We start from the raw sequence: 67,360 nt of genomic DNA on the forward strand, positions 1-67,360 counted from the left end.
ATAAATGGATATGTATATTGTTGCTTTCCACATTCAATCTTTAATATGGAGGCAAAAAATAATATCTTTTTGCGATGTTAACCGATTTTTATTGCACAGCATATATAGATAAAGATATTCTTCTTTTCCATCTTGTACATAAAAAATTGCTCCATATCCTCTCCATTTTATGAGTTTCACTTTTCTTGTCCTTGATGCTAAGCAAATTTAGAGATTAGACGAGCATACTAATATGACGAAAAAGCATTCATCTCATTTAAGTTCGACTGATTGCCCTCTCCTCATTTAATTGTCTGCTTGCTTGGAGAGTCCTCCTTTGAGGAGAGTTTCTTTGGAGAGTAGGGATTAGCCTGCTGTTCCGTTGTCAAAGTGCTCGAACGTGTCGGGGTACTTTGGGCAGTTGAAGATGCACTTGGGGGTGACTGGCATTCATTGGCTAAGTAGTCAAGTGCCACCACAATGTCGCTCATACAGGGTCGTAGGTTTGGTTCGTCGTTTAAACACATGGAGGTAACAGCAATCAGGTGACGGGCAGAGCGGGTAGGGAACTTCCCCCTCAGCCGAGGATCTACTATGTCAATGTACTTTCGTCGATATTTCAAATAGGGACGAGACTGCAACCATTTGAAGATTAAAGAAGATAATTTAATGATCAAAAGAGACTTATTCTTGCTCCGTGAAAATTAAAATTTCAGCTTTTGAATCTTACCCAAACAACTAGACTCTGATGGCCATGCCTCTTTGTAATGTCGAATGCCTTCCTTCCTGTAACAATTTCCAACAAGACTACGCCAAAACTGAAGATGTCAGATTTTAAGGTAAGTTTTCCAGTCATAGCATATTCTGGAGCACAATATCCAAATGTTCCCATCACCCTTGTTGACACATGAGTATTGTCATCCATAGGACCGAGCTTTGCAAGTCCAAAATCCGAGAGCTTTGGGTTGAACTCGTTATCCAACAAGATGTTGGCTGACTTGAGATCGCGATAGATTACAGGTGGCTTTGCAACACAGTGTAGATACTCTAGTCCGCGTGCAGCACCAGCAGCAATCTTTACCCGCGCATTCCAATCCAGGGCATCTTTGTCACTCTCAAGATCTAGGAAAAAATAACAATTAGAAAGCTAAATGACATTACATAATGATCCATGAAACAGCAGTAAGAAACTGAAATTGCTGTCTTGTTTGTGACAGGAAAACAGGCAAATAGTTACCGAAAAGATGGTCAGCCAAGCTGCCCTTGGGCATGTACTCGTAAACCAAGATTCTTTGATCGCCTTCAGCACAATAGCCAGTCAGAGTGACCAGGTTTTCATGATGCAGCAAGCTTAACATCAAAACTTCAATGATGAACTCCTGATTGCCTTGAAGGCTGTCCAAATTAAGCCTTTTAGCAGCAATTAACTGTATAAAAAGCAGAACAAAAAAAGTAAAGGGGCGATGAGTTAGTAAGAAAGCTGTTACTATATATATCAACACATCACATAATCACATTCCATAAAACTGGAGACGCCTTAAGCTAGATCTTTTTTATCATAGAAACTTTTCCTGCAGAAAGTCGCAAACAGAGAGACGCCTTAAGCTAGATTTTTAGCTTAGCTTGAGGCTTATATATCAGCAGTGAGCTAACACTTTCTTTCCTCTGCTTGAGGTTATGACTTCAAAGATATGTTCATCTAAAACTTTGATTTTCAGAATTTGTTCAGCTTATTATTTCCCTTTTCGGATCATAGGAAGGGGTATGTACAAAATAATGTACAATTATTGAAACAGTTTATTTTTATAAAACTTGTTCTTTTTATCATTGCACAATGAATTATATTTGAACTTATAATCTTCCATAAGAAAATCAACAATAAAAATAACACTAAACGTACGAAAAAGTTGGTTCTGCTAGGTATCAGTTCAGATTCTTCAGAATTTTGCACATATAGCTAAGACTTCATAGCTTTTCCTTATTCTTTTCCTGTCATTAACAACTTCAAAGGATCCAAATTGAAAAGAAATCATTTATAATGAAAAGATCGAAATAAGATAACTTCTTTCTCAGTTTCTAACAATTTCTTTGTAATTCAATATCAGCAGACAGCAGCTACATAAAGACTGGTGTAACATCAAATGATCACATCATAAAATTAAGCACATATAAGCCTATGAACAAAGGTTGAATTCGAAATGCTTGAACCTGGTGTAAGAAATTTTAATATGGAAAGGTAATTTACCTGTCCATTATCCAAACGACCCTTATAAACCTTCCCAAAGCCACCTTCTCCGATCAAATTAGACTCCCTAAAGTTCTTTGTCGCGACTGCAAGGTCTTGGAAACTGAAGCTCTGAGCTGCAGTGGCATCTATTGTATCAACCACATTCTGCTTATCACCTAAGGACCCTGTTTTTCTATCATGATCTGCATCAATTTTAAAGTAAGATAACACCAAAATTTAATTTGAATTTTCGAGTCATGACTAAGTTTTTATATAGGTCTCACCTGCATTTTCAAACTGTGAATTTTCCTTCCCATCTGCATCAAAATGCACTTGTTTAAAAACAACTCTAAAAATGTTTTCAAAATTATTTTCAATCTTACTACACATCCTAACATCTAATTTCACAAGGATTTAGGATATTCTACATTTTTACACTCACAAATTTCTGATGGAAAAAACCCTGAAATTTCATAAAATCTTACAAACAAATAAATACTTTTTTTTTTTTTCCTAAATTAGATAAAAAAAAAAAAAAAAAAAAAGAAATTTGCCCTACATAAACTTATCAGTCCCCGTTAAAAAAAAAAAAAAAAAAAAAAAAAAAAAACTTATCAGTTATCACTCATGTTATAACAATTTCTTTCCTAATTTAATGTTATATTAATTCTATGAACCTTTCACATGTGGGTTCAAGGATCACTGCCCACTCGCTTAGAGCCCAAGGAAAGTCGCCTCCCACCTCATCCATGTACATGACCCAGTCGCTTAGAGTCCAAGGAAAGTCACCCCCACCCCTTCCCAACTGAATTCAACCTAGTGACCCGAATTGACACCTCAACCTAGGAACCCCCACATTGGGACGACTAGGTACCGTGACCCACACACCCGGATTCGTGTATCATAACCAATTCCCCTAGAACCCCATACGTCTCCCAAGATAAAAGTGCATGTATTTTCTTGATAAAAACAAATTCTATTGTTTTCTTCTTCTTATTATTAAACAATTAAATTATAAATTAATAATTCGCAACTACAAGAAACATAAAATATATAAAAAAAAAAGAGAAGAAGAGAAACCTGGAGTGTAAGAATAAGAGGGAGAATCAGGATTAAAGAGCCTCTCATCTTCAAAAGGAAACCTCTTTTTGGGTATATTTATGCATGAAAAACAACTCATAATCATCAATTACAAGCCCAGAATTATTTGTTTAATTAATATCTAAATTAATTAATTATGAAGACGAAAATATTAATTTGTAAAGACGGAAATTTCCCCTTCAAGGGGAAGGGGAAGAAAAGAAAATTCAAATCCCCAGAATTCAAGAAGAAAAAAATTGATGTATTTTCTTTTGCTCCCAAAAAAAATCAAGAAGAATGAACACTATTTCTGGTATATTATTTTGAGAGGTAGACCATAAAATTTGGAATCAAAATAAGAAAATGAAAAATAAGGGTTTAAGAATATAAGAACAATTATATAAGATGTTTTTTTTTTTTAAAAAAAATTTAATTTAATTGAAACAAAGATTGTAGAGTTGGTAGATTTATTTAAATTAGGAAAACAATCATGATTATGATTATGAATATTGATTTGGAATCTACCAAATAATTTAAGGAAAGATTAATTATTTAATCAAAGATTACTACGTGGATAAAGAGTGTAATTTTTTTTTAAAATTTTTTTTTCCTAATTTTGAAGTCATATTTCTTTAATTCCTCTTTTTACTCGCCACATATATCTTTAGCAGTTTAGCTAGCTCATGAGTGAGGAAATTTGAGTTGTCTTAGCTCAATATTCAAATGTTTTCCCTATAGTCTCTCTTTTGAGTTGGACCAAAAACAAACGAATTTAGGTTCAAATTATTTCGAACCATTTATTAGAGGTAATAATGTGTTAGACTACGGACATACTAGCTTAATTATCCTTGTATATGCTTTCTTCGTTCTTTTATCGTTACACCATAGACTTTTGACATACTTTTTTCTAGTAGTGGGAAAAAAAAGAGGGGTAAAATATAAACTAAAGATTAAGTGTTAAATATATACTCCTAAAGTAAACATTATGGAGTATTAAAGTTATTTATTTGTTTCCTAAAATAAATATGGTGTTTTTTTTTAAAAAAAAAAACCTATATTTGGAAAATAACATATATTTTTTTTATAGAAAACTAAATTTTCATAAATATTACTACACCATTTATATTTTTGGAAACACCATATTTATTTTACGAAACAAATAACTCTCTTCACGCTGTAAATACCTAGTACTCCAATACGTAGGGTGTTTATAGCGTGAACAAAATTATTTGCTTCCTAAAATAAATATAGTGTTTCCCAAAAAAAAATATGGTGTAATATTTATGACAATTTAATTTTACAAAAAAAAATATGGTGCAATATTTATAAAATCTTTTTTTAAAAAAACTTGATGTAATAATTAAAAAACTAAAAAGTACGAGTTATATCATAATTAGGTTGCATAATCTTTCAAAAAAAAAAAATTAAGTTGCATAATTGTATAGTTGTATGTGTCTTATTTAAATTTAACGTCAGTATCTACAGCTAGGAGTTATGCCAAAATACTGATGAAGATTCCAATACGTGGGATCCAACAACAACCACTACTTACAAGTCAACGGTAAAAAATACAGTAATTACGAAGAATTAGTATCATAGATAAATTTACATAGCTTAAGTTTCCATAATTAAGGTAATATAAAATTACATTGTTTAAGTTTCCATAATTTTTTTTTTTCAAAAAAGGTAATATAATTTCATCCTTCCGGCTATTTGAAAAAACATAAATAAATATCCTAATTTACACATCCTCTATTTGATGCCTTGATATTTACCTCTTAACCGATACTCCATTGTTTTATTATAAATATTGTCAAAGAAATATCAATAGAGGGTAATAGCCTAATAGGATATATATAATATACATGTGAGAACCAAAGTGAATAATAGGAATTAGGAACTAGGAACTAATCTCAGCCATTGATCGCACTCCATCTAATGGCTCACATTGCACCCGCTCTCATTAATGACATTCTCGTAATTTCGCTGTTTTCAAACTTTTTTCCAGTTTTTTTTTTTTTTTTTTTTTTTTTTTTTTTTTTTTTTTAAGGCAATTTCATTTACTTTAAGACTGATTTCATTTACTTTTGAGAAATGAAACTGGAAACTACTTTATAAAGTTAAAATATTACAAAAATGCCATTAATGATACGGGAAGCATGTGAACCATCTGATTAACATGATCTAAGGGACTAGATTAGTTCCTAGTTCTTATTTTAGCCTTGGTTTTCATTATATATATATATATATATATATATATATATATATATATATATATATATATATATATATATATATTACTCGCAGCAAAGGGGTATTATTTGTGAGACATAAAATATTTCTTTGTTGCGAGTAATATGTAACGGAGGGAGTATAATAAATTATTAGGTTAAGTCCCGTGCCATGCACGGTCATAATTAAATTTTAGAACAAATAAATAATAAATAGTGGTGGTAATTCAACAATAATTTATCCAAAAAATTATTTGTAACAAAATAACTTGAATTTTAGTTTAAATCAATTAGGGGTGGCAATTCGGGTCAGCAGGTCGAGTTCGAGTCAGATTTCGGTTTGATGTCAGGTTATGCTTAGAAACTATAAAAAATAGTGTTAAACTTAATATAATTATGAAATATGAATTTTGGTCAAATTATGCTTAGAAACCATCAGTTTAAGGTTTTGGTTGAGGCCAAAAAAATATGTTTGATACTCTATCAAATAATTAGATTTAATTTTCCAATACATGTTATGTACTTTTGTAGGAAGCATACTGTAACAAAATGATTTTGTTACGTATAATTTTAAAATTTATACAAAGAATATATGCTACCAAAATGAATTTTCTTTTTTTAATTAAAATAAATTTTTTTATCACATGTTGGAGAATTTTTTTTACAAAGAATATATGATAAAAGTTGGAGAATTTTTTTTACAAAGAATATATGATAAAAGTTGGAGAGTTTTTTTTATATAAATATGTAAAATTAATTTTTTTTTTGCTCGTATCCATTGTCAATCATGCATAAATTTGATATTTAATGGTGAATTGAAACTATATATAGATAGTATTGTGGAGTATAAGAATAATATTGGAAATTTTAAAAGATTTTATACTACTTTTCACATTATTTCTGTTTTGTGAACGATATGGTTGATACGGTGTATATATTTACTATGTATACATAAATATTACTCCTATGATAAAAATATAATAAAATATAATAATTAAATAACGAAACAATTATATAATAAAATTAAAATATATAATATAATAATTAAGGAAATAATGAAATTGGCGGGAAAAAAATGAATGACATTATGCCAAGTGTCATTATAGGTTCGCTTTTAATATAGGTTAATAGATAAATAGATAGATAGATAGATATTTTTACTTTTTCAAAAAGGTAAATTTTATCATTGTAAATTTTATCAATGTCCCTAATTTTTTTTTTCCAAAACAAGTATTACGCTAACCTTACCTATTCTTATTTCTCTATACATCCTCTCCTCTCCAAAGCCAAAAGTAAACTGCTATTATACTTTAGCTTATCAATCAAATTTTTTCTAAGTAAAAATTCTCAAATTTTTTACCGATCTTTCCCAGCCTAATGACGACACTTAGGTGTCCAAGAATTCGTTGCTCCCACCAACAATTTCGTGATGCTGTCAAGATTGAATGCAAATTGAAACTCCTAGAGTTTGAAAGACTGGTTACTTATCAAGTCGACGACGTCGGACAACTCTCCGCGGTACCAATCACATCATACCGTCCCACCGGCAATGGCACCGTATTGGATCCCTTTAACCCCTTTTGTGCTCGTTGCCATTCTGATAATGTCAACTTAATTAAATCTTTGGGTCACACTGATGATGGGAGTAATAATTATTTGCAAGATATTAAAGATTATGTTGGTAATAAATTAAGTCTCTCAAAAGAATTTGATTATAATAAGGATTATCGGTATGTATGGGATATACCTGCCTATACTGATCGTGTTTGCGAAGATGATGAGGAATTAAGGGCGTGGGTGGAGTTAGAGTCGTTCGAGGATGAGGAGGTGAAGCCTACCCCGGCAAGCAAGGTGTCTATCGAGGCTTTAACAAGGTCGAGCATCAAGAATTGCGAGAGTACTAATTGTACTATATGTCTTGAACAACTTTATGATAACAAGAAAGAGGGAGTGTTAAAGGTCACAATGCCGTGTGAACATGAATTTCACGAGGGTTGTATTGTTGAGTGGCTTCACACTAGTCATTTTTGCCCTCTCTGCCGGTTTAAATTACCTACGCACGCAAGTTAGTTGTTGATGATGCAAAATTTTACAAAATTAAACATAACTTGTGTAAAAAAAATTACAAGATTGATCTCAAATATTATTATTATTACTTGTGTAAACAAGGGTTGTAGTTGTTGACGATGCCAAAAACAAAACACCTCTTGTGTTAATGTATTATTAGTCTTTCAAAAAAGTCTATAAATATTCTTTTTTAATAATTTTGTTGTTTTTAAGGGAAAAAATTAAATGTTTATCATGACTTTTCTCAAAGATTGAATGATAATTAAAATATGTCATTTATGTATATGAAATGACGAGATTGATCTCGCTCAAAAGCTTGTCATATGCTAGCGTTGTACTAAGATTTTTTTTTTAATTTGTTATTTTTAATTGTTTATTTGGTGGTAAAATAAAAGTTTTAGAAGTTTTTGTGGTAAAAAATAATTTTTTGTTTTTTTTTTTTTTTTTGTGGTAAAACTCAAAATTTCCTTTATTTAATTAACTATTTTCTTATTCACTTACATGTCTTGTATTATAAATACTTCGATGTTTGACAATTTATTCTTCAGGGTATATATTTTGTATTAATTTCCACGCAACTCTTGATTTTGGTCTATCCTTTACAAAATTTGATCTTAACTCGAGGATTTCCGGATTGTAACTATATAAATAGGCAAACATTTGTCAATTTTTTTTGCACAATTATTTAATAAAGGCCGGGGCACGATTAATTACTGTATGGCGGGCTTTGTTTGGAAATAAAAGTATCCAAAAATTCACTCCACATGTGCCGGCCAAACTTTCCTCTTTTTTTTTTTTTTTATTTTTTTTATTACTCCACCGTTTCTCTTTCCTCTTTATTTCTCACCCAACTTTCTCTCTCTTCTGCTCTCAATTTCTCTCTCTTATTGGCTCAAATTTTCACCATTACAAATTCGATTTTTCAATTTTCTAGGCTTTATTATACATTTTTTTTCTGCATTTTTCTTTTGATTATTGAAGTTTGTTGAAATTCGTATCAATGAAGAATATTAGTACAAAACTACAAATCCACCACATGCAAATATGTTTTCTGAATTGTTTTACGGTATATCAGTATAATTTATGTGATTTTGCTATTGTTGAACTTTAATTTCATTTTTTAATTGTGTTTCTTTCATCGTTTTTCAATACATTTTTACTTGTAATTTAAATTGTGGAAGGAAGAACACTAGTAATCTAGTTTCAAATAAATGATGGAGATCAATTGTGTATAAAGTTTTTAAAATTTTGTGTATTATAATTTAGCTTCAAACAAATGGAGATCTAAGTTTAATTTTGAGAAATGTTGATGTATAGTAAAATATGGGTCACTTTTGTGAAAATATGAGTTACCTTTAAAAAAACAAAAAACTAATGAGATTAAGAAAATTTTATGTGAAAATATGGGTCAATTTTGTGAAAAAAAGGGTCACTTTTGAAAAAAAAAAGGTTACTTTTGTGAAAATATGGGCCACTTTTATAAAAAAAATGGTCATTTTTGTGAAAATAAGGGTCACTTTTGTGAAAAAAGGGTTACTTTTGTAAAATAAAAGGGTCACTTTTGTGAAAATATTATTGTTCAAACGCGCAAAATGTTCGATGTACAATAAAATTATTGTAAACCGGGAGCATGCAAATTTTTTTTTTTTCGTATATAAATCATGTGTTTGTTTTTATTTTTATTAATGCTTATATACTACCTCCGTTAATTATTATGTCAAACTTTGGATATTATTTATGATATATAGAATAATTACAAGTTGTACATACTTAACAAAGGTAGTAAATATTCCCTCAAAAAAAATAAAGGTAGTAAATACTTAGTACTCTGTATAATTAATTTGCACAAACTAGCCAACTAGCTAATCTATGATATTATTAAACTTAAAGGGACAACCTGAAATCGCCATGTCACATTTCCCTCAAAATGACTAGGCGTCATATGTGTATTATGTGTCATCCTACTTGTCCCATCTTTTCCTCAATATGAAATGGTCTCATAGCTTTATTCCATTTAAAATTAGTGCCTAAGTTAATTTGGAAAATTTGCCAATTACAACCATTTAAAGTTTGTGTTTTGCAAATTGCAACCCAAAAGTTCTTATAAATTGCAACCCAATTCAACTTTTCATCAGTTTGCGGGGCAAACAATATTCGGTTAAGGTTTTAGGAGCTATAATTAGATCGTAAGGAACCGAATTGAGCCCAGAATTAGCAAAAAAGTAACGTAAGTGACTCGTTTTGCATACACTACAAGAAAAAGGTGAATTAGCAACGGAATTTTGCGACTACCATAATAATTAGTTGCAAAAATAATTTTAGCGACTGAAAAAGACGAGTAGTCGCAAATTTTGCAACCGAATTTGCAGTAGTTGCTATGCGGTCGTTAATTAGCGACTGATTTTTGCGACTACTATAATAATCAGTTGCAAAAAATATTTTTGCGACAGAAAAAGACGAGTAGTCACAAAATTTGCAACCGAATTTAAAATAGTTGCTATGCGGTCGCTAATCCGCGACGCTCTTGTAATAATTTGCAACTAACACGGTAGTCGCTACTATTATTTTTAATATTTATTAAAAAGAAATAAAAAAAACCCTTAGTATAATAAAAAAATAAAAAAAAAACCCTTATTCCTAAAAAAACGAAAAAAAGGTTATTGCCGCCAAAAAAACAAGAATTATCAATCAGTCTTATACTCTTATTCACCGTCAAAAACAAGAACTATCATACTCTTCCTAAAAAAAATAAATAAAAAAAATCCTTAATCATTTAACTCGTGAAACAAAACAAAAAAAAGAAAAAAAAAAAGAATTAATCACTCGATACTCGCAGAAGGGTTAATTTTAGAGAATCAACCCTCAGCCCCTCACCGTCGTTCTTCATCTTCCTTAGCTCCGCTGCGCCACCACGTCTCTTCCCAAGTAAGTTTAAATGCCTTCCACCCTTTCGCTTATTGTAATTTGCCGACTATGAATTTTAGGTTTATCATTGATTTTTTTTTGGTCCAATTATTGATTTTAATTTGGTTTCCATGGTCTAATTGAAGTAAATTAATTAAAAATCAATCAAAATTGATTGAGTATGCAAAAATCCCTAATGGTTTTCAATGTAAAAATCCCATTTCTATTTATTTCGACCCCTTTTTTAAACTATTATTTGTAAAATATATACAAGTATCACTAGTAGAAAAAATGTTATTTGTAACGCCCTATTAGTAACTGGCGTATGTTATGCTAGTTACGAAAGCATCAATAGTAACTTACTAAGATAATGTCAGTTACAAATTTCATGACATTAGTAACTAGCGTAGTAAATGTCAGTTACTAATATGTGGTTTATCATTGTTTGAAGTTTTATGAGTAACTAACTAAATAAATGTTAGTTACAAATATTTAGTCAAATAAACTTTGACTAAAAAGTTTGTAACTAGCTTACAAACGCCAGTTACAAATATTAAGTCAAAGAAACTTTGACCAAAGCGTTTGCAACTAGCTTACAAACGTTAGTTACAAAAAACTCTTTGTTCAGAGACGCGTGAACATACCCAAAAAATCTCTATTGTTTAGAGACGAGTGAACATCACAACAGCAAGATGACGTTCCCTACCTTGTGGAAAGTTGTCACAACCGCAAATGCAACACAAATCGGTTACCTCTAGAGTTTTTTTTTTAGATATTAGTATTACTTTAACCTGAAATTAATCTATTCATAAAGAGAAATATATCCCACGCTTCTTTCAATATATATATATTTATTTATTTATTTTTTTTCCTTTTTACATCATTTATTCTGAAAGAACCGTCAATCTTTGCACCGCCGAAACCACCACCGCGCCCACTGACGTACGCCCGTATTCATCGGCACACCAGCACACCACCGCACCAACCGGAGCACCACTGCACTACTGTACCGTTGCGCCACCACTGACTAACTAGGTGAGTTTCGAATTATTCCTTTTTTCTAGGAATTTGATATCGAGTTTGTTAATATAATTGCAGTATATATTTATTATTCGAATTAAACAAAAAATTTTAGTTATAATTCAATCATATATTCATCGAATTTCAGTATTTTGATTCGAAATTTAGGTAGATTAAAAGAAACTTCAAAGTTATAATTTTAGGGCAAATTATTCAATCGATTTTTTTAGGCTATTAATTCTATCGAATTTCAGCAATTCAATCAAATTACACTTGATTTATTTGAATTACATTTATTTCATTGTCAATCAAAATGAATTTCACCAAATTAATCTTATTGTGTTATTGGATGTTTTTGGTATAAGCCTGGAGGCTGCTAATGTATTGAGTATCATTGGTGTCTCTAAGTATTGAAATATGACTGTATTTTAATTACATGTCTTCTTTCTCGTTTCGCAAAAATTTGCCATATTCCTCATTATCTGATGGTTGTTGTTGTGTCATATAAAGTTATATTTTTTTCTCGTAGTAGTGTTAAATTGATAATATGATGTAGAATTTAAGGCATGAATTGAATAAGTAGTCACTTGATTCTAAATTGACTCCCTGACTTAATTACTTGCCTTATTGAGTATTCTTTTATGTTCAGGGTATTCTTTTAATTGTTTTTAGTAAGTACTAATGAAATAAATAGGCAAATAATTTATAAGCCCTTTTGAAAAATTATCCATCTTGTAACATGAAATAAAATCTGCTTTGATACATATTATAGATAGAATCGTTGAATAATATAAAGTTTATAAACCTTTGCCACGTGAAGTCAAAGCTCTATGAGGGTTTAAAACAGCGCATAGGGATTTAAATATTAAAGAGAAGGATTCATGAGATGATACAGTATAAACCTTCAAAAGTTTTAACCTTGTAAATTACCATGAAATTCAAATCTTATTCGGAAATGCTTTAAGAGTCGTAAAATCTGAGTTGACAGTAGTTGAAATCTCCCATAAAACTATAGAAGCACAAATACAAAATGTTAATGATTAAAGGTTTTGATGATGAGGAACTTAAGTTACAGCAAACTCTTCTCATAAAGGCTTTTCAAGTGTTTGTTTAGTTTAGGTGAAATTGATCTTGGAGATGGAAGAAGTAGTTGAAACTAAGAAGACTTGAAGGAGTTCTTTATCAAGAAAGTTATTCAAAATAGAAGTAGAGTTCCCTCACAGGAACTGAGTTCCCTAACAGGAACGTTCCTTCACAGGAACTTGAAGATGGCTGGCTAAGATCTTTGGAGGAACTTAGTAAGCGTGGAGCCCAAGTAAACCTACCAGAACAAGAGCGCAGCACATCAATGTTTTAGTTAAGATTTTATCTTCTAGATTCATTGTTAAATATGTTAAGTAGGATATGCATGAAATTTATTAGAAGCGTGACAAGTTAGCTTGGCAAATAAATTAAAATCGGAAAAGATAAAAGATAAAAGATAGAAATCAAAAAAGATTTTCTTTAAATGTTTATTTCTTAAAATCAGTTTGTTAAAAAGATATTATGCTTTTTAACTTAATATTTCTATCTAATTTTTCTGAAAAGATTTTCTTCAAAGGATTTACTTAAAAATCGTGTTTTAAGATAAGTTAAGTTTTACTTATTTATCTTTATGAAAACCTACTTTCTATACAAGTAATACTTGTATAAATAGTAGAGAATAATAGGAGTTTAGTTTTTTTTGTGAGTTTATGCGTGAAGAATTACAGAGCTTTAATTGTATAAGTTTGCCAAGCTTATAATCTTGTCATATTAGTTTCGGGTTTCATGCATAGCTTGCCTATCATATACTAGGTGTTAATACTTGTATTTGGTTTGGGATTATTTGGGTGAGATTATTTTTATTATCATTGCACACAGAGTGAGCTTCTGGTGAGAAAGGGAAAGATCTGTACTTAGGGAGTACGAGAGAGTCTGAGTGTGGGACTTAGACTGGGTAGAATAGTGTCATGTTCTGTAGCAAGTTCAGTTAAGAACTTGTGAGTAGAGACTTAATTATAATAGGTTGTAACTTGGTGTTTGCCCTATTATAGTGGAAGTGTTTGTGTTTGAAATCCCTAAGGTAGGGTCGAGGTTTTACTTCTAGTTGGGCACTAGAAGGTTTCCTCGTAAAACACTGTGTGCTTTACAAGTTCCTATTTTATTCTGTTTTATATTTGCAAAAGTAGTCATTAGGAACTCATCTATAATTCACCCCCCCTCTTGTAGAGTTCATCTCAACTAACAATTGGTATCAGAGCACTGTTCTCACGTGCAAGAAGACAACTTTGCTGAGTAAGTTCCTGGAGAGATGAATTTCAAGGAGAAACATGAAGAAGGGTACTTTACCCAACGTCCACCTATGTTCAATGGTAAGTTTTATGCCTACTGGAAGAACAGGATGGAGATATTCATCAAGGCTGAAAATTACCAGGTTTGGCGTGTAATTGAAACTGGTGATTTTGAAATAACTCAAACCAATGACAAACATGAGGTAGTTTCTAAACCCATTTCTGATTATGATAAAGAAGATTATCAGAAACTTGAAATGAATTATTTAGCTATAAAGTATATGCACTATGGACTTGGACCCCATGAACATAATCGTATCATGGGATGCAAGTCTTCCAAACAGATTTGGGATTTGCTACAGGTAACTCATGAAGGTACTAACGAGGTAAAACGTTCTAAGATAGATTTATTGATGTCTAGGTATGAAAGGTTTGAAATGCAATCTAAAGAAACCATAGAAGAGATGTTTACTAGATTCAATGATACTATTAATGAACTGAACTCCCTTGGCAGACATATTCCTATAACAGGCAAGGAAGATCTTAAGAAGCCTACCACAGGATGAACGCTGGAGATCCAAGGTTACTGCTATGCAGGAAGCTAAGGACTTCACCAAGTTTAATATGGAACAACTAGCTGGATCATTGATGACTCATGAACTTCACCTGAGTTCCAATACTGAAAGTTTCAGAAGTAAAAGTCTTGCACTCAAGGCTCAAAACTCAGAAGAATCAGAAGTTGATGAGGAAGAGATGGCTATGCTAGTTAGGAGGTTTAAGAAGATGATGAACAATAGGAAGTTTGACAGGAACAAGAAGTACACAAGTTCCAGAAACACAACGTGTTTCAAGTGTGGATCAAAGGATCATTTTATCAAAGATCGTCCTGTTCAGGATGGAGAGAAAGGAAAGACTAAAGGCAAGGAGCAATCCAAAGATTCAAGAGTCTATAAGCCTTACTTCACCAAGGACAACGTTAAGAAAGCCATGCTGGCTGCTTGGGGAGATACAGATTCAGAAGAAGAAGAGGAGGACCAACCATCAGAAGAAACCGCTCATTTATGTCTAATGGCAAAAACTGATGAAGCTGCCAAACTAAAGGAGCTTGAGTCTGAGCTATGGTTCTCTTACAATCAATTAAAACATCTGTCTAAAGAGAATCTAATAAATACTGTTTTAGAAATTCAAGAAGATTTAAAGGAATTACATAGATCCAAACAGATAAGTGATAAAGCTTTAGTAACTTACAAAGAAAACAGTGAATGGGTCGATAACATGAAGTTTGATATTCAATACAGGTTCTTCAGTCTGTTTGATGATAATAAAATTTTAAAAGAAACTTTAGAGAACTTAAAACAAAATAACATACTCTTGAATGTGGAATTATAATTGCTAGTGGAAAGATAGGAAGGTCACGTTCCCATGCCATTGATAATGTATTTTTACTCGAGGGCCTCAAACACAATTTGTTGAGTATTTCACAGTTCTGTGACAAAGGTAATTATGTCAGCTTTACTTCAAATAAGTGTAGAATCATCCACAATGACACTGGGAACATTATTTTAGAGGGAACTCGGAAAGGGAACACATATGTTGTGGATCTTAATGAGGTTCCTAAGAGTAGTTTAACATGTCTTAGTGTTATTGAGGATGATCCTCTTTTATGGCACAGAAGATTTGGCCATGCAAGCTTTTCTTTACTTGATAAACTAAGATCTAAGAACTTAGTGGAAGGACTCCCTTGCATTAAGTTCTTGTATGACAAAGTGTGTGAAGCTTGTGCTAAAGGTAAACAGACCCGAATTTCTTTCAAGTCCAAAAAGATGGTAAGTACCAAAAGGCCTTTGGAACTCATTCATATGGATTTCTGTGGTCCAATGAGAATCCAAAGTAGAAGTGGTAAGAAATATGTAATGGTTATTGTCGATGATTTTTTAAGGTTCACTTGGGTTTTATTTCTTGTAAGCAAGGATGAAACGTTTGATGAGTTTGTTGCTTTTGTAAAGAAAGAACAGAGAAGAACAGGGAATCATTTGATAGATCTTAGATCAGACCATGGAACAGAATTTGAGAATTCTAAATTTGATGAATTATGTACTGAGTATGGCATGGATCACAATTTCTCTGCCCCAAGAACTCCACAACAAAATGGAGTGGTGGAACGCAAGAATAGGAGTCTTGAAGACATGGCAAGGACAATGTTGATATCAAGCAGGCTGCCTAGGAACTTCTGGGCTGAGGCAGTGAACACAGCATGTTATATACTCAACAGAGTATCTGTTAGGGCCATCACTAACAAAACTCCATATGAACTTATGAAAGGGAAAAAACCTAATATTTCTTACTTTAGATCTTTTGGTTGCAAATGTTTTGTTCACAATAATGGTAAAAGAAACTTGGGAAAGTTTGATGAACGTAGTGATGAGGCAGTATTCCTAAGATATGCCTCAAATAGCAAAGCTTACAGAGTGTATAATAAAAGAACAATGTGTGTTGAGGAGTCTGTACATATTATATTTGATGAGACTGAAAATTTGGTTGATGTACAGGATTGTGATGATGATTTCGAGATTGGACTTGTGCGTACGCAGAATCCAGATGAGGAACCAGCATCACTGCAGAAGCAGCAAGTTGAAATTGCAGAAGTAACAAATCCTGAAGCAAATGCTGAACCAGAGTTGGAGAATGCACCAGGAACTCCACTTCGAGAACAGATTGAAAATCATAATGAAGGCCAAAATATGGAAACTCCTTAAGAAGTTTAACCTGAGAACCAGAATCAAGTTCCTACAGAAGAACCAGTCAACAATAATGTAGAGAGGTTGTATCCAATCAAAGATTTCACTCCAAGGCCCTGGAAACATCAAAAATCTCATCCAGTTGATGCAATCATGAATGATATCACAAAAGGAACTCAAACAAGATCTCAGCTTAGGAACTTCTGTGCATTCAATGCTTTCCTTTCTTCCATGGAACCTAAAAATTATGTTGAGGCTTTAACTGACGCTGACTGGATTAATGCTATGCAAGCTGAACTAAATGAATTTGAAAGAAATAAAGTTTGGCATCTGGAACATAGACCAAAAGACAAGAAGTCCATTGGACTAAAATGGGTATTCAGAAACAAACTAGATGAACATGGTATTATTGTCAGGAACAAAGCAAGACTAGTTGTACAAGGTTTCAACCAGCAAGAAGGAATAGACTATGAAGAAACATTTGCACCTGTAGCCAGGTTAGAGGCTATTCGTTTACTTATTGCTTTTGCTGCTTATATGGGATTTAGGCTGTACTAGATGGATGTCAAATGTGCATTCTTAAATGGATACTTAAATGAGGAAGTCTATGTGGAACAGACTCCTGGATTTGAAAATCCAGAGTTCCCAAACCATGTCTATAAGCTTGACAAGGCTCTTGATGGGTTAAAGCAAGCTCCTAGAGCATGGTATGAAAGATTATCTAAGTTCCTTTTGGCTAATGGTTTTAAACGTGGTAAAATTGATAAAACATTGTTTTTAAAGTCAAATGGAACTGATATCTTAGTTGTACAAATTTATGTTGATGATATTTTATTTGGTGCAACTAACAAATCTTTATGCAAGTATTTTGCTGACCTTATGAGTGGAGAATTTGAAATGAGCATGACTGGAGAATTAAATTTCTTTCTTGGTTTGCAAATTAAGCAAACTGAAGAGGGAATTATGATTCATCAGCAAAAATATATTAAGGAACTGATCAAGAAATACAAGTTGGAAAATGCCAAAACCAACAATACTCCTATGGGAATTGCTACTAGATTGGATGAAGATCCATCTGGAACTTGCATTGATCAATCTATGTATCGAGGTATGATAGGCTCACTACTTTACTTAACAGCTAGTAGACCTGACATATCTTTTAGTGTAGGTCTGTGTGCCAGGTTCCAAGCAAATCCAAAGGAGTCTCACCTGACAGCAGTAAAAAGAATCCTTAGATACTTGAAAGGAACTGATGATTTGAGTCTCTTCTATCCTAGAAGTGATTCTTTTAATTTAAATAGTTTTACTGATGCTGACTATGCAGGTGATTTAGTAAATAGAAAAAGTACTTCAGGTATGGTACAATTTTTAGGACCTTGTTTAGTTTCTTGGGGTTCCAAGAAGCAAAACACAGTTGCTTTGTCTACAGCAGAAGATGAATATGTAGCTGCAGCAGCATGTTGTTCACAAGCTCTATGGATAAAACAACAAGTCAGAGATTTTGGTATTATTTTTAAATGTGTACCTATTTACTGTGATAATACAAGTGCTATATGTATTTCTAAAGATCTAGTTCAACACTCAAAGGTGAAACATATCCACATTAGGCATCACTTTCTAAAAGATAATGTGGAGCAAGGGAATATTAAGTTAGAATTTTGTCAAACTGAAAATCAAATTGCAGATATTCTAACCAAGCCCTTGAACAGAGAAAGATTTGAGAAATTGAGACTGGAACTTGGGATGATCAAGCTGAAGTACTAGCCTCTGAAGTTCCAAGATATGGCAAAGTCAAAAATATTGTAAATAGAGCAAAAAGAACTTCTACCACAGACTTGGTGTGATAAACATAACTAAAGTGTCACCGTTGTTAACTACCAAAGGTAAGTTCATTAAATTGCTCAACGGTATAAGTTATTAAATTTGTATATTGCACATATTTAGAAAGCGTGTTCCAATTGTGTTTTATAGAAACTTCATTCAAGATTAATTGAATTTGGAAATTTAAAGTTTTTGAAAGATTCATCCAGTATTTTAAAATTTGAAAAAAAAAATTAATTGAATTTGTTCAATTAATGACTGAACAGTGAAAACTTCCTAAATTCCCTCACACCGCTTCATTTATTATAAAAGCAAATTGTCACCCACTTCTTTCACCTCACTGTCACATCAATTTAATCCCTTTCCAGTAAAATTTTTAAGACCTTTTAAAACCCTTCCTAAAGCATCAATGGTGATCATTGCTGAATTTATCTCCTCAGAAGAATCTCAACACTCTGAAAACACAATCCAAGAAGAAACATATCCCTTAGCCATGGTAAACTAAAAATCTTCCTCCACCTCAAATTAAATTTCCGAAAACCCTAGACAATCTCCTCCAAAACCAAAAGAAGCAGAGAGTAAAATCGATCAAGGGGATTCCTCTGTCTCAAACGTTCTCCAAAGACTAAAAGAATGGAAGGAAAGAAAACAAATTGTAAAGTCTCTTGAAGAGCAAATTGAGGAAGTTGACGAATTTGATCAAGGGAAAAACCCAGAAGAGACAACAGAGGAGAACAAAGAAGAAGAAGAGATGAGCGAGGAAGTAGAAGAAGATAAAGATGAGGAAAATGATTCAGAAAAGGAAGAGTCTGAAAAGGAAGAGGAAGAAGAGGAAGTGACTGATCAAGCGGAACTTGAGTCACAGGCTGGAAGGTATGTAGTTGGTCATCGCATTGATGTTGTCTGGTGTAGGAAAGCAAGATTTCTAGAATTTCTTGATTTAATTAAGTTTCAAGGTTGGGAATTTTTGTTGTCAAGAGTCTCAGCAAACTATATGTCCCCTGTAGCTATGACTAAATTTTGCCAAAATTTTCAAGCAAAATTAGGTACAATTTCAAGTATGGTCAATGGGGTTAAAATTGAATTGAACATTGAAACCCTAGGTAAAATTTTGAAAACTCCTACTGAAGGGTATGACACCTATGTTAAGGGAAAGGGAAATGTCAATGTAGGTAGCTATTTGACTGGTGATATTGTTGAAGCCCTAGGTGGCCAGAGAGGGAAGAAGGTCATGAGTCATAATGATCTTAGTCCCTTAAACAAGCTACTGTTCAATTTGGTAAAGAAGACAATTCTGCTCAGAACTGCTAAAAAGGGGGAAGCATGCCTGTTGGATATGGCAGTGATTTTCTGTATTTATAAGAAAATTAAGGTCAATTTTCCTTCTTTAATGTACCAGCACTTAGCACACTGTAGGGTATGGTGCCATTTTGTCCATTATATTTGAAAATGTTGGAGTAGTTCTGAAGGGTAAATATGGAGCCTTGAATGAAAAGCCAGAAAATGTGATTAATGAAGAAACCTTGGCTGGGTTAAGTTTGGAAGTGATACAAGGAAAAATTCAAAGATTGGAGAAGGGAGAGAAAAAGAAAGAGAAAGTGACAGGGAAGAGGAAGGAAAAGGCTTTGTCTGAACAGCCTGTGAGGAAGAGCAGGAGGATTTCTGCCAGTGGTGTTCCTCAAACTAGTATGGAACAGCCACTGGAGTTGGATGTTGAGGAATATATCCTCAGTGGGCAAGTTGCTGAACTACGTGACAAAATAGAAAGGGTTGAGGGTCGAATGAAGGACTCGGCTGGAAAGCTGTAGGTGCTGACTTTGGAAAAGTTGGTACAGGAGCAAGGGAAGGAGTTGAAGGAACTCAAGAGGTTGATGCTAAAACAGACCAAGGACCTTCAAGAACAGAAGGAGTTTCATGAGCAAGAACTTAACAAGGCTCTACAGGAATAGAAGGAGGAGTTCCTGGTGAAACTCAAGGGTATTGAAGAAAGGTTGGAGGCCTCTGCACATCAGACAAAGGAGGACTTCAAGAAGATTATGGAGTTCCTTGAAACCTAGCCTGCCCTATTTCATATTCAACCTAGCCTATTTTCACTGTCTTAGTTATGAACAATTTTAACTTATGTTTTTAATTTTTGAACAATTAATTTTGGTTGTAAATTTTTAAATTGTTCACCTGGATGATAAATATTTTGGTTTTTGAATGAAAAGTTGGAACTCTGCCTATACTTGTGTGTTAATGTGTATTTTGAACACTTATGCTGAAAAGTAGATCTTACTTGAGGTTGTTTAGCAGCGCTACCTTTAGTTTCCCACACTCGATGAATTGCTTGTGGGGCTGTAAGTAGATGTTTAATAAACTTGAAAAAGCAGGACTTTTTGATAATGCCAAAAGGGGGAAATGAAGAAGCAAACATGGAGGCTGAAGTTGTTTTGGGTTCCAGTTGAGAAAGTATCATAACTTTCTTCTGATATGATGCTAATAGTTTAGTTTACTTTCTGTCTCAGTTATTTTTGTTTTTTTTTTTGCTATTGGTTTTTGTTTTATTCAGTTGTGTGTTTATTTTATGTTAATAATTTAAAAATACAAAAATACGACCTTTTATTTTGTTTTAACTTTCTCAAGAGTTTGCTTAAGTTTGTCATCATCAAAAAGGGGGAAACTGTTAATGATTAAAGGTTTTGATGATGAGGAACTTAAGTTACAGCAAACACTTCTCATAAAGGCTTTTCAAGTGTTTGTTTAGTTTAGGTGAAATTGATCTTGGAGATGGAAGAAGTAGCTGAAGCTAAGAAGACTTGAAGGAGTTCTTTATCAAGAAAGTTATTCAAAATAGAAGTAGAGTTCCCTCACAGGAACTGAGTTCCCTAACAGGAACGTTCCTTCACAGGAACTTGAAGATGGCTGGCTAAGATTTTTGGAGGAACTTAGTAAGCGTGGAGCCCAAGTAAACCTACCAGAACAAGAGCGCAGCACATCAATGTTTTAGTTAAGATTTTATCTTCTAGATTCATTGTTAAATATGTTAAGTAGGATATGCATGAAATTTATTAGAAGCGTGACAAGTTAGCTTGGAAAATAAATTAAAATCGGAAAAGATAAAAGATAGAAATCGAAAAAGATTTTCTTTAAATGTTTATTTCTTAAAATCAGTTTGTTAAAAAGATATTATACTTTTTAACTTAATATTTCTATCTTATTTTTCTGAAAAGATTTTCTTCAAAGGATTTACTTAAAAACCGTGTTTTAAGATAAGTTAAGTTTTACTTATTTATCTTTATGAAAACCTACTTTCTATACAAGTAATACTTGTATAAATAGTAGAGAATAATAGGAGTTTAGTTTTTTTGTGAGTTTATGCGTGAAGAATTACAGAGCTTTAATTGTGTAAGTTTGCCAAGCTTATAATCTTGTCATATTAGTTTCGGGTTTCATGCATAGCTTGCCTATCATATACTAGGTGTTAATACTTGTATTTGGTTTGGGATTATTTGGGTGAGATTATTTTTATTATCATTGCACACAGAGAGAGCTTCTGGTGAGAAAGGGAAAGATCTGTACTTAGGGAGTACGAGAGAGTCTGAGTGTGGGACTTAGACTGGGTAGAACAGTGTCATGTTCTGTAGCAAGTTCAGTTAGGAACTTGTGAGTAGAGACTTAATTATAATAGGTTGTAACTTGGTGTTTGCCCTATTATAGTGGAAGTGTTTGTGTTTGAAATCCCTAAGGTAGGGTCGAGGTTTTACTTCTAGTTGGGCACTAGAAGGTTTCCTCGTAAAATACTGTGTGCTTTACAAGTTCCTATTTTATTCTGTTTTATATTTGCAAAAGTAGTCATTAGGAACTCATCTACAATTCACCTCCCCCTCTTGTAGAGCTCATCTCAACTAACACAAAACCTCACTATGCACTCAACCAAAGGAAGATGTAATTACAACACAATGCAGTCAACAAAAAGATGAATATTGAACCAAGTTTTCAAAATGGCTCTCCATAAGCAAGTTAGTTTCATGACAGACACTGTTCGAGCTGAATTCATAAATAAGCGTAAGCATCCTGATTTTGTGAAACGTTCTAACCAAGCAAGAGATAATCGGTTATCTGGCCAAACATTAGAGGAGAAGTTTGACCCTGGCCATCGCCAAGGTAGCGTATCTACTCCTCAAGTGGTTAAAAAATGGTAAGTGTATGATTTTAGCAGCAAACTTATGATTTTTAATATAAGATTGAAGCAAGTAGAAACTTTTTAGCCACTAATATAGATGACTATAACTGGTCTTTATTACAATTGCTATGTAGTCTATGTCCTCCTATTTTTTGTTGTTTTATTTAAGTGCTAACGACTTCTTCTAATACAAGGCAAAGAAAAAGGATAAAATTTTACCAACTGCTGCTGAAGTCTATGAGAGCACTCATTCTGTTTGTGTGGGCAATGATGAAGTTGAACTGATGGGTGACAAGTCTCAAAAAGTCATGGTATGAGTATACTTCTATATTTTTCTAAGATTACAAAAAGATATATGGTAGTTAATGTTTGGAGATATAATGGATTGTTTATTTGTTTGTGTGATTGAGTTGGAGGATGAGAATGATTTGCCGGCATTAATCATATGATTAATGTGGTATGGCATAATGTGAATTGAAACAAGTTTATTTTGAAGCCATACCCTATAGGAAGGAATTCTTCAATTTACAAAGGAGACTCTGTCGAAATTTTTACTAATAACTACTTACATAAATTATTTTACTAATAACTGCTTGGACCCTCACTGCCATCAATACCATTTGCTTAGACCATCACCTAAATTTTCACTTTGTAACCAAACTCAGATGGTACCTAAATAAATCAGATGGTATCTAAAGGCAAGTTTTTACTGCTATGTACTGATCTGATGTCCAAAATGAAAGACTATAAGATAACAATTAAATTAAATTGTGTTTTAGAAGTCCAAACAAGTTTTTATCCCGGACGATGTCCCGAGTCATTGCTTGTATTTTTATTATAGTTGTTTTTTTTTAAATGTATTTAGTTTATTTAAGTTTTAACATTTGAGATCATAGTTACTAATACATATCTTAATGCAGGGAGAATATATGGAAAAACTTGAGGAATATAAGAACAAAGGAATTGAGATAAACCCCGACAAAGTCTACTTGGAGGTTGTAGGTGGGCAAAAGAAAGGAAAATTCTACGGTTTAGGGAGTGCTTCACATATGTATTACAAGAGTGATCCTACTTCTCAATCTACTGCATCATCTTCCACTCCTTCCATGATTTCTCAATTAAGTTCTCAAGTTGAAGAACTAAAGAAGATGGCGGAAGAAAACCATAACAAGGTAGAAGAAAGCCAAAAAATAGCGGCAGAGAGCTTAAAATGTGCTAAGGAATTCGTCGAAAATCATGAGATCGAAAAAGCTACATGGAAGAAGGAAAAATTAGCTATGCAAAAAACATTGCAGGAAATGGCATCACTTGTAAAACAAGTTTACCGTCCTTATAAGCCTCCTATGCCTGTAGTCACCCGCTCTCATGATACAACTAAGTGATTTTTATTTTCTTGGTGGTAATTTTATGAACAACTGGTCTTTTACATTCTCATTAAATCTTGTTTGAAGTAGCTTTTTTTTATATGAGAGGTGACTTTTGGAACAATTAGTCATATGAGTTAAATATTGTTTTTTAATACATTGATACAAAATTGATTGATATTTTGGATATTTGAATAAAATTAACATTTTGGTTATTTGAATTTATGCGTGGGTACCTTTTTTGTTTTGTGATTAACATTGGTCGTCGCTTAATTATGGTCTCAAATATTGATAGTTAGTCGCAAATATTTAGCGACTGCAAATTTGGTTTAGAGACTAATTGGTTAGTTGCAAAATCATTAGTCTCAGTAGTCGCTAATCTGTCACAAATAATTAGTTTTTTAGTCGCAAAAATTTGGTCTCGTATGTAGTTGCTAATCCGTCGCAAAAAACATTAGTCTCAGTAGTCACAAATCCGTCACAATAAAACTAGTCTTCGTAGTCGCAAAAGTTTAGTCTCGTAGTCGCAAAAATTTGGTCTTGCAGTCGCTAATTCGTCGCAAAAGTAGTCTTAAAACATTGATCTCTGTAGTTGCTAATCCGTCGCAAATATATTACGACGGAAAATAATTTAGTTGCTAAAATTTGAAAGTTAGTCTCTAAATGGTAGTTGCAAAGGCGTTGCAAATCTGTCGCTAAATTTGCGACTGTTCAAAAATTAGTCGCAAAAATGGATTTGCGACGAGGTGTTTGGCAACGAACCAAAGTGGTTGCAAATCCGTCGCAAATCCATTTTTGCAACGGATTTGCGACTACTTTGGCCGTCGCTAATTACCCTTTTTCTTGTAGTGATAACAAAAATGTATTGACTTTTAAGCAACTATTTTTTGCTTTAAAAACGAGGCACTTACGGTTTTTTTTTTTTTTTGCCAATTTTGAGCTCAATTTAGACACTAAAATCTTAACCGAACATTTTTCTACACGCAAACCGATGAAAAAATTGAATTAGGTTGCAATTTATAATTTATAACAACTTTTGAGCTGCAATTTGTAATTTTTTTTAAATGGCTGCAATTTACAAAATACTAACTTTAAATGATTGCAATTTGCAAATTTTGCTTTTAATTTATGTGTCGAGTATTTTTCAATTGGTGCTAATTACTTTTTGCCTACTCATGTGATATTAGATTTGTTGAAGGTCAAATTGCATATTAGAGGTTATTTTCTCTTCTGATAAGTAAGTCATTTTTAGAACGTTATTTTTTTTTAAATTTTGTCCAATAATGTTTGAATTAGATTGCATGAATGAATTTATGTGATAATTTTACTAGATAGGAACCTCATTTGTTGTAAATTGGATCCAACTAATAAATTTATGATGATTGGGGACATCGCCTGGGCCAATAACTAGTTGTAGTAAAATAATGTGAAAAGATAAAACAAATTTCAATCTAATCAATATTGCGTAAATTTAAGAAAACAAGACTTTTGAAACTATCCTTCCATCCCCCATCTTTAACTCCCTGCTCGCTGGCGCTTGTTTCTTAGCCATCGTCGGCGAGCCTTGTTCTTCAGCGTCTTTTTTTAAAAAAAAAAAAAAAATTTCTGTTTTCTTTTCGTTTTCCTTGGTATAGAAATAAGCTAAGGGAAGTTGCAGAGAGTTTATTTGTTCTTAACAATCGTTGGGTTTCGGGGTGTCGTCAAGTGATTTAGTTTCAATTTAACTAACGAATTGAAGAGAAAAAATATTCTTAACGCCGTCGTCGAAAGGAATATTGTTAATTATTTTCTAGACGGTAAAGGTGAATTTAAGACTAGGGTTTTCCTCCCTTAACTTAAGGTTTGATATGGGTGAGGCGGTCTTCTAGCGTTGGCTTTTGCGACTAGTTGTGGTTCGTTTCAGACGGTGACATAGTTGTTTTGGGTTCCTTTGCGTCTTCAAGGTCTCACGCGTCTCTTTGTGAGCTTTTATTACTAGTTAGCGGTTGTTTTTGTTTTTGTTTTGGCCTGTTAGTTGGGATTGAAGGAGAAACTGCTTTCTAGGCCGGGTAAGGAAGTTTTGATTAAAGTTGTGGCTCAGGCAATTCCAACCTATATGATGAGTATTTTTAAGCTCCCTTATGGTCTTATTGATGAAATTCATGTTATATATGTTCGCGCGGTTTTGGTAGGGCTCTACATAAACGGCTAGCAAAATGCATTGGCAAAGATGGGTGCTCTTATGTCGTCCCAAAGCAAGTGGTGGGCTGGGATTTCGTGATAAAAAATTCTTTAATAAGGCATTACTTGCAAAACAGGTATGGAGATTGCATCACAATCCTGGTACTCTTATTCACACAAATTTGAAAGCAAGATATTTTAAAAACTGCGATGTTCTTGAAGCTAGTAGTGATTACGACCCGAGTTATGCATGGAGGAGTATGTGTGGTGCTAAGGAGTTAGTTTCTCCTTGAAGGTCTCAAGTGGAGAGTTGCGACGGGTTGTGCTACTAGCGTATGGAGTGATGCGTGACTGCCCGGAAATTAACCAGCTATTGTTCCAACTCCTATGCCTACGAGTGATATAACATTAAGGGTATGTGACTTAATTGACCATACTAGTGGTGCGTGGGATATGAGTGTTATTAATTGCAATTTTAATGCTGATGATGTTGTAAAAATCTTGACCATACCATTATCTCCTAATAGCCCCCCTGATAGAATGTTTAGGTGGCCTTCGAAGTGTGGGATGTATAGTGTGAAGTTGGGGTACTGGTTGAGTAAATGCGAGCATAGTATGAAGCAAAACATGAATGTGAATGATTTTTGGCGCTTGATTTGGTCCTTAAGGTGTCTTCCAAAAATGCAGTACTTCTTATGGAGAGCTTGTAAAGGATTTCTTGATGTAAAGGAATGCCTCTTCTATATCGCCATATTACCTGGATAAGACTTGCTCAATTTTGTAATAACCACGAGTAGTATATAATTCACGCCACTTTTTGTTGAAGAATAAACCTCTCAAGTGTCACCACATGTATGTGTCCCACATTGGTTGAAGAAGAGAGAGGTAAACACTTTATAAGGCTAAGGGGCTACTCCTCCTATTTCCATATGGTTTTGGGATTTAACCTCCTTGTACTTGTGAAGTGAACTCTCTCTCTCTTGGTTTGCGGGTGCGGCCCAGACCCGCGTTTGACATGGTATCAGAGCTAGACCCACGATATGGGACCTTAAATGGCTAAAGTTCACTGGGCCAAGAGTAGGTCCGTGTGAGGGGGAGTGAAGAAGCACTCTAGCCCGAAAAATCACATGAGACAAAGTTAAAAGGGACATTACATGTGAGGGGGAGTGTTGAAGAATAAACCTCTCAAGTGTCACCACATGTAAGTGTCCCACATTGGTTGAAGAAGAGAGAGGTAAACACTTTATAAGGCTAAGGGGCTACTCCTCCTATTGCCATATGGTTTTGGGATGGAACCTCCTTGTACTTGTGAAGTGAACTCTCTCTCTCTTGGTTTGCGGGTGCGGCCCAGACCCGCGTTTGACATAAAGATTATGTGGCACATACTGTACAAGCGACGAGTCCTCCTAGTTCACCTTCTCCATGCTCCTCAGGTACTCCCTATCTTATAGCACATTATGTGAATTGTGAAATTTTTTCCCTGCGACACCGTATATTTCTTGTAGCTGTAATTGCAGGCACTGAGCCCCGTAATTTCAAAGAGGCTATAACAGATGCAGGGTGGAGAGAAGCAATGCGAAAAGAAATTGCAGCATTGGAAGATATTCAGACTTGGGTAATGGCACAATTACCTCCGGGGAAGAAGGCTCTCGGAAGCAGATGGGTTTATAAAATCAAGTACAATTCTGATGATACGGTTGAACGATTAAAGGCTCGTCTGGTCATATTTGGAAACCACCAGGTTGAGGGCATTGATTATAATGAGACGTTCGCTCCGGTGGCTAAAATGGTCAAAGTTCGAACTTTCTTAGCGGTTGCAGCGGCGAAAAATTGGGAATTGCATCAAATGGATGTTCATAACGCTTTCCTTCACGGTGATCTTGATGAAGAGGTATATATGAAGCCACCTCCTGGGTTTCATGGTAGCAAACCAGGAATGGTTTTTCGTCTTCAGAAATCGCTTTATGGTCTATGTCAGGCACCTCGTTGTTGGTTTGCCAAACTTGCGGGATCACTCAAAAGGTATGGCTTTAAACAGTCATATTCTGATTATTCTCTGTTTACTCTGAATCATGGGAATGTCCATCTTAGTGTTCTGGTGTATGTTGATGATTTATTGATTTCTAGCAATTCTGCTTCTGTGATTTATGATTTCAAGGCGTATTTGAATGATTGTTTTCATATGAAATATTTGGGTGTGTTGAAATACTTCCTTGGTATTGAGGTTTCTCGTAGTCCGGAAGGCATATTTTTGTGCCAACGGAAATATACTCTTGATATTATTGCAGAGTCTGGTTTATTAGGGGCACGCCCGACAGGTACTCCAATTGAGAAAAACCACACTCTGGCAAAGTCAGAGGCACCTCCTATTGCAGACCCCAAAATGTATCGGCGTCTTGTGGGTCGTTTGATCTATTTGTCTTTCACTAGACCAGATTTGGCATACGCGGTTCATATTTTGTCCCAATTTATGCATTAACCTCGTCAAGATCATTGGGAGGAAGCTCTTCGTACGGTGCGCTACTTGAAGGGTTGTCCGGGTCAAGGTATTCTTTTGAGATCAGACTGTGAATTACATTTGACAGGATGGTGTGACGCGGATTGGGCTAGTTGTCCTCTTACGAGACGATCAATTACAGGTTATTTGGTGTTTCTTGGTGATTCTCCTATTTCTTGGAAGACTAAGAAGCAGGATACCGTCGCTAAATCTTTTGCAGAATCTGAGTATTGTACGATGTCTAAGGCCACTGATGAGTTGAAATGGTTGAAGGGTCTTCTTGGCAGTTTAGAAGTTTCCCATCCGCAAGCGATGAGTTTATTTTGTGATAGTCAGTCGGCGTTGTATATTGCGCAGAATCTGGTCTTTCATGAACGTACGAAGCATATTGAGGTTGATTGTCATTATGTTCGGGATGCAATTCAGGAAGGGATTATTAGACCATCTTATGTGAAGACCACGGATCAATTAGCGGACATCTTTACTAAGGCATTAGGCAAGCAACAATTTTTGTATTTACTTGGCAAGTTGGGCATTTGTGATTTACATGCTCCAACTTGAGGGGGGGTGTTAAGCTAGGCCCGTATATATTGTATTTAGTCGTTAACGGGCTATGTTAAGCCCTTACTTTAGGTTGTATAAATACCGTGGTTACACTGAAATACAAACTAAGGATTCACATTCTTGACATGGTATCAGAGCCAGACCCACGATATGGGACCTTAAATGGCTAAAGTTCACTGGGCCAAGAGTAGGTTCGTGTGAGGGGGAGTGAAGAAGCACTCTAGCCCGAAAAATCACATGAGACAAAGTTAAAAGGGACATTACATGTGAGGGGGAGTGTTGAAAAATAAACCTCTCAAGTGTCACCACATGTAAGTGTCCCACATTGGTTGAAGAAGAGAGACGTAAACACTTTATAAGGCTAAGGGGCTACTCCTCCTATTGACATATGGTTTTGGGATGGAACCTCCTTGTACTTGTGAAGTGAACTCTCTCTCTCTTGGTTTGCGGGTGCGGCCCAGACCCGCGTTTGACACTTTTGAATGTGTTGCAGCAAAGGAAATATGGGCTGCTAGCCCCTTTGTTGATCGCATTAGTGATGTCCATACAGGTAGCTTCTGCAAAAGGATGTGTGGCCGTCATCAAAGGTGTCGAAACAAGAGCTTATTACAATGGCTGCTCTTGCTTGGGCTTTGTGGCATTGCAAAACATGACCATTTTCGAGCAGGCCACATTTAATGTTGTAGAGGTGGCGAAAGGATAGGTAAACTTGGTGAAGGAGAGCAACGAATATGGTGCGAAGGTAGGTAAGTCTCCCCCCCCCCCCCCACCCCCCAAGTGTGCAAGTCCCCTAGCAATTGGAGTTGTCTAAATGAAGGTGTAGTGAAAATAAATTGTGATGTATGCTCATTTGGGTGTTGCAACAGGACTTGGTGTAGTGCTGAGAAACAACCAAGGAGGTCTCCTAGCTGCTGTTGTACGTGCTGAAGGTGCAGGATGGGGAGTTGATTTGGCAGAGGCTATTGCGTGCCGTTTTGGGTTGCTATTAGCAAGGAGGTTGGGGTTTACAAGGGTACATCTCGAGTGTGATGATGTGTCCGTGGTGATGGCTATTGTGTCGAAGTATGAAGGTTTTTCTCCTATATTTTTAGCTTTTTTGATGATATTAGTAAGTTAGCGTCTAGCTTTGTTTCATTTTCATTATCTCATATTAAACTTGCGGGTAATACTCTAGCCCATAGTGTTGCAAGATGGGATGTTAGAGATTGTAATAATGAACGTGTACTTCTTGGTCCTTTACCCCAAAGCTTATAAAAAAAAAAGACTTTACTCAATTCTTTTTTTCTATAGTGTCCTCTCCTTTCTAAGGCTGACGTAAATCAAGAATACACGAATCTTTTCAGTCAAATAAAAAAAAGGTTGTATTATTTGGTCGATCTTTTGATTCTTTTCGCATAATAATAATGACAACATTTAGGCTATGTTTGGATAACAAAAATTGAAAGGAAAGGAAGGGAAGGGAAATGGAGGGAGACAAACTGACAAAGTTCCTTGTTTGGATAATATGTTGAGGGAGGGAAGGGGAGGGGGAGGGAGGGATCCATTTTCCCTCCTCCTTTAATAAAGATCATCCCTTCAAAATTGGAGAGATTTGGAGGGAAAATGGAGCTCATCATTTCCTCCACTTTCCCTTCCTTCCCCTTCCTCCTATTTCCCTCCCTTCCATTTCCCTTCTAATTTGTTATCCAAACATAGCATTAAGTTCCTTAATTTCCTTGTTATCACCTACTTGGATATCAATACATGTCAACTCTTCAGTACATTCAAAATTCAATATTACCATTAAAACAAGCTATATTAATCTTAATACTAGTCATATCTTTCTTAATCTTACCAATTTTATGAAAAACAGAGACATTACAATAGCTGGTTCCTACAGATGCCTGTACGGTGCAACATACAATCGTTTTGTAGGAAAGAACATGATATATATAAGTAATGAACATATAATTATAATGAAAAGAACATACTATTAAAAGGTAATGAACATGTACCTAGAGTGAAAACAACATACTATCAAAATGTAATGAACATATATCTAGAGTGAAAAGAACATATATCTAGAGTGAAAAGAACATATACCTAGTGTAATGTAATTTTATTTGCGACATAATGTTCATTGCTTAACGTGAAATGTTTATTGAATTTTGTCTTCAAATTATGGTGGTTATATATAGATAATGTTTATTACATAATATTATCATGTTCATTATTAATATTACAGATGTTGTTTAGATATGAAAAAAAAATATATATATATATATATATATATATATATATATATATATATATAAAATTGGATGTTCATTACAAAACAAGTATATGTTCTTTACAAAATAGTTACTTGTTCTTTTTGTGTTTTTTGGCTGTACCAAAAAACACAAAATAGATAATGTTTATTACATAATATTATCATGTTCATTATTAATATTACAGATGTTGTTTAGATATGAAAATATATATATATATATATATATATATATATATATATATATATATATATATATATATATATATATATATATATAATTGGATGTTCATTACAAAACAAGTATATGTTCTTTACAAAATAGTTACTTGTTCTTTTTGTGTTTTTTGGCTGTACCAAGCAAGGTACAACCGCCTGCACCTTAAAATTTTCACATTAGATTTATAGTGGCCCAATTATCGACTAATACTTCCTAGCTAGCTCAAACCCTTCGAATTTCATAATCACTAAACCATGTTTGTTATTAATTGGGTGAGTAAGCGAAGAAGTAGGCCCCATTAACGTAAATTTTTTTTTTAAAGAAAAAGGTAGTTAATTAAAAAGCAACCTATCTTTAATCTAGTTCAGTTCAGCTCCAATCAGTTTAGTTTAGTTTAGCTCGATCACTAAATGTGAACAGACTCTTAATAGTTAACTTGTTTATCTAAGCTAATTACATAGTAATTGATTAGGGGATTTTGCTCCCACCAATCGGAATGCGCCACATGGGCCAATCAGGTCCTGCCAAGTGTCCCCCAGTTGGAACTGTCAGGGCTTGCCACGTGGCACACGCTTATTCGTCCACCTTGGACCTATTATGTCATGACACGTGGCATACTCCATGCCTAATGGAGAAACCGGCCACCCAGGCCCAACTTCCGAGGGAAGCCCAATCAGCCCTAGGTTAACCTAAACCTAGGATTGGCACGTTTCCCAAGGTTATAAATACCTCCCTTAATCCTCATTAAGGGGGAGGACAGAGATAACAGGCTGATCACGCTAACAAAGCAGATTACCTACATTAAACACTCTCACCTAGAGAGACCCAATCACTTTAATTTCCGCATTAATTACTCCTTAATCAAGTACTAACTTGACCGTTGGAGGCGGAGCTCCCACCACCAGGAGTCTCCGTTGTTTTGCAGGTACAGGCGTCCGGTTCCAGTCTCGGAATTGTAACTCTCCCGCAGGACATCAGAAAACCCCGAAACATTTGGCGCCGTCTGTGGGGAGAGTACTTCTGAGATGGCATCCACGTTTGTACCGACTTCTGAAGAGAGGCGTCCCCTAGACGACCCTCAAGTTCAGTCGGACCACGATACTGAGAATGAATTTGAAGTTGAAGCTCACACAGCTTCAGACGGGACCCTAAGGGCCCGACGTACCCGTCATACCGAAAGGAGGGAACGGTAACATCTTCATACAGGAAGCGAGCTAGCAGGCGCACCGCCTGTTCGGCAGCAGCCGACTGATGGGTCTGCTCCCATCACAAGGAACGAACTCATGACCTTCATGAGGGACTTCAAGGGAAAAATTCAAGAGTTGATCAAACAGAAGCCGCCTGCTCTGGACAAGGAGCAGTCGGCTAAGAAACCCTCCACTTCACAGAAGAGGAAGCCAGTTCAAGGGCGAGAGGTGACTCCTCATCCTAAATCTAGGAAGCGGGAGCCACCTGCCCTTGATTTCACAAAATACCGTTTTCCTACTCCAGGAAATAGGAAACCTGTTCGTCATATTCAGGCGAACGGGTCGAGGAAATCATACACAGACGCTCGGCTACTGCTAGAGCAGAAGAAGAGTGACCGATTGTCAGAGTCGGCCTCTACTTCAAACTTCCAAGACAGTCTGCAAAATACCTCAATGAGGCATACTCAGTCGTATCGTGAGAGTCAGTCAGGCGGCACCTCCCGTCAGTCCGGCTTTCATAGCGACCAGGCGGTACCAAACTTACCATTTGTACCGCAACAACAGTATTTTTTACAGCCACCTCCGTTTGGTGGACAAGCAGCAAAAAATGTCCAACCTATGGACTGACAGCTACGGTTGCTTAGACTTGGTGAACAGCCGTCGGCCTTCTCCAAGGAAATTACTGAAACCGCTCAGCCGGCCAAAGTGAAAAATGTATTAGTAGGCGCCTATGACGGCACTACTAACCCAGAAGACCATCTTATGGCCTTCACCAACCTGATGTACCTTCAAGGGTTGGATGATCCCACTTGGTGCAAGTGTTTCCCAGCGACTCTCAAAGGAATCGCACAACAATAGTTCGGCAACCTGCCGACTGGTTGTGTAAATAGCTTCAGGACGCTTGCTTACTTATTCACCTCCAACTTTGCCATGAACATCCCTGCGAAGAAGACGACCCTTGATTTAGGAACAATTCAGCAGGGCGAGAAGGAGGGGCTTCGTTCTTACATCAGGCGGTTTAACCTGATGAGAATACAGATTCAAGGGTTACCGGATGAAGTAGCCTATACTGACTTTTTCAGAGGTCTCAAAGACGGGTCGACCTTCAAATTTGATTTGGTCCGAAAGAGGGTGGCGACTCTTCAAGAGGCCTTGATTGAAGCGGAAGCCTATATACAGGCAACTGATCTTTGTAGTACGGGAAAACAGTCGGACGGTAAAAGGTCCGACAAAAGAGAAGGACGACAGAAGCAGTCGTCCAACAAAGACGAGAAAAGAAAAGAGGTCTGGGCGGCTGAACAGCCGGCCCAGAAAAAGAAAAAAGAATTCAAACCATACTCCCCAAAGTATGCATTTAACAAGGATAACCAGTTTATCCTAAAAGAAATCAAGGGACGGATCTCAATTGAGAAGCCGGTCCCCATGAAGGGTTCTGCAAATAACCGGAACCAAGAAAAATTATGTGCTTATCATGAAGATGTTGGTCATCACACCAATGACTGCATCAGTCTCATGCGGTATCTGGACCGCCTGGCTGAGCAAGGTGATCTTGACACTTATGTCAAGAAATCTACGAGGAACACTTCCTCAAAAAAGCAGTCGACCAAAAAGAATCAACAGGCCGACAGCTCCGATACAGATGATGCAGTCGTCTACACCATTGCAGGCGGCTTCTCAGGAGGCGGCCCCACTATTAGGGGCAACAAAGACAACATCAGACGGTTAGATGTAAATTCCGTTCACCAAGAACGGCCCTCCAAATATTCATTTCCTGAGATTGTCATCACTGAAGAAGATCTAGGAGGGGTAAGAGGGCCGCATGACGACCCTATTGTTATTGAATGTAAAGTGGCCAACCAGAGAGTTGGCCGAATCCTCATAGATACCGGAAGCTCCTCAGATCTCGTCAGTAGCAAATGTCTGTCGAAACTAAAATATCAGACTGATTGCATACATCCGGCGTCCCACCCTTTAGTAGGGTTTGGAGGAGGAGTCGTCCACCCACTAAGACGAGTGGATTTACCCATCCGCCTGGGCGAAAAAGGGGAAGGACGACACATGGTAGTCCGGTTCCTGGTAGTAGAAAAACTCTTGGCCTACAACATGATTCTGGGACGACCAACCCTGAATAAGTCCAAGGCTGTTATAATCCCATCTCTTATGTTGCTCAAGTTTGAGAGGGATAATGGAACAGTCGGGTCCCTAAGGGGAGATCAGAAGATGGCCCGAGAGTGCTATCTCTCGGATGTCAAACCCACTGCTATGGCCACTGGGTCAAGTGGTGGAAAAACAGACCTTGACAATGTCAAGGAGAGTGCGCATGTTCAAGAAGCAGGCGGCAAGAAGAGAAAGGCATCCTAGACAGAAGCTCAACCTGGATGGATCCAATCAGGGCATATCTGACAAACGGTACCCTGCCGGATGATCATATTTCTTTTGAATGATGTAAATAGTCAAGGGCTACTTAATAAAAGTTTGCATACTTAATATTCAATTTTGTACTAAGAGGGGCACGCCTACTAACAAACAGTCGGCTACTCTCCATAGTTTTTATTCTTACTTCAGAGGGGCATGCCGCCTGTACCTTTACAGTCGGCTACTCTCCATTGAGTATTTTACTCTATCTTCAGAGGGGCATGCCGCCTGTACCTTTACAGTCGGCTACTCTCCATTGAGTATTTTACTCTATCTTCAGAGGGGCATGCCGTCTGTACCTTTACAGTCGGCTACTCTCCATTGAGTATTTCACTCTATCTTCAGAGGGGCATGCCGCCTGTACCTTTACAGTCGGCTACTCTACATTGAATATTTTACTCTATCACCATAGGGGCATGCCGTCTGGACATATAGTCGGCTACTCTCCATAGAAGAGGGCCGACTGGTTCCAAACACACAACCACCCCCCTTATACTTAGCTAAAAAAGATTAGGGCCTGGCCGACCCTGTGCCTAACAGGCGGCTGCCCTCCTCTTACTTAGCATCTGCGTCCACCAAAGGACTAACCAAGGCCACAGGCCGAATGATCAGACCAGGCGCCAAGCCAACTGATCCAATCTTCAAAACTAATACGACCTGTCCCAACATCATAGCAGGCGTCCGGCGGCATCCCTCCGGATGAAATTCGTCGCAGAGAGCAGCTCCCTTTTAGGTGGAACATTGCTCTATAAACTAATTACACGACACCTATACGACTGCCCCCAAGGGCAACCACGTAGCCGTTTTTGAGACAAGGATAACTGTATCACTAACCAAACCAGTGGTAGTAGTTGACATCTGAGTCAGATGACCGCCTGTATTACTTGGGACAAATGCAGGGGGTACCTCTTGAGTTAATAGCCAACAAACATTGGCGAATCAAGGGGTCTAGCCGGCCTCCGCCGCCTGGTACCTCTATTTCTCAAGCAAGAGTGACGGCGACTGAGTAACACCAACGTTAACTCATAGTCACTCCCTCAAACTTAGTATGGAACCTAAAAGGTTTGAGTAGACCGCCTGTTTTTTGGCAAACAGGGGCACTCAAACCCCTATTCCTACTAGGTAACCACTCGGGTTAATAGCCAACAAACATTGGCGAATCAAAAGGTTCAGCCAGCCTCCGCCGCCTGGTGCCTTTACTACTCAAGCTACAGTGTGACGGAGACTAAGTAACTCCTATGTTTACTTTAGTCACTCCCTCAAACTTAGTATGGAGCCTAAAAGGTATGAGTCGTCCGCCTGTTTTTAGCAAACAGGGGCTCTCAACCACTACTCCTGCTAGGTTAACAACCTATGAGTTAAAAGCCAACAAACATTGGAGAATAAAGGCGAACAACCGGTACCCACCGCTTGATACCTCTACTACTCAGTTACTTGGCGACTAGGTAACAATCATGTTTACTTGGTCAAACCACTTTCCTACTTGGTTAATTTTACAATAAAAGGACCGCCTGCCTAAAGGGGATCCAGTCTTTAAAATGGTTCGAATACCGATTGGATAAATGGCCGACTGATTGTCTAGCCTGGAAACAGACAACCAGTCGTCCAGGGGCATAGGCGGCGTGACTAACTATCCGTACCTGTCTGCAACTATCGGCCATGTAAAACAGTCGGTATAGTGTACAATTGGATATCAGAATACTTGAACAAAGTTGAAGCAAAACAAAAAATTCATTAAAAAGAAGCCGGTCATTAAAGACCGGCAAAATATTCAGAGCCCCGGCCCCCTGGCCGGGTAAATACAAAACAAACGGCACGCAGACCGTGGAAAGAAGACATAAAGCTTAAGAAGGGGGCAGATCTTCAATATTAGTAGCTGCCGCCTGGTCAGCACTCTTCTTGCTGGACTCGGCTTCAGCTGCATCCTTCTTTGATGCATTACCCCTAAGCGGCACAAGCGCCACTACCGGCTCCTCCTCCTCCAACGCTTCCTCCAACGCCTCTTCCTCAGCAGCCGCCAGGATCTCTTGATTATATGTGTTAGAACACTGGCGGTACGTTTTTTCCCATGAGGCAAAGTCGGCATTGGGGAAGAGGCGGCCCCAAGTCATGCGCTGGATTTGAGCAGAGTCTTCCATCATCTCCCGGACCAGCTCTTTCTTTTCTTGCTCGGCCTTTTCCGAGAGCTCCTGAGTAAGACTCTTTTCCTGGGTCACCAGGCGTTCCTTTACGTTGGCCAAGGATTTCTTCAAGGCTTCGTATGAGGACATCTTGTGGCGAAGAGGTCTCAGCTCGGCCTTGAGGTTGTTGATGGTCGCCTCCAGCTCGCCATTCCTCTTCTGGGCCGCCTCTAACTAAGCCCGGATAGCGGCGGTAGCCTGCGCCTGATAATAAAGAATATCAATGGTCAGAACTTCATTTTGGGCAATTTGAAACATTGCCTTATCACAGTCAAAGGCGGCCATAGCTTTTGCAGCCTTTACCTCTTTGTTCTTCCGGTCAAGCGGCTTGCGAAGGCCGTTCACTCGGAGCAGGGCCTAAGTAAAAAGGAACAGGCGTCAGTTTCCAAACAAAAAGAAAACAGGCGACCTGTAAATCAAATACTCAAAAATAAGCTAAGTATACCTCAGCAAGGACCCCTGCAATCCCGTCTAGGTCAAGGGTGCCGACACCCCTGACCGCCTCCCTTTCAGCTGGAGGAACGGCCTTGATCATAGACTTGGCCACCTCGACCAAGTCAGGCTCCTGAGGGCCGGCTGCATCAAGCATAAACAAACGGATTAGACCTAGTAAAAAAAGGGAGCAAGTCTAAAATTTACAAGGACAACTTCATACTTCTAGGCGGCCCAGCTGGAGTTTTAGAAGAAGTGGCCGGCTGTTTCTCAGCCGCCGCATGTTTCCTGGCAGAACCAGGAGAGCTCGCAACAGTCGTCCTCCGGGCCTTGGGGTCCGGCTGTTGGGAAGAAGAAGCTCTTGGAGCGCCCGTCTAAAAAAGAAGAAAAAAGTCAGTATATGCATAAACACAACTCCAAAAAGAGGGTGAAAGGTTCGAAGCCCACCAAGGGTGCCCCCTTGTTGGGGGAGTCGGTTGAAGCTTGTTGCATGATGGAGGCCCGCAATATGGCCGCCGCAGTCTTGGAGGCGGTAATTTTTCTCATGGCGTCCGCTGCAAAAACAAATAACAAAGTTAATAAGTCATAAAAAGAAATGAATGGAACAACAGAGTATTCGACAAGCCGACTACCTCTTGAGCACCGACTGCTGAGGCCACAGGCGGCCAAAAAGTACTCATCGTAGAGCCATTTGAAGCTCGGGACGCAGTGCAGGGGTACTTGCTCTCGTACCCCTGAAGTAGAGTTCACCTTCGACTCTACTTTGAAGAGTCCTTTATCTAGGATCTCTTTCTTAGCCTTGGGGGGGAACAGGCGGCATGCTGCGGCCGCCTGCAAGAAGGGGCGGATTCCTGTTCCACCTGTTGAAGCGCTTGTTCAGCTCTGTGTCTGAACTCTCAATGATGAGGAAGGTGCTCCGCCAGTCCTTCCATTTGTTTGCTTTACCTCTCGTCATGAGGTAGCCCCTGTGGCTCGTCAATTGATACCAGCCGGTACCGCCTGCCTTAGGGGTCCGGCTGAGGTAGTTCATGTGGGCGAAAGCCTCGAAGCTCGGCTCCACCCCGTGCAGTTCGCACCCGGCCACATAGCCGAGTACATTGACCCAGGAGTTCGGGGCTAACTGCCATAACCCCAACTCATACCCATCCAAGATCCGCTGAACAGCCGGATGTAGTGGGAAGCGCAGCCCAGCCTTGATGGCCGCCTCGTAGCAGCCAAAGCAGGCGCTATCATAACTGGTACCAGCCAACCAGACGACTGTGTCTTCTGGATCCGGCACAAACACTAAAAAGCTGGGTCCCATTGTGTGGTTTGCGATAAAGCTCTCCACTTTCTCTTGCATGGCCGTGATCCGGCCCCGAGGTACCGTGCAGTAGTAGGGGGTATTTTGCTCTCGGTAAGAGGCGGATGGCTCCGCCCAATCGTCCCCCTTCTCAACTGCGTGAGAAAGCCTCGCCTCTTGCAGGCGACTTTTTTTCTCTTCTGTGTCCAGAGAAGCATGGCCAGAAGAGCTAGACTCGGAATCGTCCTCTGACGAGTCCGAAGAGGACGACTCCTCCCCTCTCCCGGAGGGGCCCGCCTCCTCTCCTTTAAAAGGAGCAGGAGAGAATGAAGAATTGTCAACTGTAAAAAGGGAAGGGGTCACTTTGACTCCTCCCTCAGAACTGCCGGCTTTCAAGCCGCTTTGTTTCACTTCCGCATCTGGCGCCTGGTCAGATGTTTCACTAATCGGCACCCTGTGGGAGGAGCCGTCTGAATTTGAGATCCTGGCAGTCTTTTTTGTTCTGTCCATCATGCTCTGCATAGATACAGATACAGTCGGACTTTGTATAAAGGGCAAAGATGGGTCCGGAAAAGGGCAGGCGGCACTCCTAGTCCTAGATTCAGCCGTCCCCGGTGACCGGCTGATCACTAACCTAGGTTGTGTGGTGTGCTTCCGTGGTGCCATTTCAAAAAAGAATAAAAAGAAAATTAAGAGTAAGAGAACCGACAGTTACCTGAACGAGTGACGATTGATGAAGTTCTGAAAATCCTTGTGCAGTCGGCTTGTCAGAGCAGGCGGTAGGCAGAAAGGGTCCAAAATGTCAGAGCAAGTTCAGGGGTCCGAATGTTCTCTCACAAAGTTCTCAAGTGTGAAAATGACTGAAGTCAACACTCCTTTATATAAGCGAAGTGAGAAGGCGAAGGGTCACTTCCAGAATTCAAAATTTGGGCGGGAGAATCTCTCGGCCTTTCGCCGAGTGACACCTGTAGCAGGCCGTCGCCTGTTACAGTGCGGCACCTGTCACAGGTAACACGTGACCAGTCACGTGCCACCTGTGAGGGGCAAATGATTAGGGGATTTTGCTCCCACCAATCGGAATGCGCCACGTGGGCCAATCAGGTCCTGCCAAGTGTCCCCCAGTTGGAAATGTCAGGGCTTGCCACGTGGCACACGCTTATTCGTCCACCTTGGACCTATTATGTCATGACACGTGGCATACTCCATGCCTAATGGAGAAACCGGCCACCCAGGCCCAACTTCCGAGGGAAGCCCAATCAGCCCGAGGTTAACCTAAACCTAGGATTGGCACGTTTCCCAAAGTTATAAATACCTCCCTTAATCCTCATTAAGGGGGAGGACAGAGATAACAGGATGATCACGCTAACAAAGCAGATTACCTACATTAAACACTCTCACCTAGAGAGACCCAATCACTTTAATTTCCGCATTAATTACTCCTTAATCAAGTACTAACTTGACCGTTGGAGGCGGAGCTCCCACCACCAGGAGTCTCCGTTGTTTTGCAGGTACAGGCGTCCGGTTCCAGTCTCGGAATTGTAACTCTCCCGCAGGACATCAGAAAACCCCGAAACAGTAATAATTATTCCTTGAGTTTCTTGATTATTGTTATTATTATAGGTTGTTATTATTGGATACAACATAACATAAAATAATTTTTTTTTTTTATGTTTTACAAATATCTAATAAATAGCCTGATAAAGATAAATTAACACATTAATTTCCATATTTACAAAATATAAACGTGGAGCTTAAGTTATAAACGTCCCCACCCTTCTAACCCAAAGGTATTTCACAATTTAGCTTTCAATCAAATAAAAATTAATCCCGTCCATTAAAAAAAAAAGTTCGAATTTTTTTTTATCTTTCTTTTCTTATAATAATAATAATGACTACATTTGAGTTTCCTCAATTTCCTTGTTCTCACTTAAATTCTTGTGATTGTATCAAGCCTGAATGTAGATTGAATCTGAAAGAGTTTGAACGATTGGTTGTCTATGAAGAATACGAAGTCGGCCAACTTTCCGTCGTACCAATCACATCATACCGTATCTCCGGCAACAACACATCATTGGATCCCTTTAACCCTTTTTGTGGTGAATGCTACTTTGAGAATGTCAACCTAATGTTGTCTTTGGGTTACAGTGAAACGTATTCCAATAAAAACTTGCGAGGGATAAAAGATTATGTTTGTAATGAGATAATTAACTCTATAGAATTTGATTATGATGGGGATTGTTGGTATGAATGGGACATATCTACTTATACTGATCGTATTTGCGAGGATGATGAGATGTTGACGGCATGGGTGGAGTTAGAGTCGTTTGAGGATGACGAGGTCAAGCCTACTCCGGCAAGCAAGGTGTCAATCGAGGCGTTAGCAAGGTCAATAATCAAGAAATACGAGTGTGCTAATTGTGTGGTATGTCTTGAAGAACTTTATGATAACAAGAAAGAGGGAACACTTAAGGTAACAATGCCGTGTAAACACGAGTTTCATGAGGGTTGTATCGTTGAATGGCTTCATACTAGTAATTTTTGCCCTCTTTGTCGGTTTGAATTGCCAACATCAGTAGCTGATAATTAAAATTGGCTAAGACCAAGCACAACTTATGTATATGAGACGACGAGATTGGTTTCGCTCAAAAGTTTGTCACGGTTTACTGGTTTATAATTAGTGTTTATTAGTACTCATCAATTAAGATCTTTACTGTTTAATTAGTTATCTTAATTAAATATTTTCATAGCTACCTATCTTGTTATTTTAGATAATTCTTTGTTGAAAATTTATTCTTTGGAGTATCTATTCCGTATTAATTTCCACAAAATTCTATCTTGATCTTGGTCTATACTTTACAAAATTTAATCTTAACTCGAGTTAGCCTCCGTTCTCTTTAACTTATTTTTGCTGAACTGTAATTATTTTTACTGAAACAAAATTATATTGGCTGAACTTAAATTATTTTTACTGAAACAAAATTATATTTGCTGAACTTTAAATTATTTATACTAAACTTAAATTAATTTTACTGAACTGAAATTATTTTTGTTGATTTTCAATTATAATTCTTCTTTAAGAAAACTGAATTTATTAAACTGAACTTATTTTTACTGAACTAAAATTACTTTTACTCAACTGAACTTAATTTTACAAAATTGAACTTATTTTTAGTGAACTGAAATTATTTTTAGGCCCTGTTTGATTCACCTTAAAAAAATAATATTAAGTAAAAATAATTTCAGTTCAGTAAAAATAAGTTCAGTTCAGTAAAATTAAGTTCAGTTCAGTAAAAATAAGTTCAGTTCAGTAAAATTCAGTTTTCTTAAAGAAGAATTATAATAGAAAATCAGTAAAAATATTTCAGTTCAGTAAAATTAATTTCAGTTCAGTAAAATTAATTTAAGTTCAGTAAAAATAATTTCAGTTCAGTAAAAATAAGTTCAGTTCAGTAAAAATAATTTCAGTTCAGCAAAATTAAGGTGAATCAAACAGGGTCTTACTTAATATTATTTTTTTAAAGGTGAAGAGAACAGGGCCTTAATCCAAGATTAATTAAGTTTATTGTAATAATGTAAATCTGCAAATATTTGTTATTTGCGTATATAATTGATGCGTGTACTATCTCTATTTAACTGCTTATAAAATATTTAGTCTAAATAGTATCATAATCAAGTTTTGTTTTTAATCCTCGTCCAAAAAAAAATGTTTTATTTTTTAATGAGTATAATTATTTCACCCTCCATTTCAATCGCCTGTTGCGCCAGATTATGTGGGATCTTTTACCAAAACAGCTAATTTGACAAAAGTATTTACCAAAACGGCTATTTATTAAATTTAATTCCCAAACTAGCTAATTTATTAACTTGGAAGGAATTTATCTATTTCTTATTTCCTTTGAACCGGTTTGGTTCTCTTTTTTTTGTTTTTTATTTTCTTAAAGATTTTTTTAGTTAAGTTAGAAAATTTAAGCAATATACAAAACTACGAAGAACGCAAACAGTTACAGACTCGCAAAACCCTTATTTCGATCAAAAAAAAAAAACCCTAATTTGTCATCTTGATCATATCAATCTCAAATATTTGGAATTTCAAGTAGTACTGTTCTATCAAGACTACCCCAAATTTATTCGACGATAAGGGATTTTAAGGTATTAATCATCTTTTTCATGTCTATTAATTGTATACTCGTACTCTTTGTTAATGTCGGCTAATATAAACATTTTGTGTGACTATTTATTTTGTGTAACTTTTGTAAAAATTGAGAATTGTTGCATATAATTAATGGGATATTTTAAACCACGGCATTATAATTTATATAAAATCAAAAATTAAAAAAAAAAAGAAACTAATTCTTTTTAAATAAAATTAAAAAAAAAAAAAAAACCATCAAGTGTACCGGTTCAAAGGAATATAAATATAAATAATATTATTTCAAATCAATAAATTTAGCTAGTTTGGGAATTAAATTTTAAAATTAGCCGTTTTGGTAAATACTTTTGTTAAATTAGTCATTTTAGTAAAAGATCCGATTGTGTACCACTTCGTTGGCTTCCATTCTAACATAGCTGAACTCGAATAATAGGTTCACGGCAGATCTGGTGGCTATCTTTAATATTTTATAACTTGAACAAATTAAAAATTTATAACCCTAGCGAATGAACATTCCAAAATAACAACCATATTAAACTAAAATAAAAGTAAGAGTAATATAAACAATCAAATAAACTAACATGAACAACTTTTGAGAATTTGAGATTAATTTCCTAACATATGTTGTGTTTGATTCTTAATTTAACGTGTCGAATCATCAACTTTGCTTGCCGGAGTAGGCCGCTTCCCTCTTCACCCACGCCCTTAACACCTCCGTATTATCGCAAACACGATCAGTATAAGCAGGTATATCCCACCAATGCTCCTGACTATAATCTAATTCCTTAGATATAAGACTACTTAACTCATTATAAACATAATCTTTTACTTCTTGCCACAACTTTTCAGAACTTCCATCACAATGACCAAAAGACTTCATCAAGTCAACAATATTAGAGTGACAATAATCACAAAAAGGGCTAAAGGAATCTGTTGAGGTGCTGTTAGAGAGACGGTATGGTGTGATTGGTACGACGGAGAGTTGGTCAATGTCGTCAACACAATAAGTAACCAATCGTTCAAACTCTTGGAAGTTCAATTTACATTCAATCTTGACACGATAATGATGATAGGATGATGGGAGCGAGCTTCTTTTTTGTTGGTGGGAACAAGGAAATTGAAGTAATTGAAATTTAGTCATAATAATTGTTGTTATTAAAATGGAAAAGATAGCTCCACAAAATCAAGTTGTGGTTAGAGAGGGGCTGAGGATACTGAATAGGATAAAAAAAATTATCCTCTAACTTGAGTACTTGACAAACTAACAAATGCTTCACCGACATTGTTTTAAAAGATACTCCGTATCTTTTTAATTTTTTTTTTTTTTTTTTTTTTAAAACAAGCTGCGAATTACCATTAGAGAAGATCAATTTCCGCCAAAGTTGTCAAGCTCTGGGGAAAAGGACCGAGTGAAACATATTCGTTACAACCTCTAGTGTCCCATCTTGCAACATTATGGGCTAGAGTATTACCCGCACGCTTAATATGAGAGAACGAAAAATAATTAAAAACCGAAGCCAAGTTACAAATGTCATCATATAAAAGGAAGATAGGAGAGTAGCCTGTTGCTCTTGTCTTGACTGCCTTCACCACCTCCATAGCGTCGGTCTCGAGGTGCACATCACAGTAGCCCAGCCTTCTCGCCAATTGCAAACCAAACCTGCATGCTACCGCTTCAGCCATCACTGTTTCCCACCCAGCCCCTAACTGACGCACACCAGCCGCTAGCAGAGAGCCCTGTTCGTCTCGGATTACAACTCCCAACCCTGTCTTCACACCCATATGCACATCGCAGTTAATTTTTACCACCCCACTCACCGGACAACTCCACGAATTATTGGTGACAGTTGGAGCCGCACCATTACTAACCTTTGCAGCATAATCGTTGCTTTCTCTAACAAAGTGCATCCATCCTCTTGCCACATCTACCGCACTGAAGTTAGCTTGCTCAAATATGCTCTGATTTCTGCAGTGCCATGCCGCCCATACAAGTGTTGATATTGTCACTAACTCATCCCTCCCTACATTCTTTGCACACCAAAGCCAACGTTCAACAAAGCTACTAGAGGGCGCTGCATCAATCTGGGAACTAAGAGGGCTTGCTGCCCAGATTTCTTTGGCTGCTGTACAGTCAAAAGTGGCGTGGAGAATGGTCTCTTCATGGGCATTGCAAATGCTACAAGTGCTATCCGTTACAATGTGACGATAGAACAATCTCTCCTTGACAGCTAAGAACCCCTTACATGCCCTCCACAGAAAATGTTTGAGCTTCGGAGGGCATACCAAAGACCAAATCAATCTCCAAACCTCATTCATATCAGACCCTTGCATCACAACCGGCACTTTCTTGCATAGCCAATACCCGGATTTTACAGAGTAAACACCATTCTTTGACGGCCACCAAAACTTCTTATCGGGTGGGCTGTACGGAGAGAGACAATGGAATTGTGAGGATTTTTGCCGAATCATCGTCATTAAAGTTGCTGTGGATCATGCTCACGTCCCACACTCCGCACGCCGTGATCAATTAAATCACTAACTCTTAATCCCATCTCACTAGATGCATTCGGAGTTGGAACACTAGCCGTGGAGCTACCTGGTAACCACGCTTCAGACCACACATTAATGGCACTCCCATTCCCCACTCTCCATTTCAAACCCTCCAAAATCAACCCCTTAGAACCCCACATACTCCTCCAAGCATAACTAGGATCATAGCCACAAGTAGCATCGAGAACCTCACAATTCTTAAAATATTTTGCTTTAAGAATAGAATGAATTAGAGTCCCCGGATTATGATGTAACCTCCATAATTGCTTTGCCAATAACAAATCAGTTTATTTATTTATTTATTTATTTTTTATTATTATTATTATTATTATTATTATTATTATTATTATTATTTATTATTTATTATTATTATTATTATACATTTTTTTTTAAAAAAAATTATATGTTACTCCGTACAATATAACAGATCAATAGACCCCTTGGCGATGAAGGTCGTATATCACAGCGATATATTGATTCAATTATTATGTATTCATTAGATTTAAATCTCTTTGTAGATGTCATATGACTTTATTTATGAATCCATTTATTTCAAAAAAAATATATAACATAGATTTTCCATAATAATAAATAATAATAATAATAATAATAATAATAATAATAATAAATCAACATAAATAACATTGTTTTACAAATATCTAATAGCATGATAAGGATAAATCAACACATTAATTATTTTCCATATTTGCAAAATATAAACGTGGAGATTAAGCTATCTTAATTATGTCTTAACCTAATGCCTTTTGTTTTCCTATATAAACGTCCACACACTTGAAAGCCAAATGTAAATCACGATAGATTAAGGCCATTTATTAGCTTTCAATCAAATTCTTTTCCCATAATAATAATAATAATAATAATAATGACTACCTTTCGATTTCCTGAATTTCCTTGTTCTCACCAACAAGTTTCCAATCGTTGTGATTGTGTCAAGATTGAATGCAAATTGAAGCTCCAACAGTATGAAAGATTGGTTACTTATGAAGCCGACGACGCCGGCCAACTCTCCGTGGTTCCAATCACACCATACCGTCCCACCAGCACTAATAGCGGCGTGTTGGATCCCTTTAGCCCCTTTTGTCGTCGTTGCCACTTTGATAATGTCAGCTTAATCAAGTCTTTGGGTCATAGTGAGGAAAGTTCCGTCGAATATTTGCAAGATATTAAAAATTATGTTCATCGTCAATTAATTCTCTCTAAGGATTTCGATTATAATCGGGATTATTGGTATGTATGGGACGTACCTATTTATATCGATCGTGTTTGCGAAGATGATGAGGAGGTAAGGGCGTGGGTGGAGTCAGAGTCGTTCGAGGATGATGAGGTGAAGCCTACTCCGGCAAACAAGGTGTCAATCAAGGCGTTGGCGAGGTCGATCATCAAGAATTACGAGTGTGCTAATTGTGCTATATGTCTCGAAGAACTGTATGATAACAAGAATGAGGGAGGATTCAAGGTAACAATGCCGTGTAAACACGACTTTCATGAGGGTTGTATCGTTGAATGGCTTCATACTAGTAATTTTTGCCCTCTTTGTCGGTTCGAATTGCCAACTACGGAAGTTGTAGATGATGCAAATTTTTATTAAATTAAACACAAGTTATGTATGTAGTAAATGAGATTACGAGGTTGGCTCTCTCAAAAGTTTGTCATGTTTTAGTAATAAAACTCAAGAACTTTGATTTATATGTAGTCATTAGTCACAAATTTTTATACAGATCAGCCATGTCTCATCATTATAGATGTTTGGCTAGTTGTTTCTCAAAGTATTAGATATGTAATTTTAATTGCACGCAATCTTGGTCCTGGTTTGTCTTTTGCAAAACTTTATCTTAACTGGAGTAAATTAAATCCCAAAAGGGATTAAGTAAGGCCTTATTAGTTCACCTTATATTTACTTATCTGAACTGATCTGATCTGATCTGAATGTCAGATTTAACCAAACTTTGACAATAAATATACTATAATCTATACGGAAAAAATCTATCAAGTGAGGTCTTGTTAGAATCGTAATAATGTGCATTTTATTAATATGTGATTTTTATAAATTTTTTCATCATTATGAAATTAAAGATATTTAGCGATAAAAAACTGCACATAAAACGATGATCTGATCTGAACATATTTTTTCTGATTTAAACTTATTTTTTCTGAAATAAGTAAAAATAAGGTGAATTAAACCAGGCCTAAGTGGATTGTAAATTATATACGTAGTATTATTTTTTTTCAGCTAACTTGACAAATTCCTAATGATTCACATCTTCACCAATATGGTTTTCTTTATAATCGTTAATACGGAGTAAGATAGACCCAAAAAAAAAAAAAAAAAAAAAAAAAAAGGTAATTTTATCATATTGAATTAGTTACTAGTAAATACAATATTAACAACTACATCTTCTGTCTTAAGCTCCCTAGTAAAACAAGGTCATATAACAATGGTTTTTCGATAACAGCTATAAAAATAATCGCAAACTCTAAAATCTACAAAGGTTTTTTATTTCTTTTTATTGACACAATACAAAGGTTAAATAAACGTTTTAGCGTCACAATGACGGTTAAATTGTAATAATAATAATTAAATTACAGCGTCACAAAAATGATGACAATTTAATTGTAATCCTTTTATAAAATTTAAGAAATTTTGTATATTTCCTTTGGATCTCATTTGTCGGATATAATATAATTACTTGTGTAGATTTATTGAAAATTAAATTATAAAACTAAAGAAAATTAACGAAAAAGGGTCGAAAATAGTCTAATTTTCGAAGAAGTTAGACTATTTTCGGCTTAACCAAGAATTTGGAAAAAATAAAACCCTAGAAGAAAAGAAGAGAGAAGAGGAGAGGAGAAACTAGGTTTTTTAGGAGTGGTTTCATATCCCTTTTAATTAACTTGTAGTATACTATTATACTCCGTATTAATCATTTAAAAATAAAAAATGTTATCTAGCTAATTTGATAATGGTCTTGTTTAATAATTACTTAATTAGCTAATGTGATGTAAAAAAACAGGTATATATTTAACAGCTTACAATTAAGTAAGTAATAATATTGCAACTCTATAATTATAATTACCCTGAGTATGATTTATTTGGGTGCGCTCTTTGAAATAACATAAAATAAAAAATCACACATTAGCCGTAGACCGTAGTCCCTAACGACATTATATGGAGTAGCTAACAAAAGTTGTTACTGTAATATCTGAATAACCTGAACCGGCCACTGGACGACTTCTTTACATTCCAAAATACATCAATTATTTTAGACTACCAGAAGTTGATTTAGATTTACATCATAAGTCTACGCTTATCATATATAAATAGAGGGCCATAGCTATTGTAATCCATTCTTGAAGGAGGCATTACAAGTTACAACAAATCGATCTAGAGTCTGCTTCAACTTCCTTCGATTCTGAAAGGAGCTGTAGCATATACAGAAATAAGTAAGAGTAAAGACTAAATACGGTCCCTAAACTATCGTATTTGTGCTGTTTTAGTCCCTCTCTAACTATTTGTGCCCTTTTAGTCCCTCAACCACCTTCTTTGGTGTTTGTCAGCCAAAAGTTGAGGGATTTTGATGACTAAGCAAAAGTTTAGGGACTATGACTCATTTTATTTTTTGTTTTATTATATTTTTTTTCTTAAGAATTTATTAAAAAATAAATCTTTTAATTATTTGTTTAAAAAATATTAATAAAAAACCAGCCACTCTTAAAAAGCTCAGCCACCTTCCCCCTCCCGCTGCCGACAGCCAGCGACGGCGACCAACACCACCAGCCACACCCACCACACGCACCACCAACACCATAAAAATTCAAGAAACTCCACTAATCAATCGATCATAAATCAAAACCCCTAATTTATCACAAAATCATGAATTCTACACAAATTATTCAACAAATTGGGCAAAATCATACTTCCTCTACTTCTAAATCATAATAATTAAATAGTAAAATAAATTAATCAGTTGCCAAACCCACCACCAACACCACCTTAACACTTTTCCATCACGATAAACTTCACAGACCACCATCACCGTCGATCCTGCTGCCCTCATCTCAACTACCCCTCGACACTCGTCGTCGTCGTTGCTGCCACCCCCATCTAAACCACCACCGTAGCAGCCCTCTTCTAAACCACCCCATGCTGCCGCTCAACCCTCTTCTAAATTAAACTACCACCCCGCTGCCATTGTCCAAACCACCACCACCACTGTACCACCCATCTTTAGCCCTTAAAAATGGCTTAAATTTTTGAGATCTGAAGAAAGAAAATCAAGAAATCCCCACCCTAACCCTAAACCCGCCTAAGCCTACAGCCACCACAAACCCAGCCTAAGCCACGCACCACCACCAGCACCACACGCACCACCACCACCACCACCACCATCACACACGCACAGCCACACCCACCACACGCACCACCAGCACCATCACTACCTAAAAAAAAAATTCCTCAACGTACTTTATGAAATCTTCAACGTTTGGTTTATATGGTTAAATTCGACCATGAAAACCCCAGATCTGGAGTTTTCATGGTTGAATTCGACCTAAAAATCATTAATTGATAGTGGTCGAATCCGATCAAAAGCCCTGGGGGTGGGTGGCGCTGGACTTCAAAAACCAAGGACAAAGAATGAGAAGGGGGGAGGCGGAGATGATAGAGAAAGAGGGAGGCGGAGATCATACAGAAAGAAACTTAGGAGATGGAGAGGAGAGAGAATGAGAATGAGAATGAGAAGAGGAGGCTGGGTTTAAAAAAATATTAAAAGAGTAATTTTTTAATAAATTCTTAAGAAAAAAAAAATGAGTCATGGTCCCTAAACTCTTGCTTAGTCATCAAAGTCCCTCAACTTTTGGCTGACAAACACCAAAAAAAGGTGGTTGAGGGACTAAAAGGGCACAAATAGTTTTTCAGGGACTAAAAGTGAGCGTAATATGAAAGTTCAGGGACTGTATTTAGTCTTTACTCAAATAAGTAAGGCTACTTACTCGATAGCAAGAAAGCTGCTACATTAAGTAAAACAGAAGCTGCAAAAAGTACTGGTATAGTCATAGGAATCAGGATATTCTAAGCCATATATACTAAACTAATAAAAAAAAATAGCTAAATAAAACACTTTTTAATATAAATACATAATCTTCCTATACTACAACCATAATTACACTGATCTACGCGTGTTTTTATCATGAATTCCTAATTTTATACAAATTTCAAGAGTGTTTTTAATGTTTATATATAGCCCTCATGGCTATATATAGTATTACCCTTTTTTAATTAATTAAAAATATACATACTATATAGTTAGGCAGGTGAGAATCTTTGCTATGTAACACTTTTGTTTATTTAATCTTCTTAAATATAGTTAATGTATGGCATGAGATTTATTTTTTTTTTTTTTTTTTTTACAAATTATTTTATTCAAATAAATAATAAAGTATTTAAAAATACTATAATACAAGAAAACTATAATTCAAAATAGAGAACATTTAAGGTATAGACTATGAGATAAACACTAGTTTACAATCAAAAATTTGCATCACCAAATTTACTGTGAGCCGAAGACAGGAGCGGAGCTAGAGAGGGACATAGGGGACAACTATCCCCCACTTTTAAAAAAAAAAACAGAAGTTAGTTTAAATAAAAAAAATGTTGTAAAGATGTCTTCAAATGTACATGGTGTAGCGGTTAAAGACTTGTATGCAAAAGTTGTAGACGCCAGATAGTTTCATTCAAGCGTTTTACTATATTTTTTTTAAAAATTTAATCTATTACCCTTCCTTTTTTTCTTAATAATTACCATATATTTGCATTTTACTATCATAATTTTTTAATTTATAAGATAGTATTCCTTCCCTAATTGTAATTGTAGATTTGCATTTTATTAAGAAAAGTGCATTCAATTATTTGATGTTCAAATTCTGCAATGACCCATAAGCCAATAAATGGTAAATAGGCTTTTTATTCGTTTTTTTTTTATTATTATTATTATTTAAAGTAATACTCCCTCCATCCCTTAATTAAATGCCTATTAATTTCTTCACTTATTATTCACATAATAAAGAGAAGTAGACATCTAATCAAGGGACGGAAAAAGTAAAACTTTTACAATTTAAATATTTGTGCGTTACACCATTTTTGTCAAATTAAGTGATGTCCCCCCAGTTGGAAATTCCTGGCTCCGCTACTTGGACAAAGGGACTATTGAGTACTTAGGAGTTTGTACACATACTATATGGTTTTTATATTTTTATTGGAGGGAGGACACTGTTTTCATATGGTTACTGCAACGATTCCAGGTAAAGTGGATTTTACTATTTAAAAGAAAAGACTATATTTTAAATCCACAGAAGAAACAAACAAAGATACTACAGTAGTACAGTACCTTCTTTACCAACTGGCAAAATTTTGGAGAGTTGAAGGCAAAATTTGGTTAACCAAGAGTATTTCGTACATACATCACCAACTGATCGAAATACCACATTCCCAACCTTTCATCTTCCACCAAAAACATACTTCAAAGGACCAAACTTTAATCTTGTATGGTTAGCTAATAGTATTATTTCATACATCATCAGCTGATTGAAATACTGCATGCCTAAGTTAGTTCTGGAGAGAACAATGAATACTTATGCAATTGATGTTATTTTAAATAAATAAAAAATAAAACAATAAATATCCTTGCTCATGGAATCTTCCACTAAAAAAAGGTTCAAGCAGTAGATGCCTGTCATCATGGCTTGTTAGCTAAGCTGGCAGAACGTACGTACCATAAACATCGAGGACATCTGGCCATGAAAACCTACGTTAATTAAACCCGTTATAGCCTGCAGCTGCTGTTCAAAGATAATTTAGCAGTGCTCAGATCATGTCGCCAAACAAGTCACAGCTTCAGCAACATGAGATTTCCTGGAAATTCCAGAGCACTGCTAGTCTTATCTTTTTTTTAGATTTTAGCAGATGCTTGGAAACAGGATGCTACAACAAACAGATGATAGGAAACGACAAAAATTCTGCTGCTTTAGATTGTTTAAATACTGATCACATAGCAAAAACATGCATGCTATTGTGTAGCAAGTCAGATTAAACCAGGATTTTGCAAAACATTAATAACATCAAAATAATAGTCAACGCTTTCATCTCAACAAACAAATTTCCATAATGTAATGTCTAACATTGTAACAGGGCAAGAGAAATGAACAGACGAGACTAAACACTGTATAAAAAAAATTTAACAAAAAAAAAGTAATCTTATTTAGCTCAACATTATTTGATTTATTTCACAATTCACATAAACCTGATCCCGGGCATGAATCTTATCGAGCAACACTTAAGAAATTATATTAATTAAAGCTAACCTGGCTGTCTTACAAAATTGTTGTCACAGAAGATGCTTGCTTTGAAGTCTGTCCACTTGCCAAGTAAATGAATGCAGACCCTGTGATGGAAGAAACATTAGCTAAATGCAAAAGAACACCAGCATATCACATTGATCAGGTTCATCTACCATTACATAATACTGACACAAATATTGACAAAGGGAAAATCTAGCATCACTTTATTCAATTCTTAGCATTCCCTTGCATCTAGTTGGTGTTGACTGATCATTGTAACAACTTCCAGATATAATTCATATAAATTTATTTCAATGGCATTAGATATTTCTGATCAACTTGCATAAGATACAGGAGCTTATTTATTATTATTTTTTTAGAGTTAATCTATTTTGATTTCAGCTGAATAGCACTGATAAGAGAGTATAATCACAAAGCATGCACAAACATTAAGCAGTTTCAAAACTTCAGCACAAATACTTGATACAGATTGAACTATACAGTTACCCTGCAAAGTGGGGCAATGAGCTGTCTTCTACCCTGATTTCTCCTTAGATGAGGGTCTAGTTCCACTGGATTTATGGGCTGTCCTATACCCTTACCCCCCCCCCCCCTCTCTCTCTCCTTCGTCCATTCTGTATGTGGATTATACGCGCCTACCAGACCACTACCCAACCCCTTAATATAATACAGAGCTAACTTAGAATCCTCCCTTATAGTCGTGGTAAGCAGTATGTGTACATTTCCACCACCAGCAAAAGAAAAAAATTAGAAAGTAAAATTATACAAGTAACTAAGCTCACATCACATCTAATCAGATTCAACAGTAAAAAAAAAAAAAAAAAAAAAAAAAAAAAAAAAAAAAAAAAAACCAGATAAAGGGAAAAAAAAATGTTCCATAAGGAAAACTAAAGCCCACCAAATGTAACTCTAGATTTGCAGGGTAAAAATGGTACAATTATCTAACCCGACATAATATGTTCGTCACATGAACATGAAAAACACATAAGTGTACCCCACGTAAGCAACTAATGTCGCAACTAAAGTAACAAAACCCAAGGAAACGTCTACTAGACTAAGAAAGCAGCAATAAGCTATTCCCATCTGGAATGAATGTGATCACAAAACCCAAAATGATTGATCCTGCTAGACCTTCTAACACTTATTTAGAACAAATGCGATCTAACAAACTAAGGGCCTATTCCAATTTACTGAAAACAACTGAACTGAACTGATTGGGGCTGAGCTGAACTGAACTGATTTGAGCTGAGGTGAGCTGAACTGATTTGAACTGAACTATACTGAAATTAAGCTGAACAAAACAGGCCCTAAGGAACCATAATCAATAAAGCATAAAAATGCTGATTTTTAAAAAAATGACATCGATTTCATGCCCGGAAATATTTTCAAATAATCATCATCCTCAAAAATATTGGTGTATGCTGGTATGCTTTACTAAGATGCCATATTGCCCATAAACAGACAGCAGACATAACTAATCATGCAAATACAAATAAAGCTATGCGAGGGAGCTTAGCCCGGTTCAGGAAAAAAGAAAAAAGGACGTTAAGACAATATTTGCATTACAAGTTCAGGTAGGTGCCCCCTTCATAAACACCACTGACTAAAAGTTCAAAACAATTATGCAAGAGCGTTCACCATTATACAGATGTTATAGAAGCAGCAGCGCAACATAGTAACATTGCCACGGTTTGGAAGAAGTTACAGATTATTAAACCTTGTCTTAGTTGAGGAAAACCCACTCTTTTGCCTCTACTGATATGGATAGAGTTTTAAAAGGAAAATAACTTCAGAGATCTAAGCATATAATTTTGAGGGAAAATTTATACAAATTTCTTCCAACTTCCAAGTAACCCAATCCAGTTAATTCTTTCAGTAGTACAGTAGTACATAGAGACAGATCATACAGGACAGAATTAACAGGGTTAAGAAGTAACGAATAAAAACAAACTTATTCTATCAAGACAAAACTAGTACATAGGTGGTTCATATAGATCAAACAGGAAAAATTTGCAGCAAAAGAAAATTGCATGCCCTCATACTAAGATATCAACAGAATAGCAGTATAAATAGAGTTTAAAGTTTAGAATTCAAATAATCCTAGAAATAAGACACGTTAAAAGCCACTAACATGCATTCAACAAGCACAACAACATCATAATAACAAACTAATTGTCAGAGAAAATATGTAATTGAAACTGAGAGAAGAGCAAAATGTGAAGGCATGGCATCCTCACAAAGTAAACATAAATTATTATTTTAAAAAAATAAAAGTAAAAAATTAATCAAGCCCAATTCCTCTGTATCTCCCTAACTGACTAATAATTGAAAGTCCCCATCCACTTTAAGACATACATTCATTCAAAAGAAATATCAACTCAACATCAACAACCAAAATAGCCCAGATTTCAACAAATACATACATATATATCTTTCCCTACCTTACATATATTATCAAGACAAAAGCGCACAGCATGATGAAGCAAGGAGAAAACAAGCTAACTATACTACATAATAACCAAACGTAATAAATAATGAATTAATGAATTAATATTCAAAACAATTCAACAAAGCTAAAGCCTTCATCCCAAGAGGATGGGGTAGACAATATGAACCAAAAATTTATCTCCAACGGAGTATACTAATTTCACATAAAGTACTGAAATTATGCGGAAATCACAGTAGCTTAGCAATTTGATAAGTTACCGCACATTACAATGTAAGAGAAGTGCACACGCTGGAAAAAGAGGAACTTTTTAATTTTGCAGCACTTCAATCACAAAGAAAATTAGGGCATATTGCCAGTGGAGCTGCAACACATAAAATAAATTAGGGCACAAAACAAAGTAACAACAAATTCTGACTTAAAACATCAGCAAATATAAGGAAGTAGGAAAGACAGAAGAGAACTAGCCTTAAGGATGCATGCATGTTAGCGACTGGATGATGGAAGTTTAGAAACAAGACGAGCCGCACTATAGAGAGGAGAGTAAAGCTGATGTACAGAGAAGGATGAGGTATCTCATTGATAGAGCCTATTCGCCAGATCAAAGACTCGTATTTCATCAACCTATACTGACAGTGGCTAATCCTCATTCTCAAAAATTTCTACAGTGTAATTTAATCAAAAAGATCTTGAAGCATGCTTTGCTTTTGCAGTTTCCTTGAGGATGGCACCAACAAATCCTGCCTGTTCAAGACAATCAGCACGGTGCAATGCATCTAAAAGAACAACACAAGTTTTGGAATGAATATCAAATCCTTTCTGACGGGCCTCTTCAAAAAGCATGTAGGCATCTAAAGCCCTATTTGCAATGCTTAGCCCTTCTATTGTAGCATTATAACAGGCTGAATCAAGTCTACCTCCCTTTTCTTTAAACTTCTTGAAAAGTGCATAAGCTTCTGTTACATTGCCAGCCTTTGCAAGTCCACAAATCATGGTAGTGTAGGTCACTGCATTGGGCTCTAGTCCTAGTTTCTTCATATCTTGAAGAAATACAAAGGCCTTGTTGAATTTGCGAACACGACAAAGACCATCAATGAGAATGCTATAAGTGAAAGCATTTGGAGTGCATTTCAAATCTTTCATTGACTGAAAGCAGACAAGGGCTTCATTGATCTCCTCTGCCTTGGTCAGCGCATTAAGCAGAGAATTCCATGTGTACACATTAGGTGTCAGGCCATTTTGCATCATTTCTTCCATAATCAGATATGCTTCATCAATTCTACCAACTTTCCCAAAGCCATCAATAAGGCTACTATAAACAGTCACATTCAGAATGATTCCAATTGATTTGGCTTCCTCAAAGAGCATATATGCTTCATCAAGCCTGTCAATCTTTGCAAGCCCGTCAATAACAGCACCATAAGTGACTACAGTGGGCACAGCACCTTTTGCTCTCATTTCCTCCAGTAATTGGTAGGCCTTGTTCACCTTACCTGACTTGCAAAATCCATCAATAATAATATTATATGCACGAGTATCCAATACATAGCCTTGTTCCTTCATCGAGTAATATATTTGATAGGTTTCACGTGCAAATCCTGCCTTGACAAGACCATTTATCAATATTGAATAGCTCTGTACATCTGGAGCAAACCCTCTAGTCTTAATTTCCTCAAACAATGCTCTGCCTTTATCAACGTCACCAGCTTTAAAAACACAATCCATGTAAGTATTAAGGAGTCTCAGGTCAGGAGAACAGGCATTACGAAGCAGTTCCTTGTAAACCTTGTGACCATCTGCTGGCCTGCCAACATTAAAGAAATTCTGGATAAGAGATGTAAATACAACAGCGTTAGGAACATGGCCAGAATCCAACATCTTTTCGTACAATCTGTATGCATCATCAACTCTACCATTGCGACCTAAACCATCAATTAAGGTACAAAATGTTACAGCATCTGGGGTGCAGAATTTATGGTCTAGCCCTTCAAATATGGAACAAGCTTCTTCAAGTTTACGGGCTTTACACAAACGATTGATCATAATGTTTACAGTCATAACATGAGGAAATAATCCAGCTTCTCTCATGGCATCTTGCAATTTAAGAGCGGCATCAACATTCCCTAAACTGCATAGCATGTCTATAAGAATATTATATGTTAGAAGGTTGGGTGCTGCATCTTTCTTCATGTCATCAAATAATTTTAAAGCCTCTTCTACTTTCCCTTTCCTACCGAGGCAAGTAAGAATGCAGTTGTAAGCAATCACATTCGGAATTGACCCTTTTTCCTTTTGCCTCTCCAGTAGCAGATAGGCTTTTTCAAACATCCCAGCTGAGCCGTAACCCATTATCATGGTGCTATATGCATATGCGCATGGTACTTCACGTCCATCTTCCATCTGATTAAAAAGCTCTTCTGCTTCATCAAGCCTATTAGCTTTGCATAGAACCCCGATCATGCTAGTATATGTCACATCATCGGGCATAAAACCCTGTGCTTTCATTTCGTGAAAGAATTTCCAGGCCATATCCACCTTGCCAAGCTTCCCAAAACAGTCAATGCATACATTATAAAGTACAATGTCTGCCACAAAAGCATTGTTTCTCATCTCATCTAGCAGAGAGAGAACAACATCAATATTCCCTTCCCGGGCAAAAGCGCGAATGACAGTGGTAAACAGATGTACATTTACCTCATAACCTAGCTCTTGCATCTGTTGAAAGAGAGTAAGCAGAAGGTCAGGCTTGTTAACCACAGAAAGAGAGCCTATAAGAGTTGTATAAGCTGAGAACGCAGGTCGGAACTTGAATTTCCTCATAATTTGTATAAAATTGAAAGCCTGATCCAACATATGCGACTTTACACAGCATAAAACAAACTCAACACATGTGCTGTTTGATGGCCCAAAACCAGCATGACTCATCTCCTCTAATATCTCTTCAAGATTATGGAACTGTCTACTTCTAGCCATGATCATGAGGAGAATATTATATGCCTCAGGGCAATGCACTTGGTTAGTGCTCCTCTCAGTCCATCGAAAATATTTTATGGCTGTATTGGCATCCTTCATCTTCTTTAAGACTGCAATGATTAGTTCTTGCTGAGGCTTTTCACTGATCCCACGTAAAGCAGTCTCTAGGCCAGGGCCCCAAGGTCCACTCTCTAAGATTTTGCACACATCTTCAACACTTTGGTTTGATAGCTGGATATATCTAGAGCTTCCGTTGCTATCCCGACCAGGAGATGTAAGACCCCTGAGCTCCTGCTCGGGATGTTTACCATGCAAGGATGTAAATCTACTATGAATGACGTAGGATAGACCATGCCTATAATCCAAATGATGGATAATTCCTGTGTAGAAAGTAGCATATTAATAGTTGTGGAACACAAGCCTAGTAAAAAATTGGAGACAAATTCAAATTCTAAATAGATATCTCATCATTTAATATACTTCCTCTGCTCAACTTTAGTGGCAACATTAGGTTTCTAACACTATTTATACTCTCCCTTGTGTGATCTATGCAAAAGATAAAATATAGTCTTGTGGGATCTATTTTAATACGTAGTAGTTTAAATTGTGCAATAGCAAGCATGAAACTCGTATTGTTGCAAGTAATATGGAGCGGAGGAAACATTAATTTTGTGTCTAAAAATACTTGCAGAACACCAAAAAAGTGGGAGCAACGAAAAGGGAGGGCTGTACTACACAATTAAGAAATCGATTACAAGTAGCCTTAACAAGTCCAAGCACCAAATTATGTATGCAACTTTATATAACAGTAATAACACTACATAACTTCCGAAAAGATAGAATAAATGCACAACATAAATCCAGAACATATAAGATCTATTGTGCTTAAACAAAAAAATGAATTCTCAAGATTTTACCTGAAATACGGCATAGCATAGTTCCTCTTACAAGTATCTGCTGCCACATATATTCCAACCTAAACCATTTTCATAGTTCTGTATTAAAATTGAAGAGTTCTGCTACACTTTAGCAACCAAATTTGGCTCAATTATCAAATTAGAGTCCATAAATCAAATTAAATTCATAACTTGAGTAATTATAACCTATACTTCAATAATCCAGCTGAAAAGAACCTTAATTTGACTCTACTGAATATTTAATTTACAATAAACCCTAGATTGATAAATGACATTTGATTATTAAATAAATAAACATTTTACCTGAAAAGCTGCTTCAATTGAAGAGGGAAATCTCAGAAGACGCTTCAATGGAGAATTAGGAGTACGCTTCAATGGAGGGGAGAGAGGGAGGGAGAAGGATTTGACAACAATGGTGGAAACTCGAAAGAAATTAAGAGTGTAAGTGTAGAAGTAATTTATGGCCAGAAGATCGCAGGTTCGATTCCTGTCCCAGGCAGCTGTGCTAATACTTTTGCAAAATTAAATTGAAATATGAGACTTGGTAAGAGCAACTCCAACGGTGTAAAATTAGGACTAGCTTGCAATTTATGAAACTAATAAATAATTAGCTTAACCATTGGAATTGCATTACCAAATTAGCTGGGCAAAGCTATTCGCTTAGCTAAGCTAATTAGCTTAGCAAATTGTGGGAATTAAAAAAAATTAAATAAAAAAAAATTATTAAAAATTAGCTTAACCATTGTGGGATTAATTAGCTACAAGGTAGATTAGCTTTGCAATCCTAGGTGGTATGGCAAGCTAATTTCACAATTAGCTTACCATTGGAGTTGCTCTAACACTGACTCAAAATACATGACAACTCGACCCAAAAACCACATTATCATTTTTCCTTAGTCCTAACCGGCTTATAAGAGCAACTCCAATGGTTGGGAAAATAGACTAGCTTGCAAATATTAAAAATCTTAAACTAGTAGCTACACCATTGTTGCACATCTTGTTGATTAGCTTTGGCAAGCAAATTAGCTTTGTAGAGCTAATTAGCTTGGAAAATATTTATTAGATAAAAAATTTTATTAATTTAAAAATAAATTAATTTACAACTTGCTTACCCATTGGAATTAATTTACAACTTGCTTACCCATTGGAGCAACAAATAGCTTGAATTGTTGAAGGTTAAGAAGATGATGTGGCATGCCAAGCTATTAAATAAATTGGCCAACCATTGTAATAATAATAATGAAGGTTAAGAAGATAATAATAATAATAATAATATTATTATTATTATTATTATTATTATTATTATTATTATTATTATTATTACTACTACTACTACTACTATTATTATTATTATTATTAGGAAATTTTAGAAAATAACACCTCAAAAAAAACCCAAATTTTGATTATAACACCACAATATTTTTTTTTTCATTATAACACCACATAAAAATCCTAAAATTTGATTTCACCACCACATAACGGATTTGTAGATGAAATCCATTAGTGGAGCCCATAACAGACACGTGTCAATAACTTATTGGTTTTATAAAAATTATAATAAAAAAAAAAAGAAAAATCAAAAATTAAAAAGAAAAAACCCTAAACAACCTAACCCAGCCCACTGCACCACCGGCAGCACCTGTACGTCCCCCACCACCAACATCCTAACACAAGCCATCGGCACCCCTGCCTCACCTAAACCGGCGAAACCCTCTCCTCCCCCTCCCCGAAAACCACCGCAGCTTCGCCTTGCCTCATAGCTCCAACAACACCAAGTCGAATTCGCACTTCCCAGCCACCGGAATAGCTACTAGCGGTCGAGATCGGCTACTTTAGGGTCGAATTTGACCACTTCCGCCCTAAACCGGCCGATTTCAACTGGAAGTGGTCGTTTTCGGTGGTAGCTAGGGTAAGGGGAGTTGCGGGTTGGGTTAATCGGTGCGTCTGGTGGAAGATAGGCTTTTCAGGGTTGGTTAAGGAGGATGGGGGTGAACGCCAGTGGTGGGCTTGGTGGCTAGGCTGGGGTTGGGTACAATGTGGTGCGTCGTTATTCAGGTGGTCGGCTTGGCAGATTTCGTCAATCGAGAGTGGTCGAATGGGGGAGCCGGCAGTGGGTGTTAGGGTGACGGTGGTGGGGCTAGGGGGAATCGGCGTCGGTGGTGAAGGTGGTGGCTGGGTTAGAGTTTTTGGGTTTTTTTTTCATTTTTTAATCCAATAGATTACTGCCACATGTATAATATGGGGTCCATTAACGGTTTTTTGGATGGCGTTAGCAATAGGTGGTGAAATCAAAATTTTGAGGTTTTTTGTGGTGTTATTACAAAAGTTTTTTTTTGTTGTGGTGTTATAATCAAAATTTGGGTTTTTTTGTGGTGTTATTTTCTAAAATTTCCTTATTATTATTATTATTATTATTATTATTATTAAAAACAAAACCTACAAAGTCAATCAAATTACAAGAAATTAATGGGGAGCCAAGATACAATTTGGGCCCCCACTCCTCTAGCTATAGCGAATCCAATCCTGTTGAAGATGTGAGCAGCTGCACGAGCACCAATATTTTGAGTCTTTGCGAACGCCTGAATCCTCTTCAGCAACGCAACAGCATCCTTCTCTAATTCCCCCAAAGAAGAAAAGGAGAAAGGAAGAAACCCATAGCCAATAGCCCTGCAACGCGTGCCATACTTGTCCCGCTTCCACTGAGCCGCAACCGACACAACACGACCAGGAACGAAGTCAGACAATCCTGATTGTGTCAATGGAGAAGACCCAGTCAAATCAACACATACAACAAGGCCTTTGTCCCAGGAATAAAGCAACACATCTGTTGGTCGAAGAGCCCCGTCATTTCCTCTCGTTAACCTAACGTTAACCTCCTTTCTCGCAGAAATCCCAGAGCGAAAACAAATATCAACAAGGGTATCACGAACAACATTGTGCCGATGTTTAATACCCACCATTCTAGCACAGGACACTACATGATCCCCAAAAATATCCCCGTCGAAAACCCTTGAGCAAGCAGAACACGGTGCCGAAACGGAGAACAATGAAACGCCCAATCTATAACAAAGAACAGAACGGTAAGTCTTACCGTTCATAGTCTAACCCAACCCCGATATTGGGATGACTCGCAACCAGGCCGAAGTTTGATCCCTCTGCTGGGACTTCCATAAGGAAACCTGACGCGGAGATAAGGAGAAAGTGGATGTTGCAGAAGCAGTAACCTTCGTAAAATATATACCTGCCAATTTCTTCATGAGTTTGGGGGCAGCAATCTCACTAGGTTTACGCATAAGGTCAGTCTCCACGGTTCCATTAAAAAGACATTGAGCACCATTTAAGGCTGATCCTGAACCTACAATACCAGAATCACGAAGAAGGGTAGCCTGAAGACCAGAAGACTGCAAACGCAACGCAAAAAATGCATAGTGTCGAACATCACCTGTTGAATAAACACCCAATCCACCATAAGCAAAGGGCAAGGTGGCAAGTCGCCATTGCCAATCACCAAAACTAGGCCCCGAAGCAATCACAATACGCTCTAAAGATGCCCGAAGAGCCACATCAAAATAAATTTGGGTCGCTTCAAAAAGACGAGGGGGACAAGTGCGCATAGCAAAGTAGAGTTTGGAAACCCCAGTACACGCACGAAGAAGTAACAACTCGCATTGGGGATCATCGAGCTTAGCAACAGTATCCATTAGCACAGTAGTCTTCGATACTCTCTTCGAAACAAGCTCACCACAGAAAGTGGAGTCCGCACTGACAGGACCACCAAGCAGCTTAACACCATGCACAAGACGAGCAATATCCGGAGGAAAGACACCTACGAGATGGCTACGAGGTCCTCCGTGGGCCAGAAAACTTCCGTTTTCTCAACGTTGACATAACCATACCTACCACCAAGGTATGGTATTATTATTATTATTATTATTATTGTTGTTGTTGTTGTTGTTGTTTTTGTTGTTGTTGTTGTTGTTGTTGTTGTTATTATTGTTCTTATTATTATTATTATTATTATTACTGTTCTTATTATTATTATTACTGTTCTTATTATTAATTGTTGTTCTTATTATTATTATTACTGTTCTTATTATTACTGTTCTTATTATTATTACTGTTCTTATTATTACTGTTATTATTATTATTGTTCTTATTATTATTATTACTACCGTTCTTATTATTACTGTTCTTATTATTACTGCTCTTATTATTATTATTGTTCTTATTATTACTGTTCTTATTCTTACTATTATTGTTCTTACTATTACTGTTATTATTATTACTGTTTTATTATTACTGTTCTTATTATTACTGTTCTTATTCTTACTATTAATGTTCTTACTATTACTGTTATTATTATTATTGTTGTTATTATTACTGTTACAGTTAGTATTATTATTAGTATTATTATTTTTACTATTAATGTTGTTGTTGTTGTTGTTATTATTATTATTATTATTATTATTATTATCAAAAAACAAAACTTACAGAGTCAATCAATTTACAAGAAATTGGTAGGGAGCCGAGATACAATCTGGGCCCCCACCCCTCTAGCTATAGCGAATCCGATCCTGCTGAAGATGTAAGCAGCTGCACGAGCACCAATATCCTGAGTTTTAGCGAACGCCTGAACCCGCTTCAGCAACGCAATAGCATCCTTCTCTAATTCCCCCAACGAAGAAAAGGAGAAAGGAAGAAAACCATAGCCAATAGCCCTGCAACGCGCCCCATACTTGTTCCACTTCCGCTGAGCCGCCGCCGACACAACACGACCAGGAACGAAGTCAGACAACCCCGATTGTGTCAAAGGTGAAGACCCCGTCAAATCAATACATACATCAAGGCCTCTATCCCAGAAATAAAGCAGTACATCTGCAGGTCGTAGAGCCCCGTCGTTTCCTCCAATCAACCCAATGTTATTATTATTATTATTACTATTATTATTATTACTATTATTATTATTATTATTATTATTTTATTATTATTATTTTATTATTATTATTTTATTATTGTTATTATTGTTATTTTTATTGTTATTGTTATTTTTATTGTTATTATTATTACTATTATTATTATTATTATATTATTATTATTATTATATTATTATTATTATTATTACTATTATTATTATATTATTATTATTATTACCATTATTATTGTTATTATTATTATTATTATTATTATTACTATTATTATTGTTACAATTATTATTATTATTACTATTATTATTATTATTATACCCAAATGAGGATATAAAGACTCGGAGAAAAGAAAAGGAAAACAAGAAAAATAAAGCAATAAAAAAAAACCAACTACTTAACTAGCTGGGGAGGAATTAGACGAGGCATAGCCACGCCCCTAATATCCTCTTCTAAAATACGACCAAGCTCCGTCGAAACATTATTAAAAACTACTAATTGAGAATTCGGGACGACTCCACGGTTGGCCAACCAATTTGCCGTGCGGTTGCCTTCTCGATAAACATGTATGACTTTTGTTAGAATATGATAAATATTCTAAAAAATATTTTGTATCGAAGGATATAGTTTGTGAATATTCTGTAAATATCTTTTGAGATTTCCTAATGTGATTAGGTTTCATTGTTGTAACCCTATATATACGAATCAATGGAATACACTCCGATATGAGGATTTCATAAAATCTAACATGGTATCACAGCTTTAGGTTTTTCGATCTAGCTCCCGCAATTTTTTATTTTCTCTTTTGAGTTCTTTTTCGCTCAGTTTCTTTATTTTTCCATTTTGGTTTCCAAATTCTTTTTATTTATTTTTTCATGGCAACAATTTGATTCAGTCCACGTACTCACTACAATTAATTGGTTTACCAATTAGTTCTTTGTTCTTTATTCCCCTTTTACGATTAATTTGGTGTGTACCTAATTTCTTGTTGCCATCATGAATAAAGATGGAGAATCTTTTTCTTCTGACTTCCATCCTGCTCTAGGTGTTAATATTATCAAGAATGTCATTCCTCTTATTCTTGACCGAGAAAACGTACCATATTCAAATTGGGTCAAACTGTTTGAATATCATACACACGCCTATAATGTGCTTGATCATATTTACCCTAAAACGCCTAAGCCGACGGACTTATCAGATGATATGTGGAAGTACGTCTTGATTCCATTCTCAAGAACTGGATTTATGGTACAATTTATAAGGATTTGCTTGAAACAATTCTGTGCAAAGGAGCTACAGCTCAACAGGTTTGGGACAAACTCAAGGCCAACATTTCAAGATAATAAATCAACTAGAGCCGTTTATCTTGAAAATTAATTTAATGCCCTGCATCTCTCTAATTTTATAGATATATCTTCATATTGTCGACAATTGAAAATCTTAAAGGATCAACGTGCGAATATTGATCAACCCGTATCAGAACAAAAGTTGGTTAGTTATTCGTTTGGTTTCAAGGCTCGCAAACATCGACTTCGATACCGTGGCTGCTATGATTCAACAAATAGAGCCCTTACCTTCGTTTGAAACAGGCCGATCCCGGCTCTTACTTGAGGAATCTCGTCGTGCCAAATACACTAGTGTTGTACCTTCATCGTTTGTGGCACAAACCGGCAACCCTGCTCAACTTGCTACCGCACCTTCCACTCAACATCAGCAGACCCAGCCAGTAGGTCATGGTGGTGACCTTGCTAGTCGTGGTCGCGGGCGTGGAAAAGACCGTGGTAGAGGACATCAACAACAGCAACCCCAACAGCAAGGAGCACCACAATGGGTTAACTCGCAGCATCAATGGGCAGCACCGCCACAGCAACCTCAAGCCATATAAGGGGCACCTCAATGGGGTCGAGCCCCGTGTCCATATCCTCAGCAGCAATGGGTCAGTCAACGTCCCTCATATCCTTCTCCACAAGGCAGTAGGTCTCCTGCTCGCATATTTTGCAAGGTCAAGCCCATCTGCTTATCAATACCAGCAAGCGCAATCACAGTCATACTACAATTTGGGCCCAGATTACAACTCGGCGATGACACCTGCTGATCTCGAGAACGCTTTTGCTACAATGGGCCTTCAAAATTATAATCCATCATGGTATATGGACTCCGGTGCTTCTTCCCACATGACTAATAATGCTGATAATCTCTTACCCCTTTTTAATTTGAGCACTAATAATTATATTCAAGTGGGAAATGATCATCGCATTCCAATAACGGGTTATGGTCATTCTAACATTGCAAATAAATCCCTTGCCCTTCGTGATGTTTATTTAGCTCCCCAAATTATAAAAAATTTAATATATGTTCGTAAATTTACCAATGATAATTCTGTGTCTATAGAATATGATCATAGTGGTTTTTTTGTGAAGGATCTTCGAACGGGGAGAATTCTAACCAGATGAAATAGTACAGGGGATCTCTATCCAGTCACAACCACACCACCAACTTGTCTAGCTACATCTCTCACAGCCCTGTCTTCATCTACATGGAACAACCGCTTAGGACATCCCGGAGCACCCATTTTAAGCTTTATTAGGAGTAATAATTTGATTGATTGTAATAAGGAGCAAGACTCTAATATCTACGTCGGTTGTCAATTGGAAAAACATGTTCGTTTGCCTTTTTATAATTCTAATGGTACTACCTTTTCTGCGTTTGACATAATTCATGCTGATTTTTAGATTTCTCCCATTCGTAGTGATAAAGGTCATAAATACTATTTAGCTTTATTCGATGATTATACTCATTATGTGTTGACTATACCCCTTGCTTACAAGTCTCAAGCCTATCAAACCTTTCTTAATTTTTGACAATATGTTCTTACTCAATTTGAACGTCCTATTAAGTCATTTCAAAGTGATCATGGTTTTGAATTTTATAATAA

At 36.4% G+C, this 67,360-nt stretch overlaps 5 protein-coding genes across 9 annotated transcripts in view; 3 read left to right on the forward strand and 2 right to left on the reverse strand.

Moving 5' to 3' along the window:
* LOC110685500 (probable serine/threonine-protein kinase PBL21) overlaps nt 1-4,074 on the reverse strand; it is a 4,570-nt gene extending 496 nt beyond the window's left edge. Inside the window, exons 1-6 of the mRNA XM_021862030.1 lie at nt 3,287-4,074; nt 2,491-2,523; nt 2,225-2,409; nt 1,217-1,406; nt 710-1,101; nt 1-614 (exon numbers count right to left, since the gene is read on the reverse strand). The exon at nt 1-614 is cut by the window's left edge and continues 496 nt beyond it. Of these exons, the coding sequence (XP_021717722.1) occupies nt 282-614; nt 710-1,101; nt 1,217-1,406; nt 2,225-2,409; nt 2,491-2,523; nt 3,287-3,392 (1,239 nt within the window). The 5' untranslated portion in view covers nt 3,393-4,074 and the 3' untranslated portion in view covers nt 1-281. The remainder of the gene's footprint in view (nt 615-709; nt 1,102-1,216; nt 1,407-2,224; nt 2,410-2,490; nt 2,524-3,286) is intronic.
* A 9,766-nt stretch (nt 4,075-13,840) lies between these two features.
* On the forward strand, nt 13,841-16,576 carry LOC110685579. The gene is made up of 5 exons (XM_021862134.1): nt 13,841-14,023; nt 14,352-15,118; nt 15,217-15,646; nt 15,827-16,249; nt 16,370-16,576. The coding sequence occupies exons 1-5, from the start codon at nt 13,841-13,843 to the stop codon at nt 16,574-16,576; spliced, it is 2,010 nt and encodes a 669-aa protein (XP_021717826.1).
* Nucleotides 16,577-22,362: 5,786 nt separating this feature from the next.
* On the forward strand, nt 22,363-24,133 carry LOC110685580. The gene is made up of 3 exons (XM_021862135.1): nt 22,363-22,548; nt 22,739-22,855; nt 23,465-24,133. Exons 1-3 carry the CDS (start codon nt 22,363-22,365, stop codon nt 23,924-23,926), a joined length of 765 nt encoding a protein of 254 aa, XP_021717827.1. The 3' UTR covers nt 23,927-24,133.
* Nucleotides 24,134-52,228: 28,095 nt separating this feature from the next.
* LOC110685502 (pentatricopeptide repeat-containing protein At3g06920-like) lies at nt 52,229-60,405 on the reverse strand. Of its 5 annotated transcripts, none has more exons than XR_002504088.1 (3): nt 59,807-60,405; nt 59,504-59,562; nt 52,229-53,250 (listed from the first exon to the last, which is right to left on the reverse strand). XR_002504088.1 is itself a non-coding variant. In XM_021862033.1 (3 exons), the coding sequence occupies exons 2-3, from the start codon at nt 59,550-59,552 to the stop codon at nt 56,292-56,294; spliced, it is 2,724 nt and encodes a 907-aa protein (XP_021717725.1). In that variant the 5' UTR covers nt 59,553-59,562; nt 59,807-60,405; the 3' UTR covers nt 56,086-56,291. The 5 variants fall into 5 exon arrangements, 2 of the variants coding, with proteins under 2 accessions (XP_021717725.1, XP_021717726.1); XM_021862033.1 differs by lacking the exon at nt 52,229-53,250 and adding an exon at nt 56,086-58,966; XM_021862034.1 differs by lacking the exon at nt 52,229-53,250 and adding an exon at nt 56,086-58,966 and having other exon boundaries at nt 59,504-59,581.
* Nucleotides 60,406-65,421: 5,016 nt separating this feature from the next.
* On the forward strand, nt 65,422-66,310 carry LOC110685581. Its single transcript, XM_021862136.1, has 2 exons — nt 65,422-65,732; nt 65,872-66,310. The coding sequence occupies exons 1-2, from the start codon at nt 65,422-65,424 to the stop codon at nt 66,308-66,310; spliced, it is 750 nt and encodes a 249-aa protein (XP_021717828.1).
* The last annotated feature ends 1,050 nt before the right edge of the window (nt 66,311-67,360 follow it).

Source organism: Chenopodium quinoa, unplaced genomic scaffold (genome assembly GCF_001683475.1).
Source record: "Chenopodium quinoa cultivar QQ74 unplaced genomic scaffold, ASM168347v1, whole genome shotgun sequence".
NCBI lineage: Eukaryota > Viridiplantae > Streptophyta > Magnoliopsida > Caryophyllales > Amaranthaceae > Chenopodium > Chenopodium quinoa.

Excerpts from the sequence above, each read along its gene's own strand:
- LOC110685579 (XM_021862134.1), top strand. The coding sequence starts at position 13,841 with ATGAATTTCAAGGAGAAACATGAAGAAGGGTACTTTACCCAACGTCCA. Across the intron at positions 14,024-14,351 it reads AAACCAATGACAAACATGAG|GCAAGGAAGATCTTAAGAAG; the intron begins GTAGTTTCTAAA and ends TTCCTATAACAG. Across the intron at positions 16,250-16,369 it reads ATGAACGTAGTGATGAGGCA|GATTGTGATGATGATTTCGA; the intron begins GTATTCCTAAGA and ends GTTGATGTACAG.
- LOC110685580 (XM_021862135.1), top strand. The coding sequence starts at position 22,363 with ATGGCTCTCCATAAGCAAGTTAGTTTCATGACAGACACTGTTCGAGCT. Across the intron at positions 22,549-22,738 it reads GCGTATCTACTCCTCAAGTG|GCAAAGAAAAAGGATAAAAT; the intron begins GTTAAAAAATGG and ends TTCTAATACAAG. Across the intron at positions 22,856-23,464 it reads ACAAGTCTCAAAAAGTCATG|GGAGAATATATGGAAAAACT; the intron begins GTATGAGTATAC and ends ATCTTAATGCAG.
- LOC110685502 (XM_021862033.1), bottom strand. The coding sequence starts at position 59,552 with ATGTGGCAGCAGATACTTGTAAGAGGAACTATGCTATGCCGTATTTCA. Across the intron at positions 58,967-59,503 it reads TATGCTATGCCGTATTTCAG|GAATTATCCATCATTTGGAT; the intron begins GTAAAATCTTGA and ends CTTTCTACACAG.
- LOC110685581 (XM_021862136.1), top strand. The coding sequence starts at position 65,422 with ATGAATAAAGATGGAGAATCTTTTTCTTCTGACTTCCATCCTGCTCTA. Across the intron at positions 65,733-65,871 it reads AAGGAGCTACAGCTCAACAG|GATCAACGTGCGAATATTGA; the intron begins GTTTGGGACAAA and ends AAAATCTTAAAG.